The sequence below is a fragment of the Odontesthes bonariensis genome, chromosome 11 (assembly GCF_027942865.1).
Source record: "Odontesthes bonariensis isolate fOdoBon6 chromosome 11, fOdoBon6.hap1, whole genome shotgun sequence".
Taxonomy (NCBI): Eukaryota; Metazoa; Chordata; class Actinopteri; order Atheriniformes; family Atherinopsidae; genus Odontesthes; species Odontesthes bonariensis.
Window position 1 is genome coordinate 30,168,759 of NC_134516.1, and position 67,860 is coordinate 30,236,618.

At 43.1% G+C, this 67,860-nt stretch overlaps 1 long non-coding RNA gene, 10 other non-coding genes and 1 pseudogene across 11 annotated transcripts; 7 read left to right on the forward strand and 5 right to left on the reverse strand.

The window, feature by feature from the left end:
* Positions 1-6,755: 6,755 nt before the first annotated feature.
* Positions 6,756-6,829, reverse strand: trnat-agu (transfer RNA threonine (anticodon AGU)). The gene has a single exon. It is a non-coding gene; the product is annotated as a tRNA-Thr (tRNA).
* A 1,008-nt stretch (positions 6,830-7,837) lies between these two features.
* On the reverse strand, positions 7,838-7,911 carry trnat-agu (transfer RNA threonine (anticodon AGU)). Its single transcript has one exon. It is a non-coding gene; the product is annotated as a tRNA-Thr (tRNA).
* Positions 7,912-42,042: 34,131 nt separating this feature from the next.
* trnat-agu (transfer RNA threonine (anticodon AGU)) lies at positions 42,043-42,116 on the forward strand. The gene has a single exon. It is a non-coding gene; the product is annotated as a tRNA-Thr (tRNA).
* A 608-nt stretch (positions 42,117-42,724) lies between these two features.
* Positions 42,725-42,798, forward strand: trnat-agu (transfer RNA threonine (anticodon AGU)). Its single transcript has one exon. It is a non-coding gene; the product is annotated as a tRNA-Thr (tRNA).
* A 304-nt stretch (positions 42,799-43,102) lies between these two features.
* On the forward strand, positions 43,103-43,176 carry trnat-ugu (transfer RNA threonine (anticodon UGU)). Its single transcript has one exon. It is a non-coding gene; the product is annotated as a tRNA-Thr (tRNA).
* Positions 43,177-48,670: 5,494 nt separating this feature from the next.
* On the reverse strand, positions 48,671-48,789 carry LOC142392577 (5S ribosomal RNA). Its single transcript, XR_012771222.1, has one exon. It is a non-coding gene; the product is annotated as a 5S ribosomal RNA (ribosomal RNA).
* Positions 48,790-49,143: 354 nt separating this feature from the next.
* LOC142393502 (5S ribosomal RNA) lies at positions 49,144-49,262 on the forward strand. The gene has a single exon (XR_012772101.1). It is a non-coding gene; the product is annotated as a 5S ribosomal RNA (ribosomal RNA).
* Positions 49,263-49,560: 298 nt separating this feature from the next.
* On the reverse strand, positions 49,561-49,679 carry LOC142393748 (5S ribosomal RNA; annotated as a pseudogene).
* A 548-nt stretch (positions 49,680-50,227) lies between these two features.
* Positions 50,228-50,312, forward strand: trnas-gcu (transfer RNA serine (anticodon GCU)). The gene has a single exon. It is a non-coding gene; the product is annotated as a tRNA-Ser (tRNA).
* A 1,025-nt stretch (positions 50,313-51,337) lies between these two features.
* Positions 51,338-51,419, forward strand: trnas-gcu (transfer RNA serine (anticodon GCU)). The gene has a single exon. It is a non-coding gene; the product is annotated as a tRNA-Ser (tRNA).
* A 1,014-nt stretch (positions 51,420-52,433) lies between these two features.
* Positions 52,434-52,518, forward strand: trnas-gcu (transfer RNA serine (anticodon GCU)). The gene has a single exon. It is a non-coding gene; the product is annotated as a tRNA-Ser (tRNA).
* A 2,089-nt stretch (positions 52,519-54,607) lies between these two features.
* LOC142391436 (uncharacterized) lies at positions 54,608-55,801 on the reverse strand. The gene is made up of 3 exons (XR_012770563.1): positions 55,582-55,801; positions 55,052-55,257; positions 54,608-54,922 (listed from the first exon to the last, which is right to left on the reverse strand). It is a non-coding gene; the product is annotated as an uncharacterized LOC142391436 (long non-coding RNA).
* Positions 55,802-67,860: the final 12,059 nt, after the last annotated feature.

A 67,860-nucleotide genomic window follows, 5' to 3' on the forward strand; every position in this document is an offset into this window, starting at 1 on the left:
AGCCCTACACGCTGGACTGGTTACAGTTAACACAGGACAAGACGCCTAACCACCATAACCACGTCAAACATGATTGTACATTTTGTAGAATGGGTGTCAGTTGCAATTATGCTCAGGCCAATTCAAACTCAAGATTCATGACGAGACAGTGGTAGAGGAGTTGCGGCGTGTGAATCAAACTCGTTGCAAGGAGTTTCGAGCTGTCGCTAAACAATCAACATGTCAAATTGTACTTTCTCCTTCATAAGTGTCTCTGGTTTTAGGACGTTTTTACCTCACAGCTTTTATGACACAATGTCAGTCGAAAACAGCTGCTCTGATATCTGGCTTCATCGGCGAGAATGCCGCTAGTGCTAACCTAGCAGTGTCGTGGCACCCAAATGGCTCATCCTTCCTTGCGTGTCAGCAACCATATTATGCCAAAATCAACAACAAACCACATGGTACCAGGCCTTAAAGTGCTCACAGACACGGTTTTGATATACAGTATTTCTACTCAATGAATTCGCCAAAATATCTAACGTTGGTGAAAACTGTTAAGTAGCCAAGAGCCACTGATAAGTTAACTACCTGTACTTAGCATGTAGTTACACTCTTAGCCAAAAATGTTTCAGTAAGTCTGCAAAGAACTGAAGCTTGCAAAAAAATATCCGTCCCTAAATAATTTATACCGCGCGTGTAAGAAGAGCATGTCATGATAAATAATACTAGCACATGCATGATCTGGTCATGTGAGATTGGTACGGATAAAGAGTTTGGAGCCAGTACCAACTAGCTAGCTTACCTCTCCAGGTGTCTGGTGAACATTGATGTGGTCCCGGCCCGGCTGTTTCGGTGAGAGACACTTTGCAAAACTGCAAATGTCTTTATGGTCCGTAAATGCAAATTTGATGATGCCGGAATTCGTTGACATTATTGTTATGCTACTAGGTCTGACTGAGACTGAGCTACGACGTAAACCTAAAGTTTTGCGCTGGCTCTACACTTGCGTCTTTTGATTGGATGAGCGCCATTTTCTTAATCACAACAAAATACATGCATGTCATTGATTGGTTGCATTTGAAAGGCGTGAAAGGCGAAATAATTTAATGTTGCATTATCGAATGTTATGTTTTGTATCATGGACATTATTTGTTGCAAATCTCCCGAGACCAAGACAGTGAGACCAAGACAAGACCGAGGGATCCGAGACCAAGACAAGACCAAGACCAAAGACGGTCGAGACTGTGACAAGACCGAGAACACGTAAAAGTGGTCTCGAGACCAAGACCGGTCTCGAGACATCCAACTCTACCTCTAAGCACAAGATTTTATTAAGTCCTGGGACGCCCTATTGTAGCATTCGATGGGAGCCAGAGGCCTGATGCCAAGAATTCTGGTTTGGGTAGGGGTGGGGAGGGGCTTGACGAGGATCCTGTTTTGGAGGAGGGTAAGTATTGTAATCATACTGAGGAATCCCCCGTACTTGGTGTGCGTACTGTTGGGCCCGACCTTGTTTGGCCCCATGGCTGTAGCCCCTGCATTGATAGCATCGATCATTACTTCTTCGGGTGAGTTTGACCCTGTTGTGGTGGTTTCCTCTTCCCCTATTTCTGGAGGTGGGTATGGGTATGGCCCATAAGAAGCAGGTGGATGGTGTGATTGCATAGCAGGAGGAGGGGCCTGCTGAGATATTTGTTTAACATAAGTCTTGTTATGATTTACCTTTTCTCTTATTTCTTTCAATTGTGATTTTGCCACTTGTACCTGCAAGGAAATTAATTCCTTTTTCTCTTGTTCCCGTTCTTCGATTTCATTATCAATGTATTGAGTGACATGGGCAGCCCATAATGCATATGTCAAGTTTGTTAATCCAACCACTTGTTTCAGCGTAGATTGCACAGAGGGAGACAGTGATCCTTCCACAGCTCCTCTAAATAGCATCTCAATGGTTTCACTTACGGCCGGATCTTCACCAGTTCTATCCTGCCATAGCTCTCTTACCCGGAGTAAATAGGCTGCCCCTCTCTCATCTCCATTCGGTGGTAGTCGACACAGTTCAGCTGACCTCATGTGTACAGGGAACTTTTCTCGTATTAGTGGCCATAACAAGTACACAAGCTGATGTAGGGGCATACTGTCTAGGGCCGTATCAGTTTGGCAGCGTTGCTCAATTTCTTTCAACATGCCCAATGACGTGCATGAGGCAAATACTCGTCTGAAATCACCTAGGGCTGGAACTATTCCAGCACATGCTTCTAGAAATGCCTTAATCCATGGTGTGCCCCCTTTATTTATGTCTGGTAACTGGGATTTAATCATTACAGTGTCCTGCAAGGAAAATGGATTATACGTGGTAGTAGTGCGACCATCACCTGTAGATGCCATTACCAATGGCATCTGATGATGACTGCGGTGGATGTCTGTGCGAGAGTGAACATTACCACTATCTGGTTTCTGAGCAGGGACATGTTCAGTACGATTTGTCCACTCACTCGGTCTGTTTTGCTCAAACACAGAAGTCAGGCTATTTACTGAGGGACCACCATTTGCAGCCCCTGATCTATTCATGTAGATAGGTTCAGATGGTGCTTCCCGTGATTGGGTTTCTTTTGACCGTGATTCAAATGTGTCAGTTATGTTGGACGGAGGCATCTTATCTTCTTGTGTAGTAGGATGTGTCTCTGGAGAAGATAACGTCTTGACTGGCATTTGATGTGGTAGTTGTGCAGAGGACTGTCTCTGAATAGAGAATTTAACTTTTGCCAGAAATATTTCTGCTTTTTTCTGCCATCTAGTCAAGGTGTCAAATAATGCCGATCCCAAAGAGCGGGATTTACATGTTTTCCACTCATTGATCATTTTTTGCGACATATTCCAATGTTTTCAAATGTGTTTATACTTTACATATCAGCATTCAATGTGACCATCAGACAGTAAATTTATACTTTGATTTTTACTGATCAGGGGACATCTTAATTCAGACAACCTAATTTAGCTTGTCCAATGTGCAGAAATTTCACATATACTCATATATAAGAGGTTTTTCTGCTCACCTTTTTTCTCGGGCCCCTCAAGTTGTCTGAACAAAGTGACCCCCTCAATCAGCTCCAGCAGTCCTTCCTCGGAGTCAGTCCAATTCACGGGGTCACGGCACCATCTGTTAGACCAGATTCTTTATATTGGAAGCCCAAGAACAAGCTGGAGGAATCTTAAGTTAAACAAAGTATTTATTCGTGGTCACATGTGAAGTTTAGCCGTGCTGAACTCGGAGAGATAGAGCCCTCGCAGGGCCTACATCAGAGAGCGCCCCGATATCTGGACACATTTCATATTTATGTTCACCCTTATCTCACAGAGGTTGTACCTACATTTGACGACGCATCATTGAATATTTACTCATGCTGTGAGCAGGCCATCCACCGTCTTTGTCATGTTCTTTGGATGTGATAAGCGATGTGTGTGTGAGTGTTGTTTCAGGCGTGCATCTACTGTACCAGACCTATCTGTCCTAAGAGACGCTTTATCTGACCCAGTTATTTTATCCCGCTACGTCATCTTAAAGTCTCGGACATACATTTGCGTTGTATGAGCAGAGTGTAACGTACAACCTAGGAACATAGATTATCTAGAGAACTACAGAATATGAATACATAAAGTCTAAGAATAAAGCCAATTTATAACACACTTGACTTCACTTCCGTATTTTCTAAGCGCGCGAACCTAAGTGGTGGGCAACTGAAGCTGGATCCCATTGAAAACACTGTGTTTTGTCTGCCACTTTTTTGCCCAAAATGCCTCAGTTTTGTGCCGTTTTTGGATGTAGCAATCGGTCTAACCGAGAGAAGGGAAAGGGTTACTATCGAGTACCTAAGGTAATCGCCCATAGAGGTGAGAAATGGAAAAAAAACTCACAGAACAACGCCGCAAAAAGTGGATAGCTAACCTACGTTTACAGACTGGAGGGGCTGAATCTGCAAATGCTCGTGTCTGCGGTGACCACTTGGTCAAAGGTATGTGCGAAATCTAACTGTTTAGTTGTAGTGCAGTAAAGTATTATGTTGTTAAATGCCAATCAACAGTAATGTCATACGGGCTACGTTTGGGCTTTGTTTTGAAGGCTGCCCCAGTGCGTTGTTGGCTACTGAGTCAGTGGACTGGGCTCCGACGGTCAAGCTGGGTTACCAAAACACAGAGCTAAGACACCGTCATCAGTGTTTCATGCGATCTCTGAGAGTGGTTGATCTAAACAAAACAAATTTGTCATGTCGTCACAATCTTCACGTTTCAGTAGTATCCACGAAGTGCTTAAGTGCTAACAGGGCACATTAGCTCCCAAGTTCTTGACAACAGAATCGCTCTCTCTCTCTCTGCCTTGTGCATTAGGCTAACAAAGACACAATGTCAGCATTTGGATATTTGGATTTCGGCATTTTATTAAAACATAAACATTTTTGATTGTTATTTGAGTGCCAACATTCACAGCTCGGCATTCAACATGTTAAGTTCTGCTTTACTGCCCAGCCCTGCACTACACACTGCATTTTCCATTGGGACAATGCACCATAAACAACACAGAAAACAAGCTTACCCTGGCCAACACCAAAACACACTGTGGTAATAGTTGTATGCCTCCAAACTTTTGTGGGCCTTCAACTGTTGCTTGGTGTAGTAAGAAGTCTGAAGAACCAGGCAGCTCGTTATGTCCACAGCCTGTATATTCGGCAAATCGTTCCGGTCTTGCGAAGATTCGGACATTTTCATTAAGTATGGGTCACGCCCAATGTATTTCTCAACTAACGCCAAATACCTTTCCATATATGCCGGCTCCAAACCACTACAATATTCATTCATCTCCATGTTGGAGATTGCTGCAGCAATTACAGCAGCAAGCAAGTCTTCATTGCACAGGCATGTGGAAATGGTAGAAAACAATTCTAATGCGTTAGCAAAAAACCTTCTATATCAGGAGTATTGATCAAGATTCTAGAAATAGAGACTCTTTTCTAGTAAGTTTAAAACCTTCCTCACTCAACTGATAATAACTCCGCAAATGAGCACATTTCTTAATAGATTATATGTAGAAAATAATATTTCGCTATATGTATTGTGTGTATGTGGCCCCAAACCCATCCTCTGTGTGGACTCTTTGTTCATAATGGCCTAAAACTCTATGTGGTTCACAAGGCCTTGCTCCCCCATAAGCACCATCACAACACACAACACTGATTTATCAAAAATTATCACATAATTTCTAACCTAATCACACTCAAACATTGCATAAGGCAATTACATTACCAGCAGGCTCGTCCACCGTTCGCAGCGAATAGGAGCGAGAACCCGATGGCTGAACCGGGAAAAATTCTCCTATGGCCCCAGTTCCACTTGGCGACCGACCAACTCATTACCTTTCAAAGTCTAAGGTCCCGCTCCAAACAGCCGAGTCACCCCACTGGCAATGGTCATACTAATGATTGGTTGATTTATACCCACAAAATGATTGATCAGCTTAATGATTACATGAAATACAACAGATGAACAAATACAATTTTTTATGATGTCGTGTTGTCTCTTCTGGACCAATCCTGTCACTGCTTGGTGCTCGGTTCTCCTCTTGGCTGAACGTCTGTTCAGCATTCTGATCCGGAACTAATCTCTGAAGGAGAGGTCACCAGTATGTCAAAGCATATCATATCCCGCAGGAAGTCCGTCAGACTGCACCTCGACTTCCGGTTATCATTTGTATTTATAGCCTCATAGGTTGGACTCACACTCGACCGAGTATGATTGGACATGAGTAGGTCCAACATGCTTCGTCATATTCTCTGGATCAGCCCAAAACAATGTGTACGTGTGAATCTGCCCTTGCTTTCCCAATTGTTTTGTCTCCCTACTCCTGGATCACTTTAACCTGGTTCTCACGCAGATGGATGTTTCTCATCCATCTGGAATTGTGTCGGTTGCCTAGCTGTTTTCTGCTGTGAGTAGGCGGGGATTGTATTCAAAAACCTCTCGAACCTGATTGGAGAATTCAATGTGTGTGTCACGTACTACTTCGACCAATCATATCGAAAGCGGACGTGACGCGTTGGAGCGCGACCAGTCTTTCGGTCTGTGGTGGAAAATAAACAAAACACAACAGCAGCGAGCAAAGCAGGAGCTAGCAGCAGCTAATCGTCCGGCAATGGCTGTGACCACAGATTCTATAATAGAATTCGTTATAATGGCTGTGGTTTGACTGTGTTCGTTGTCGCGCCGGATGCTACGTCATACCTGTTAACACCCCGCCCCACGATTGTGATTGGCCCGGTTATGGGGTAACCGGGGACTTCGGGCTCAACAAGGCGCTCCCAGACCCTCGAGCGAGCTCACGAAGTGTAACGAAGATGCACGAAGCACGAAGGGTCTGCGTGAGAGCCAGGCTAGGATCACTTTAGGTCATCATGGAAAAGTACTGAGACTATTTCATTCATAATGTCTAAGAACAAAGCCAATTTTTACACTAGACAGGCACTTTGACCAACTAAGCCACAGGGCCACATGGTTCATAAAACTGATGAAAGAATAAAGAGCAGGAACTGGATCCACCTCAGGAAACAAGGTTTTCCTTCAAAAAATTTTTTTTATCAAGTCTGACCAAAGAACAGACTCAAAATAACCATGATGCTCATTGAAAGGTCCATCATTTGATCAAGACCAACAATGCAAAGCATTCTGTAGAACCCTGATAACAACTAGTTTTTCATGCTAAGTCATAGCTAGCTCTGATTGACCACAGGCACTGCTGGGATTTGAACCAAGGATCTGCTGTTTACTAGACAGGCACTTTGACCAACTAAGCCACAGCGCCACATGGTTCATAAAACTGATGAAAGAATAAAGAGCAGGAACTGGATCCACTTCAGGAAGTAGTTTTTGTGATTCTGTACCTCAAGAATAGTTAAAGCCATGAGTAGAAGTGCCTCCAATTGGTTCAAAACTTCATCATATTTTGCAGATATTGTTGGGTTTTCAACTCAGACCCTGCTGTTCATGAGGAAGTCACTTTCACCAGTTACAGCCAGATCTCATGAAGCGGTGTACTTATTACACGCCAAGTCATTTACTGTGTTTTTACAAGGCTTTTTTATGCTTTTGCGTATTATTTTCCGCTACATATTTAAAGGAAATGACGTCCTGCCCTCAGCTTTTACTCTAACTCTGACTATTACACAGTTTGTACGTTCATTTTGATGTTATGTAGTGTGACAGGAGGAGAACCTCCACCGTACTGTACCCTAACCATTTGACTTGTTATGTGAACAGAGGAAAATTACACTCTGAAAGTATAAAATAGGCATAAATGAGACTTTAAAAAGTGTGTGCTATTTATACGCACTTTCATTAAAGCTGCCGTTGGCAGGTTTTCAAAATTCCGAGTCTAAAGTCGGAAAATTCGAACTGATACGACTTTCAAGTCCCTCCCCCTCTGTGGACGAGGTTGTGCACGTGAGTTCACACCAGTGTGCGCGCACACAAGCTGGGGGCAGACTCACGCTCAGCATGGAAGACGTGGTTGGTGACTGTTCTGCTCAGATAATAGATAAATAATAAACCTAACGTGATTGGTTAAAAACAGCCGGGAGCGCTCGATTTTTGCAGGCACGATTACAGGCTTCAGAGGGAGCTACAGAATTCGGGATTTTTCCTAAACAGCCTATTTAATATTCTACTTCCAGAATCCCATGACAGTTCAAGCTAATATGACTAAAAAAAAGTTGCCGACGACAGCTTTAAGTGGACCAGTGAAAAGGATTTAGTAGAAAGCTGATAATAATCTGTTTTATATGCTAAGTCATAGCTAGCTTTGAAGGCCCACAGGCACTGCTGGGATTTGAACCCAGGATCTCCTGTTTACTAGACAGGCACTTTGACCAACTAAGCCACAGCACCACATGGTTCATAAAACTGATGAAAGAATAAAGAGCAGGAACTGAAACCCAGTTTGGAAGTCTGGAAGTTTTGGAAGTCCTGAGGGGTGTTCCACGGAGCTGGATTCGCAGAAAGCCTGGCTTTTCTCGATAGTTCTGGCTAATCTAAGAGAGAGTTCCGCTCCAACGTGGCTCTTTTCTTTCAGTTGCTCTTTCCAGCTCTCTGCCTCTTTCAGAACTGACTGATATTCAGTTTCTGCTGCTGCTGCTTTCAGAGTTTCACACAATCCTGCAGGGACTCGGTTGCACTGCTTGAGCTCCTGCTCACACTTTTGACGGAGATGCCGCTCACACGTCAAACAGTTTTCCACCTTCTTTAGTTTTTCCTCAGTCATGGAGCAGCCGCTCTCTGCTGCCACTCTTCTGTCTTTTTCTCCTGTCAGAAAGAAATGTTTCTTCAGCAGCTTTGTCCTCAGAATATCCATCCCATGCTATAAATAGCTGATCTTGTCATTCTTCTGTCGGTAAGAGTTCTGTCATTTCTCTGATCCATGATCTCGGTCGGCAGCAGAGGCGTTAGAGGGAATCCCCTCGGTTTGTGAAACTGGAAACTTCCACTTGACTGGAGGAACTACGGAGGCCTGGAGATGATCCTGCAGGAGCTGGACATCCTCTGAGTGAGGAGTCCCAGCTGCAGCAGAGACCTGGGATTGTTCTTTTTCCAACAGTTGCTGGGTTCCTCATAACTTTCCTTACTGCCAAAAGTAATGGGACACGTGTAGAAACCCTCGGGCAAATCGTCGTCTGCCATGTCACACCACTGAAGTGGAGGAGATGATTTCTTGGTTTGACTCATTTTGCTTGTTGTTTATGAGTACTTAAAATCAAAATGACTATTTAAGATAGTAAGTAAGTGTTGTTTCTAAGTGCTTGTTAAATTGATTATTTAAGATAATAATTAAGTGTTTTTTAGGCGATGTGAAAACCGTTTGCTGTGACTTTCAAATCTGCTTCAGAAACTGGACGTGTTTCTTCAGATAAACTCCTGACCAGCTGTGAAAAAGCAGTGAAAATGTCTGGCCTGTATAAACTTTGTGATGTCAAACAAGATCAGAGATGACATCGATTGTGATGTCACCACAGTGATGACATCACAGCTTTGTGAAGGCTTCTGTTCTGTCTCTTCTGGTCTGTGGTTCCAACCACAGATTCTGGATGGAAGTGAAGTCCGGATTCCAGAATGCTGATTTGTGTTCTCTGTTAATCTCTGGACGACTTCAGCTGATTACTTCCTGTCACTGTCATGTTGGAAGGTCCACTTCTGCCAGTTTTTCAGCAGCCAGTATCATGTTTTCCACCAGCAGTGTTTTCCAAGACAGAATAATGTCAGTTTGTTTAAAATGTTGCCAAAATAAACTATTACAATTACAACAAATGTCATCTCAGGGCACTTCAGCAATAAAGTCCAATTCAAGCCAATTAGAGTTTAATTCAATGTAATTATAATTCAATTCATTAAATTCAGAACTAATCCAATTCATTCATACAGAGCAATTCAAAAACTATTTCCTCACTAAGGAAACCAACAGATGGCACCGAACTGGCACTATTTCTAATTAGATAGAACTTTTTCACAGTTCTAAGATCATATCTTTCTGGTTTTATTTGCATTTTACAAAGAGTCCCGAGTAATTATGAAAGTGGGGTTTTAATTTGAAGAAAAAGCCTCAAAATAAAGTGATTTTTAGGAGTATGCAGGGATTCATTTCCATCTAATGAACAGCTCAGTTATATTAAACAGTGGGCCGTGTGAGCAGCAATCAGGGGAGTGAGGAGTTCACAGATCATAGACAGAGGCAACCGTCCAACTATTCAAAGCTTTTAAAATGAGTAATAAAATCTGACAGGTAACCAGGGAAGGAAGTCCTTTAATCCTGGAAATATTCTCCAGGTGATAGTCGGCTGACTTCCTAACTGACCTGATCTGGCTGCTGAAGTTCAGCTCTGAGTCCATAATAACACCCAGATTCCTGCTTGGTTTGTGGTTTTTAACATCGCAGCCTGAAGCTGAGCTCAGATTTTTAACAGCTGACAATGACCTCTGTTTTCTCTTTGTTTAGCTGCAGGAAGTTCTGGATCATCCGGTTGGTTATTTGTTGGAGGCTCTTTGCTGGGCCAGTTATTCCTCTGTGCCAGCAGCTGAGCACCAGTTCTGCCAAAACTAACAGGAAACATCATCCTGCACCGCTGGATTATCAACAAGTAATACTGACCAAGTCAGGAGATTAAAAAGGATGCAGAGGATAGTCAGCCATCTCCTAAACACGGGACTTGTGTTTGACACCAGTCTTTGAACTGCTGTGAGACCGTTGTTTCCTTCATTCCTTTTTCACCTTTTTTTCCAAAACTACTTGGTCGAAGGGTGTAAAACATTAAAAGTACTGGGTTAAAGTTAGAAAAGCATCATGTTTAGGAAATAAAATACACTTTTGGGGGAAAAACTTGGCCAATAAGACCAGGAGCTCCTGACCTGTCTCATATTAGAGAAGCTGGTGAATGATCAGCTAAAAGAATTTTTAAATGCTTTTAATATCCTAAGCCCTCTCCAATCAGGCTTTAGGCCTAAGCATAGTACAGTCTCTGCTGTTACTAAAGAAATGGATGATATTGTCACTTCTCTTGACAAGAAAAAACATTGTGCTGCCATGTTCGTAGACTTGTCAAAAGCATTTGACACCGTGGACCATTCTCTGCTCCTGCAAATTTTGCCTGGTATTGGTTTTAGTGCAAATGCTTGTAGATGGTTTCAGAGGTACCTATCCCACAGACATCATACTGTAAAAATGAGTAACACACAATCTGACCCCCTTTTAATAACTAAGGGGGTCCCGCAAGGCTCAGTTTTAGGCCCGGTACTCTTCACCATCTACATAAATAGCATAGTCCCTCTTCTCTCCAAATGCTCTGTGCATCTTCATGCAGATGATACAATTCTGTATTGTGTTGCAGATTCTGTTCACCTGGCCCTGGAACAATTACAGCAGTCTTTTAATATCCTGCAAAATGCCTTAATTGGTCTTAAGCTTCTGCTCAATGCAAGTAAGACTAAGTGCATGGTTTTTACTCAATCTAAGGATTGTAACAGAAATTATCTGAATATCTCCACTCTACATGGGTCTGTTATTGAAAGAGTTTCACATTATAAGTACCTAGGGATCTGGCTGGATGACAAATTCACATTTAAGAAGCACATTGACTGTCTTGTGACTAAGCTTAGACAAAAGCTATGTTATCTACACAGAAACAAATCTTGCTTTCCAGTTTTCTGTAGAAAAAAGATAATCGAAGCTACAATTTTGTCCTGCATTGATTATGGGGATGTGATCTATAGGCATGCACCACTCTCTAATCTTAAGGCACTCGATACTGTTTATCATTCAGCTCTTCGGTTCATTACTGGAGATCCCTACATTACTCATCATTGTTTGTTGTATGACAAAGTTGGGTGGGCTCCACTTTCTCAAAGAAGGGACATGCATTTATTTATGTTTATTTATAAGGCCCTTACTGACAAGCTTCCACTCTATATATCCTCTCTTTTAGTTAGGTATGCAAATCCATACCAAACCCGTAACAGCAATTTGCTGGAGGTACCGTATGCCCGCACTGAGCTGGGTAAAGCTGCTTTTAGTATCTGTGGACCTTCAGCATGGAACACTATGCAACAAAGGGTGGGTCTTGATACTTTTATGTCTCAAGACCATTTTAAAGAAATGCTCAGAGGTTTTTTATCACATTCATGTACTTGTTTTAATTCATAGTTTGTTTATTTAATACTTTTTATATGATATATGTTGGGTATATGTTGCTTTATATATGTCTTATATATGTTTATTTTATATTTTTTTTATATTGTTATATTTTATATGTTTGTTTTTTTACTCGACATCATTGTAAATGAGGGTCAGGCCCTTAATGATTTTTCGAGTTTAAATAAATAAATCAAAAAAATACATTTCAGTAAGACCTCGGGAAATTGTACCAAAAAGGGCAAAACATGTCTCCTTTAAAGGACCAATAAGAGCTACATCTCAGACTCTGCAGGCCTCAGTTAACTTGTTAAATGTGTCAGTGGGTCGGTGTGAAAACTCAACATCTAGGATGTTATTTCCAGCTTCTACGTTTAACTGAAATAGCAAATCTGAGAATTACGACAATTTGGGTAGAGCTATATTACGACAGTAACATATTTGGCAGTGACTAAGTGCCTTTAGCACAGACAGGAGGGTGGAGGCGAGAGGAGACAATGAGGCTGATACCAGAGCAACCAGATGAGCCTCCAGCGTCCACCTGTCCTGATAGTCCCTCACAAGCAGCTGTCTGTTGTTAGCACGTTAAGCTTTGATTGGTCTGGGCTGGTCTGTGGCATTATTTATAAACCTTCACCCTTGCTGTTTCCTCTCATAGCTTGTTTTCACCATGACAGCTGCTGGGTTCTTCCTGAGGTATAAGCACAAGCTGCCTTTCACAGTTTTTGATTGATTGGAAACATTAGTTAATATTGCATTCTTACTCTTTGCTGTACATAATTTCAGGGTTTCCCTCTTTGCCTTGTTGACTGCTGCTACATGGGGTTTTCCCACTAAAGGTGTGCTATCATCTGTTGTGGTAAAACATTACATGCTTGCTTGAATTAGCTTCTGCTAAACTTGTTCTCATGCACCCAGGTTCAAAATCAGCAGGCCAGAGCAGCAGCGGCACAAGAGCTGCAGGTAATTTTGGCTCTTACCAGGGAGCAGCCGCTGGCCGCCCGGTGACCGTGCCCTACACTGCTTCCAGTGACGTTTATATGGCGACACCTGTGCAAGCCTCTGGTCTAAGTCAACCTGTTCTTCAGGCAGACCCAAGATTCAGCGGCTATGGCTCATTTGTGCCAACGCAACTGGTTGCCCAAGCTCCCGGTTTTGTCCAAGCTCCTGGCCTTGTCCAAGGTGCTCTTCAGGCAGACCCAAGATTCAGCAGCTCTGGCTCCGTTGTGCCCGTGCAAATGGCTGTGCAAGCTTCTGGTGTCCCACAGGCTGTTCAGACGGGTCCAGCATTGAGCAGCTTGAGCTCTGGCCTGCCTGCAACAGGATACTCTACTGTCACTTATGTGCCTGTTGACGTAGGATCTGACGCTGGCACTCTGCAACCTGGAGCTGCCCAATCGGGACCACAAGGTAAATCTTCTGCTTGGAGTGTAGATGGCCCAAAATATGTTTGGAAGCCTAAAGGTGTCTGTGCGTTTCCATGTTGTCACTAGCAAATCTTGCTTAGTTAAGAATATGTTAAGACTCTGTGGTTTCAGAACTTCTGCTGTGAAAAGGACTAATTGTGAAATGTCTCCACACAGAAACCCAGTGGGCTATTGCTCCCTCAGTCTTTGAGGATGCGTCAGCCCAAGCCCTCAGCCTCACTGACGTTCTCCCTGCAGCCCCTCTGTCACCACCTGGCCCTGTCCTCCAGTCAGGGGAGACCTCCAGTGTCACCAAGGAAGCTGAACTCGGGAATTACCAGCAGCAGACGGAGGAATTCGGCTACCCGGATGACCGCCAAGGGTCTGGACCGGGATCCGCAACCGTACTGGTGCCACGCTTTGGTGTGGGTGGAGCTCCTAACTTTGACTACAGGCTTTTGTATGGCTTGTACCCCTCTGGAACCTACAGCACCTTCAGCCAGCAGCATGAGAAGGGCAAAGACTACTTTCAGGATGTCCACTACTTGAAGGAGCATATTACTGACAGCCATGGTTCTGGGCAGCAGAAAAAGTTCTTCCCAAGTGCCCGCTAGAGCTGAACATGATGTGCAGAGGGTATGCTGAGTGGTACCTGCAAATGTCTTTATCTCAATGCTCTAACTAATCTGGTTCTGTTTCAGCTTGGAAAGCTGAATCCCAACCGCACAAGATTCTTTTTAGTCTTTGAATAAAATCTTGTCAAATGATGACCTTGCCTAGGGTTTTTTTTTTGCTAAAGTTAACAGACTTAACTACTTGTATAGGTGGTTTATTCAAGTTGAAACATTTAACAATTTGTTTCATGTTATGCAAAGTCTATTTTCTTGAATATTTTCAAGATGTAACCTCATGTTGCTGGTGGTCGAATGATACGCTAACTGTAGCTCGTATACAACTCTCGGCTTCTAAATTTTTCCATCAACTGACCAAAATCTGAAGTATTTCCAGGCGGGCCTTTATATATTATTGGGGGTTAAAATCACTTTCTTTGCACCTGTGGTAGAGTTGGATTCTGAACTTTCTGCCATCAAGTGAATCAACTTTCAGCAGTGACGCTTTACCAGACAGTGACTCCTGTGACCTGACCCCGTCATGCAGTGTGCAGACTCAAGGCAGATGGCGGCTGCGCAGATGTTTTTCAACATTCGAATATTAATTTTCACCTTTGTCTTTTTTTTTTTTTTTTTTTTTTTAAAACCTATTCAAATGTAGAATATTCTTTGACAACCCTACTCTGTACCACTCTTCTATTGTGCTTTAATAGGCAACTTGTTGCCTTTCCACTCTGTAATGGCAGGTTCTGCAGTTGTGCCAGAACATGCCTATTGATGTTGCATCCTCTGAATGCAATAATAAAGAATTACAGTAGTCAAATCCTGAAGTAACAAATGCCTGGAGCAGTTTTACTGCATCACTGAGACAGGATGTTCCTGATTTTAACAATATTACGAAGGTGAAAGAAAGCAGTCCTAGAAACCTGTTTTATGTGCATTGAATGATAAATTCTGGGCAAAAATAACTCCAAGGTTCCTCACTGGAACTATCTTACCATCCATTTACTTTACTCAATGTATCCAGTTTAGGGTAGTGGAAGCCTTTAGCCCAGTGATACTATTTTTTTCCACAAGAGCCACATTGGCAGAGCAAAATCAAGGGAAGAGCCACTTTTATGACAACATACTAAGTCCCCTTTTGCAAATATGTATTTCTACATATAAAACATCCCACAAAAAAAGAAACAACCAGCCAACACATTTTCAATTAAGACCGCATTTACCTGAATGCAGGAATCCTTAATACTCAATACTGGAAGCTGGCATGCATATCCTTGACTTTCTTCATGTTGTATTTGTTTGTTGCAATCATAGTGAGACATTCAAGATGAGCATGGTTTTAGTCCTTTTTTAATTAAAAACCGACCCATTGTGCCTGCATCTCGCTAATGGAGCTAGCGTGCACTGCGGTCAAGTGTGACGGTGGTTTAAGCGGGCTGCGTTGCCAGGTTTAACAGAGCCCCCTTTAGGAAACACCATTAAGCCTTAATAAAAATACTTAATACTGTGCAGTATTCGCTGTATGTTATTTGACAAAATTTGTTATTGTTACCATATTGTTATAAGCTACTATGCGAGTGCGAGCCACCAATTAAAGCTTGAGGAGCCGCGCAATGAGTATCTCTGCTTTAGCCTATCTCTGCTGCCAATTGAAAGAGTCAGGGTACACCCTGGACAGCTCTCCAGTCCACTCTGCAAAAGGTCTAATAATTTCCACACTTCCATTCACTGAGACTCTGCTAGAACTGTTTGGAGACCTTTTCTAGAGGGCCGTATCAGAGAGCCTACTGTGGGAGAGTACTTTGAAAGTTTGATTGTGCCAACTATTGCTAGTTTAATAGCAAGTGATCTGAATCGAAGGAGTTAAACAATATTTTGCAAATTGATCATGTAGCTTTGCACTCGAGGAAATTTGAAAAGGCATCTTCCACATGTGGTAGAATCAGGAAAACAAAAGCAGGAGATATTTAAGTCTTGTGTAGGATGAAAACCAACATGGGAAGATGCGATATGGCCATGTTCAGGACCGAGTCTGTATGAAGCAAAGTGTCATAGCCCTCCAGCTGGTGTCCCAGGTGAGATGAACAAAGGCCGCACACACAGGGGGCAAGTCGAGACAGTTGGTTAAGAGGGATGTATGGCTCTGATGAGGCACACAGAAGACACCAAGTGGTGCCAAGCAGAGGGGCAAGGCTACGTAGCATAGGCTAACGAGTCACATGCAATTAAAGCTTGGAAAAGGCCAGCGAGTGCAGATTTAACTGAAACACCTTCATGGTGCAAGGTCAAGCAGGGCCACTGTATTGAGCTTCAAGTTATTTTGGTCTGGGTTTGTGTAATGCAATTCAACCATGAGAAGGAAACATGTAGTGGTGGAATTTAAAGCAGAAGTATTCAGTTTGCCCTTCAAAAGCAGAGTCAGCCTCAGTGGGTGTGGTGAAGACTCAATCCTCTATGAAGTGAAAACAAACCTTGAGATCAAGTATTCCATACACAGACCTCATTTTATTGGTCAAGTTTATTTTGCCAGAGTTCAGCCACATGTTGGAATCTCCATGGAAGTGTCCATGAGAGTCACCTGCAGAAAACAGAAGGGGTCAGTATTGATACAGGAGTCTCAATACTTCAGACACTAGTCCAGCTTTACCTTAGTACAACTTCTGCCCTTTAGACCCAGTCTTGGCATCAGCGTGGTCAAAAGCATCCTGGGAGTATTTGGCGTACTAACTGGAGTCGCGGGCTCGTTGGTAGCCATTGCTGGACTGGACGATGTGGGATGAAGGGTATACAGTGCGCATCTCAGATGTGTCCTTAGGGACCTGGTCGGAGGTCCAGACAGAATGTGGGAAAGAACTGTAGATCTTCAAGTTCATTAGGGCAGCAAGGAAACGGGCAAAGTCTGCGTCCTGCGCAGTAAAGCCAGCATTAGACCCAGAGGAGCCGCTGCCGTAGCCAGAGCCAGAGGAGCCGCTGCCGTAGCCAGACCCAGAGGAGCCGCTGCCGTAGCCAGACCCAGAGGAGCCGCTGCCGTAGCCAGAGCCAGAGGAGCCGCTGCCGTAGCCAGACCCAGAGGAGACGCTGCCGTAGCCAGACCCAGAGGAGCCGCTGCCGTAGCCAGACCCAGAGGAGCCGCTGCCGTAACCGGAGCCAGAGCCAGAGGAGCCGCTGCCGTAGCCAGAGGTGCTACTACCAGAGCCAGAGGACCCACTATTTTGACCTGAGCCCAGAAATTAGTTGAAGCAAAGTATGACAGCATGGTTAGTCATGCTGTCAGTAGCCTCTGTATCACTGCCAATATGTTTAGTAACAAAAAACAAAGCTGAAGGAGTATTTGCAGTTCAAGTGGGTCATTAAACCTGAAGTCTAATATATTGCAAGATTTGGTGCTGCATGATTAATATAGTTGCAGACCCTCTTCCCTCTCATTCCTACCAACATCATGGGTTGAGCATGTCCAGACTAAACAACTCCCCATGTTGGCTGACTTTATATAAACTGCACCTAAATGTTGATATACTTGCTTTTCTGGGGGGGATAACATGTTCCAATGCTGAAGAGCAGGACACAAAGCCAGGAAATCCTGTTTGGATTTCAAAAGAAAAGAAAGAAACTTTAGTATATAGGAGAACAAAAACCTAAACCATTAAACATGAAGACTCACCTGAAGAAAACCTTAAACAACATGTTGAACAAGACAAAACAGAAGCAACACAATTCAGATAAAACTGGTCAAAAACAGCAATCTAGTGACTGCTGTTGAGAGAAGATTTGTGCTGTAACTCATCTGAGGCTGCAGCTGACTTTATATTGGTGCTCTACCTGCTCTAATTACACTCATAAACCTCACCTGGGACCCAGTCAGATCGTGCTGCATTCAATTCAGCTCTGAAAATGAACACTTCTGACATTTAAAAAGGTTTGTTGCAACATGTGAGGAATGAACATGGGATGTTTTAAAGAAGGTGAATTACGCTTGGTCAGATACGGTGTTAAACATCTGGACCAAAGTCCTGCAGATCACTGTGGGCCCCTAATCTCTGGCTGGGGAGTGTGAGGGGAGTGAGAGAGATTTGGTCTGAAGGACTCCAGGTTATAACCTCGGTTCTAATACGTCACAAAGTCGTCACAGTCATGAAATTGGGGTCCAATACATCACTTGTCCACTTCACTAGTGGGAGCTGCTAGTTGGGTTTCAAGGGGAAAAAACTGAGCTCAGCGTGACATAAGACTGGAGTCTTAGTAAGTTAACCTGCTGAGTTCTGGAAATAACTCTAAAATAATGTTGACTCCTTGGCAGGAATAAGGAGCTCTGCAGCTCTCTCATCCAGAGGATCTAGAAGCATGGATGTGTTTGGAACATAGCAGAGGGTGTATTCTTCCTAAAGTCACGCTAACTGCCTTCTGCGCACTCTGAGATGTTTAAAGCTCAGATTAATATCTGAGCTGAGATGTAGAAACGTGAGACAACATGATGCAGAGCTGCTCTTTTATTAAGTGATATGGAGGAGATCTTAGATTTATTTCAGATGAACTTGATTAAACAGGACATAACGGAGGTTAAATGTTTAAAGCACCTTGTGCCATCATTTTGTTCATATCTGGAAGTGTTTCTCAAATTTGTCTTGATGATTTCTGTGGATTTCCATCATTCCTCCTGAAAACTTGTTGCCTTGTGAGAACAACCAAAGACTCCCACAGACTCCCTGTGACACAGCAAACTTCCAACATGGGAAATGTGACATTTGAGCACTTTATAGTCTGTAGGCGACTGTTTTCTGTTCTTTTTACTGTGGAGGCTTTACCAGCCATCAGTGAGGTGGAACTGTACTGAAAATACACTGAAGTTAAAGTTACATTTTTAACTAATTTAAAAGGGAAAATGTGTCTATTTGAATAATGCTCTTTTTTAATATGGGTCTAAGTTTCTGAGAAAGTCTTTTTTTTACTGTAAAATGTTGACTGTCACACCTGAACTTCATATTTATGTATGAAAATGAGAATATTTATATCCCCAGGTTGTTTTAATTCTGAAAACTAACATTTGTTACAGTAGTTCACATCATCTGTCCTCATAATTACTTTCATAAAATCCAACAAAGACCAGACTTTATCATGTTCATATTTAAACTGCAACCTGCAGGTTAACAATGTGAGTGACTTAAAGTGTGGAAACAAGTCCACAGAAGTTTTTCTTTTAATTATCTGTCAGTATATGTCGACTATGTGCAAGTAGTCCCCACAGGCAGTGTCCTCGCTGTAGGGACGACCAGGTAAGACATCTGATTCTCACATATAGATGGAACATTTGATGTTGCATTATGCCCAGTATTAATCAGACATGTTTGTTCATGTTCCAGACAGGATAGTGAATGCTTTTGTGCACAGTCCACTGTGTGGTTGTACAGCTCACGACTTAACTGAATATATTCCAACACCTGGCTCGTCTTCTTGCATCCAAATGTAGAACAAAATTGATGTTTGATCTGTAAAATCTGATGTAATGAACAGAATCCATGAGAGTTGTTTGATTTATTTGTTAATTTAATACATTTATTCTAACCCTCCCTGGGCTCTGGGGAGGATTCATCCCTCCATCAGACCTGTTGCCACTGATTTTCAGTCCACTTCTCGTGTCATTTGGCATAGCTCAGCCTTTTCTCCCCGTTTCCCCTCCTTAAGAACGGCTTCTTGACAGCCACCCTTCCATGGAGACCATTTCTGATTAGGCTTCATTGAACAGCTGAAGGTCCAGATGCATCCCTGGGAATCACCCGTTTTCTGCAAAAATGCCATTTCATGCATGTCAAACTGTTATTTTATAGATGCAACTAAAGAAATGGGAACAGATGACAAATTCTTCCCATCCCTGAATTTTAGCTTGAGCAGCTACTGATGATGCAGCCCTTTTGGCCACCTGGTACCTGCTTCAGGTCAACCTCCTGAACAACCCAACACAAAAGGCCTTTTTCTTCAGCTTGAATTTTTCCCGACATGCTAATATTCACAAGCAGGTCCTATGCTGCTGTCCTGATAGGCAATGATGAGCTTCTGGCCACACCTCTGCTAGTGAGGCTCCTTTCAGTTTCCGTGACCCAACCTCATTGACCTATCCTCAATGGTAATGTATAGATTTAACAAAAATACTCAGCTTTGTGTATAAGATGTCATGAACAGGGTCCTCCACTAGATGTTTGCCCCCAACCACCTGATCCAACTTACTTCCAGGTAGTGAGTAAGTGACAACATTGAGCCAATAAATTTTGTTCCCAAGCCACTTCACTAAAAGTAGCTGCCACAGCTTTTGATTTGTGTAGCACAAGCTTCATTACAAGTATTCAAAGAAGACCTTTGCAGCCACAGAAGATAGTTATGAAGCCATCCTCGGCCATGGACGTGCAGAAACTACTGTCCAGGTTTCACATGGCCCCAGCATCTGATGGGTCTGCCCTTACCCAGAGCAGTAGAGTGAGGATTGCTACAGAGTGGAAAGGTTTCCCCCTCAGCACAATATGCAGCAGTGGAATCTTCTGATAGAGCTCAAGGCCACACCTTTACCCACTGCTGTCAGAGAGCTGCAGTTGGCTTTTCAGCCATTTTTAGTTGGGAATGCATTCCAAGTTGAAGCCGTCGAGACCTTCACAAGCTCACCTTTGAGCAGAAACTGTCCTTAAGTTAATGCCAACACCTTATTTATAGGATTAAGTCATCTCAACCTGTCAGGCCCTCAACTATCCCCTCCAACCCACAACTGGAGGACCCAGAGACAGCTAGGAGCCATTTGATGGTGCAACAAGGTATTCAAGTTAAAGCCATTTATTCAAGCGGCAGCAGCAGCAATGCCTCTAGAATATGCAGATCTGCAAGACAAAGAAAGTCAGTCACCTACCAGCAGCTACAGAGAGCACACATGCAGAGTAAAATGAGCCTCACCAGAAAGATCCTCAGAAGCCGCTCTGAACTTGAACCTTGTGCTGAGATGTTTTGCCGTGGTCTGGCTCAGATTCTGTTGGGCTGTAGCGGAACTGGCTGAACAGCACACGCTTCTTGTTGTAGCGGGACCGAGATTTGTAAGCGTAGACTTGATCCTCGTCGGTCACAGGAGTGAAGACTGGCTCGTCCTCGCCGCTGGTGTCAGATGAAAGGCTCCAGCTCCCATCTTCAAACTGGTAATTGCTGCCAGGAGCTCCAGACTGACCTCCCTGAGCGCCATGCTGCTGTGCTGCAGAACCACTGGTTCCAGCTGCTTTCTGATACGCTGGCTTAGATAGAGCTTGTCCATAAACTGAATACATGGGTGAAGAAACGGAGAATTAAGATCAGCCTTCTATTTACACCCCGAGTCAATTTAAACTGCTTTTAGTTGCTGAGCTTTGATTGGGATCAGCTTACCGCTTTGTGCAGGAATGCAGGTGATGCTTCCAATCAGCACACAAGAAATCCACAAAACCCTGCAGAAACAGGGACATCTCATATGAAGTTCTGAGTACATTTAGAGACCAGTGGGGTCCAACCACCACCTCCCCTTAACATGCCCAGTCCTGTTGAGCTTAACTGCATATTCATAGTGTAATGCTGCGACCAAATGAGGTTCTGCTTGCCTCAGACATTTAAGGCAGCAGAGGTTCAGTGCCACCACTTAGAAGCACTGGGATAGACTAGAAGTTACTCACCTCATCCTGCTGCAATATAATTAAAGCTTGCCTGGGACCTGCTCCTGCCAAACTGCACTAACACAAAGTTCAGAGCCCTGTGACACTAACCTGAAGCTGCAGGAGCTGCTTTCATATGATCCTCAGTGCAGAGGGAACTGATTGCTCAGCGGTAACAGCTGCTGCTGAAAGGTGCAAGGCTGCAGTTAACTGGCAACAATGGACTAACATATGGAGCATCTCAATGGGCCTCATGAAAGAACCGTTCGTACGCACAGAATTGTTCTTAAATCGTCCGTACGAGTGATTTAAGAGAATTTGCGCATTCACCAATCTTTTCGTATTTTACGTTTTCTTTCAGGTACGAACAGAATTCACGAGTGATCCAGAGCTGTCGTAGGAGTTTCGTAAAATAGTCCGCTGTTATTCCAATCAAGTTTGCTTGACTAATGGATTGTATATTTAATTACTTTTAGGCAAACATAAATAAATATATACATTTACCCCATAATGATGCTGAAATTATTCTGTTTGACTTAAATTATGCACTCATCAAAGGTTAATTTGACTCTATATATAACGAGGTCAATGGGAAGTGTAACCAGCGGCTGTCTTGCTACTTTTGGATGCCTTAGTATGTCAGGCTCTTGAAGAGAACGTGTGGAGACAGACGAATGGCTGACATCACGATTTAGATTCCCAAGGACTGTGCTGCTACAAATATGCAGCTTGCTAGAGCCACAACTCCAGAGAGAAACATGCCGATCAAACCCAATTCCACCACACGTCCAGGTCCTCACCACCCTTGGATTTTTGGCCACTGGAACCTTTCAGAGGGAGACTGGAGACAGATCGGGGGTGTCCCAGTCCTCTGTGAGTAGTGCGCTCCCCTTGGTCATCAAAACTCTCATCAGTTTATCACCCATGGTTCATCAAATTCCCATACACTGCTGTCCAACAAGTACAGATTAAGAGGGACTTTCATGCCGTGGCTGGACTGCCAATCATAATCGGAGCACGAGACACATATACGTGTAGCACCGTGTAGAAAATTTAAATGGAGGGTGCTTGGGTTCGGTATAAATCTGGTACCCCAATCAGTGTGTGGCACCAATGACCTAGTTTAAGACAAATATGACCCAGAGAAACATTATAATTTTAGGCAAAATGATTCAGCCTAACTTTATTAAACTAAATAAACTAAGAGTGACAGGAATTCCAAATAGTCACCGCAATAAACTTTATAACCAGAAAACTCTTGACATTTAAGAAAACAAATACCTCTTCACATAAAGCAGGATAAATAAAATATTAATGCCCAATTGTTTCCAACCAGGGCACAACAAGAAAGATCCACTTATATCAATATACAGTCCTGAACAAAATGTAACCCATTCAGTTTGTTACTCACAACCTCCAGGAAAGTGAAACTGTTGCCGGCCTGTTACCAAAAAAAACAGAAGTCGAAATCCCAGATGAAAACATTGAGAGCGTTGAAATTAATTCCAAACATTGAGAGCGTTGAAATGAATTCCAAATCTTGAGAGCGTTGCAATTAAAGGTGGGGTATGAGATGTTTTCTGGAGCATTTTTTATCATATTGTCTGAAAACCTCCTCACGACCCCATTGCACCCACTAAAATAGAATGTTTGGAAAAAAATAATAATACTTTAGTCCATTGTAGAGGGTGTAGCAAGAGGAAATGTCTGACCAATAGAAGTAATGATGAGAGTGACTTCTATTGGATTCTGACACGCCAATCAACCGTCAGCCCCCCTCCCCTTTGCGCGTTCACAGACTCGTGACTCGTTCATGTGTTTTGAAGGCGTGGTTTCGAGGGGTGGGCTGAAGGAGGCAAGGTTGTGTATTTTCTCTCGCGGGTCGACCAGCTCCTCCAACTTCTTCTTAATTTCGTCCACTCCCTGTTTTTGTCCAGTTTCTTTTTCTTTAGTCTGAGTTTCGTCAATTTTCTTTTTTCTCTTCGTCGCCTTTCCGTTCTCTCTGCTCACCTTTCCTCTCCACCAATCACGTGTCCCGCACATGACTGACGGTCTCAGTCACCAATTACATGGCAGAACCAAAATAAAACCAACATTCATAGCTGTCACCAATGCTATGCAGTAGTAAATAAAAGGTTGCTTTTAATATACTTCTTTCTGTCTTGAACTGTGTAAGATTTTCATTAACCCCACCATACAGTCATTACAGTAACCTCATTTTACCACTGGGCTACATGTGCATCAAAGCCCCCGTGCTGTCGTGGAGCGCACTGAGCTGAAGGCCAGGTGGGTGTGTCTCGATACAGCGGGGGGGGGGCAAACTGCTCTATAGCCCAGAGAAGGGATGTCAGATTTACACAATATTGCCATGAACGAGGGTCTCCACCTGAACCAGCACAGGCAGACCAGAAGGTGTGGTGCCAGAAGACCCCCCTCATGGGCCGCCCCATCAAAGTGCCATCATGATGAGGCAACAACTGATTGCACGGCTTTAGTTGCAGTCATCGAGCGCCTGCCCAGGGCGAGACGTTTTTTTTTAAGCCATTTTCATATCAAACCATTTCTTTCTTATTGCGGTGACATGGTATTAACAGCACTCGTAATTGCTTCCCATTTCTTCGCTTTAGCAGGTCCCGTAATTCCACTGCTGACACTGCTAAAAATGACAGATTTTCCTTTTTGGATCTCTGAAAGCAGAACTTCAGTCTCAGAGCCCGTAAAGTTGTTCTGTTTGCGCCTTGATGCCATTCTCATGACTCAACACTTGCTGGCACAGGAGAGAGGAAGCACAGCCTTATATGGTATAATTTTGGGCGTGGAGTATGCAAATCTACTATCCTCGTGCACGTGCAATTATATACGCACAGGTGTGATTCATCATTTACGCAGGTCATTTACACACTTTTTCCGAAGATAAGAGCGTTTGTTGAATCTGATGTGACGTGTTCGTATGAGACCTTACGAGAAAAGTGAGAGAAATTTAGAATAAAAATTCGAAAATTTTCTTGCATGAGGCCCAATGTTATGTCCATAAATAGATAATAATCAGGAACTCTTGTGAGTATTACGTATTTTATTTACATGTATAAATATTAAATTATAAATATAGTGAGATCCAGATCCATGTGGGCACTCAGGACGGATTTAAATAGCGACTCTGGACGGTAAACCCGCACTGAAGGCCCAGTGAGCCAAAGCACGGCCGCCACTGAAACATATATTTGAAACCTGTCAATAGGCCAACTTTGCGTGTTTACCTCTATAACTGATGTTATATGTAAAACAGAACACATGGTCAATTAGCTTTTTAAGAGGGATGTATGACTCTGATGAGGCACACAGAAGACACCAAGTGGTGCCAAGCAGACGAGGGGCAAGGCTACGTAGCATAGGCTAATAAGTCACATGCAATTAAAGCTTGGAAAAGGCCAGCGAGTGCAGATTTAACTGAAACACCTTCATGGTGCAAGGTCAAGCAGAGCCACTGTACTGAGTTTCATCAAGTTATTGTGGTCTGGGTTTGTGTAATAAAATTCAACCATGAGGAGAAGGAAACATGTAGTGGTGGAATTTAAAGCAGAAGTATTCAGTTTGCCCTTCAAAAGCAGAGTCAGCCTCAGTGGGTGTGGTGAAGACTCAAAGCCTCTATGAAGTGAAAACAAACCTCGAATTGAAGTATTCAATACACAGACCTCTTATTATTGGTCAAGTTTATTTTGCCAGAGTTCAGCCACATGTTGGAATCTCCATGGAAGTATCCATGAGTCACCTGCAGAAAACAGAAGGGGTCCGTATTGACACAGGAGTCTCAATACTTCAGACATGAGTCCAGCTTTACCTTAGTACAACTTCTGCCCTTTAGACCCAGTCTTGGCATCAGCGTGGTCAAAAGCATCCTGGGAGTATTTGGCGTACGAACTGGAGTCGCGGGCTCGTTGGTAGCCATTGCTGGACTGGACGACGTGGGATGAAGGGTATACAGTGCGCATCTCAGATGTGTCCTTAGGGACCTGGTCGGAGGTCCAGGCAGACTGTGGGAAAGAACCGTCGATCTTCAAGTTCATTAGGGCAGCGAGGAAACGAGCAAAGTCTGCGTCCTGCGCAGTAAAGCCAGCATTAGACCCAGAGGAGCCGCTGCCGTAGCCAGACCCAGAGGAGCCGCTGCCGTAGCCAGACCCAGAGGAGCCGCTGCCGTAGCCAGAGCCGGAGGAGCCGCTGCCGTAGCCAGACCCAGAGGAGACGTAGCCAGACCCAGAGGAGCCGCTGCCGTAGCCAGACCCAGAGGAGCCGCTGCCGTAGCCAGACCCAGAGGAGACGTAGCCAGAGCCAGAGGAGCCGCTGCCGTAGCCAGACCCAGAGGAGCCGCTGCCGTAGCCAGACCCAGAGGAGACGTAGCCAGACCCAGAGGAGACGTAGCCAGACCCAGAGGAGCCGCTGCCGTAGCCAGACCCAGAGGTGCTACTACCAGAGCCAGAGGACCCACTGTTTTGACCTGAGCCCAGAAATTAGTTGAAGCAAAGTATGACAGCATGGTTAGTCATGCTGTCAGTAGCCTCTGTATCACTGCCAATATGTTTAGTAACAAAAAACAAAGCTAAAGGAGTATTTGTAGTTCAAGTGGGTCATTAAACCTGAAGTCTAATATATTGTAAGATTTGGTGCTGCATGATTAGTATAGTTGCAGACCCTCTTCCCTCTCATTCCTACCAACATCATGGGTTGAGCATGTCCAGACTAAACAACTTCCCATGTTGGCTGCCTTTATATAAACTGCACCTAAATGTTGATATACTTGCTTTTCTGGGGGGGATAACATGTTCCAATGCTGAAGAGCAGGACACAAAGCCAGGAAATCCTGTTTGGATTTCAAAAGAAAAGAAAGAAACTTTAGTATATAGGAGAACAAAAACCTAAACCATTAAACATGAAGACTCACCTGAAGAAAACCTTAAACATCATGTTAAACAAGACAAAACAGAAGCAACACAATTCAGATAAAACTGGTCAAAAACAGCAATCTAGTGACTGCTGTTGAGAGAAGATTTGTGCTGTAACTCATCTGAGGCTGCAGCTGACTTTATATTGGTGCTCTACCTGCTCTAATTACACTCATAAACCTCACCTGGGACCCAGTCAGATCGTGCTGCATTCAATTCAGCTCTGAAAATGAACACTTCTGACATTTAAAAAGGTTTGTTGCAACATGTGAGGAATGAACATGGGATGTTTTAAAGAAGGTGAATTACGCTTGGTCAGATACGGTGTTAAACATCTGGACCAAAGTCCTGCAGATCACTGTGGGCCCCTAATCTCTGGCTGGGGAGTGTGAGGGGAGTGACAGAGATTTGGTCTGAAGGACTCCAGGTTATAACCTCGGTTCTAATACGTCACAAAGTCGTCACAGCCATGAAATTGGGGTCCAACACATCACTTGTCCACTTCACTAGTGGGAGCTGCTAGTTGGGTTTCAAGGGGGAAAACTGAGCTCAGCGTGACATAAGACTGGAGTCTTAGTAAGTTAACCTGCTGAGTTCTGGAAATAACTCTAACATAATGTTGACTCCTTGGCAGGAATAAGGAGCTCTGCAGCTCTCTCATCCAGAGGATCTAGAAGCATGGATGTGTTTGGAACATAGCAGAGGGTGTATTCTTACTAAAGTCACGCTAACTGCCTTCTGCGCACTCTGAGATGTTTAAAGCTCAGATTAATATCTGAGCTGAGATGTAGAAACGTGAGACAACATGATGCAGAGCTGCTCTTTTATTAAGTGATATGGAGGAGATCTTAGATTTATTTCAGATGAACTTGATTAAACAGGACATAACAGAGGTTAAATGTTTAAAGCACCTTGTGCCTTCATTTTGTTCATATCTGGAAGTGTTTCTCAAATTTGTCTTGATGATTTCTGTGGATTTCCATCATTCCTCCTGAAAACTTGTTGCCTTGTGAGAACAACCAAAGACTCCCACAGACTCCCTGTGACACAGCAAACTTCCAACATGGGAAATGTGACATTTGAGCACTTTATAGTCTGTAGGCGACTGTTTTCTGTTCTTTGTACTGTGGAGGCTTTACCAGCCATCAGTGAGGTGGAACTGTACTGAAAATACACTGAAGTTAAAGCTACATTTTTAACTAATTTAAAAGGGAAAATATGTCTATTTGAATAACACTCTTTTTTAAAGGAGAATTCCGGCATTTTTACAAACATATCCCATCTTTTGGAGACCAAGGAAAGTTTGCCAAAGGGAAAACCGCGAGAAATTTTCATGCCCGCTGCGCAAAGTTGTCCGATTGCCCTGATTTCCATGAAAGCGGGCTCTATCGGGCAAGCTTTTAACCTTTCCTGAGGCTCTTAACGTGTATCAAAATACTTTTTACGGAATTGGCCGTGGTGTCAGTAGCAATACAATTCAACCCAGGGGCTAACCATACCGTTAGCTAGCACAGACATTATACATTTTGAGATTTCAAAAACAGCGCTCTTACCTTTCTCAGCTTCCGTGTTCCACAGGCGTGCGCACAAATTAATCGATAATTTGAATAAGCTGCAGTTGTCTAACGGACTTTTTAGGTAGACCTGTAAAGATTCTGTTACAGTAATCAAGCCTACTGAAGATGAATGCATGGACCAGTTTTTCCAGGTCCTGCTGACACATCAGATCCTTTAACCTTGATATATTCTTAAGGTGATAGTAGGCTGACTTTGTTACTGCCTTAAAGTGTTTTTCCAAATTTAGGTCTGAGTCCATCACTACACCCAGATTTCTGGCCTGGTTGGTAGTTTCTAGGTGTATAGATTGAAGTTCTGTGGTGACCTGTAATCGTTTCTCTTTGGCTCCAAAGACAATTACCTCAGTTTTGTTTTTGTTTAACTGGAGAAAATTGTGGCACATCCAGTCATTAATCTCTTCAATGCATTTACCAAGAGCCTGTACAGGGCCTCGGTCTCCTGGTGACATTGTAATATATATCTGCGTGTCATCTGCATAGCTATGGTAGTTTATTCTGTTGTTTTTTATAATCTGTGCCAGTGGGAGCATGTAGATGTTAAACAGAAGAGGTCCCAGGATGGAACCTTGGGGAACTCCACATGTGACTCTTGTGTGCTCAGATGTAAAGTTACCTATTGACACAAAGTACTTCCTGTTCTCTAAGTATGTTTTGAACCAGTTTAGTACAGTTCCGGAAAGACCCGCACAGTTTTCCAGTCGTTTCAGTAATATATTGTGGTCAACTGTATCAAATGCAGCACTGAGATCTAGTAAAACTAAGACTGACATTTTTCCACCGTCTGTATTCAGACATATGTCGTTAAACACTTTGGTCAGAGCAGTCTCAGTGCTGTGGTGCTGTCTAAAACCTGACTGGAAGGTGTCATAGCAGTTATTTTGTTTTAAAAAGTAATTAAGCAGTTGAAAAACCGCTTTTTCAATGATCTTACTTAAAAATGGGAGATTTGAGATAGGCCTGTAGTTGTTCATTTGTGTCTTGTCAAGATTGTCCTTTTTCAGCAGAGGTTTGATTACAGCTGTTTTTAGTGGCTCTGGAAACACACCTGACATTAAAGACAAGTTCACCATCAGTACACAAGACTTAAATATCTCCTGCTTTTGTTTTCCTGATTCTACCACATGTGGAAGATGCCTTTTCAAATTCCCTCGAGTGCAAAGCTACATGATCAATTTGCAAAATATTTTTTAACTCCTTCGATTCAGATCACTTGCAATAGTTTGCACAATGAAACTTTCAAAGTACTCTCCCACAGGCTCTCCAATACGGCCCTCTAGAAAAGGCCTCCAAACAGTTTTAGCAGAGTCTCAGTGAATGGAAGTGTGGAAATTATTAGACCTTTTGCTGAGTGATGGACTGGAGAGCTGTCCAGGGTGTACCCTGACTCTTTCAATTGGCAGCAGGGATAGGCTAAAGCAGAGCTACTTTATTATGCGGCTCCTCAAGCGTTAATTGGTGGCTCGCACTCGCATAGTAGCGTATGACAATATGATAACAATAACAATACATTTTTTCAAATAGCATACAGCGAATACTGCACAGTATTTATTTAGGCTTAATGGTGTTTCCTAAAGGGGGCTCTGTTAAACCTGGCAATGCAGCCCGCTTAAACCACCGTCACACTTGACCGCAGTGCACGCTAGCTCCTTTAGCCAGCGCAAGATGCAGGCACAATGGGTCGGTTTTTAATTTAAAAAAAGGACAAAAACCATGCTAATCTTGAATGTCTCACTATGATTACAACAAACTACTAATACAACATGAAGAAAGTCAAGGACATGCATGCCAGCTTCCAGTATTAAGGTAAATGTGGTCTTAATTGAAAATGTATTGGCTGTGTTGTTCCTTTTTTTGTGGGATGTTTTATATGTAGAAATGCATATTTGCAAAAGGGGACTTAGTATGTTGTCATAAAAGTGGCTCTTCCCTTGATTTTGCTCTGCCAATGTGGCTCTTGTGAAAAAAAATAGTATCACTGGGCTAAAGGCTTCCACTACCCTAAACTGGATACATTGAGTAAAGTAAATGGATGGTAAGATAGTTCTATAGTGAGGAACCTTGGAGTTATTTTTGACCAGAATTTATCATTCAATGCACATATAAAACAGGTTTCTAGGACAGCCTTCTTTCACCAACAAGTTGCCTATTAAAGCACAATAGTAGAGTGGTACAGGATAGGGTTGTCAAAGAATATTCTAAATTTGAATAGGTTTTAAAAACAGATATTCGAAGGTGAAAATGAATATCGAATGTGGAAAAACATCTGCACAGCCACCATGAGTCGGCACACTGCATGACGGGGTCAGGGACAGGTCACAGGAGTCGCACTGTCTGGTAAAGCGTCACTGCTGAAAGTTGATTCACATGAAGATGGCAGAAAGTTCAGAATCCAACTCGACCACAGGTGCAAAGAAAGTGATTTTAACCCCCAAAAATATATAAAGCCCCGCCTGGAAATACTTCAGATTTGTCATTTGATGGAAAAATTTTGGAGCCTTGAGACAAAGTTGTATACAAGCTACAGTTAGCTTATCATTCGACCACCAGCAACATGAGGTTACATCTTGAAAATGTTCACCCAAATGGACTTGGCATAACATGAAACAAATTGTTAAGTTTAAACTTTTATAAACTACCTATACAAGTAGTTAAGTCTGTTTGTCCCGTTATTGATGTAAAGCTGCCGTTGCCTGGCAGTTTGAAAGCCCCCAGATGCGCATGTGTGTCATTGACATGTGCCAATACAGATGTCTGAATACATCGTTTTAGAAGGAATGTTCAATTCTTTTTGACAGCCCTGGTATATGGATACTCAGACAAAAATAGAAATCAGGTTCATTATCCACTGGCAGGATTTGGGGGAAAAAAAAAAAAAAAAACCCAGACAAGGTCATCATATGACAAGACTGCCGAAGACAGCACTGGCTATGGCTCAACTGCAGAAGAATATTTGAGTATCCAGCCAAGTATTTCAAGCACAACGTTGGCATGGCAAGCCTTCAGGTTGCCTACCGTGCACTCAGCAATCTATAGAAGGGGTTGTGTCTGGCTGCCATGTACAGGTGTAGAGAAATGGCTGTAAAGGATGCGGTACCCGATTGCTATAGTCAATTGAGCAACCATTTAACACTTCCATAGCAATTCCTCTCAAGATGCAGAGCTTTGAGAAGCCATGTTTGAAACCAAAAGCAGAACGTCCGAGTCAAATATGACAGGTGATGCCTGCCATTTGCCTTGAACCCAGATGGTGTTCACAGGACATTGTTTCCCTTAGTCAATCATTCTGAAGCAAGATCATTTGACAAGATTTTATTCAAAGACTAAAAAGAATCTTGTGCCGTTGGATTCAGCTTTCCAATCTGAAACAGAACCAGATTAGTTAGAGCATTGAGATAAAGACATTTGCAGGTACCACTCTCAACATACCCTCTGCACATCATGTTCAGCTCTAGCGGGCACTTGGGAAGAACTTTTTCTGCTGCCCAGAACCATGGCTGTCAGTAATATGCTCCTTCAAGTAGTGGACATCCTGAAAGTAGTCTTTGCCCTTCTCATGCTGCTGGCTGAAGGTGCTGTAGGTTCCAGAGGGGTACAAGCCATACAAAAGCCTGTAGTCAAAGTTAGGAGAACCACCCACACCAAAGCGTGGCACCAGTACGGTTGCGGATCCCGGTCCAGACCCTTGGCGGTCATCCGGGTAGCCGAATTCCTCCGTCTGCTGCTGGTAATTCCCGAGTTCAGCTTCCTTGGTGACACTGGAGGTCTCCCCTGACTGGAGGACAGGGCCAGGTGGTGACAGAGGGGCTGCAGGGAGAACGTCAGTGAGGCTGAGGGCTTGGGCTGACGCATCCTCAAAGACTGAGGGAGCAATAGCCCACTGGGTTTCTGTGTGGAGACATTTCACAATTAGTCCTTTTCACAGCAGAAGTTCTGATAGCACAGAGTCTTAACATATTCTTAAGCAAGATTTGCTAGTGACTACATGAAAACGCACAGACACCTTTAGGCTTCCAAACATTTTGGGCCATCTACACTCCAAGCAGAAGATTTACCTTGTGGTCCAGATTGGGCAGCTCCAGGTTGCAGAGCGCCAGATTCAGATCCTACATCAACAGGCACATAAGTGACAGCAGAGTATCCTGTTGCAGGCAGGCCAGAGCTCAAGCTGCTCAATGCTGGACCCGTCTGAACAGCCTGTGGGACACCAGAAGCTTGCACAGCCATTTGCACGGGCACAACGGAGCCAGAGCTTCTGAATCTTGGGTCTCCCTGAAGAGCACCTTGGACAAGGCCAGGAGCTTGGACAAAACCGGGAGCTTGGACAAAACCGGGAGCTTGGACAACCAGTTGTGTTGGCACAAATGAGCCATAGCCGCTGAGTCTTGGGTCTGCCTGAAGAACAGGTTGACTTAGACCAGAGGATAGCACAGGTGTCGCCATATAAACGTCACTGGAAGCAGTGTAGGGCACGGTCACCGGGCGGCCAGCGGCTGCTCCCTGGTAAGAGCCAAAATTACCTGCAGCTCTTGTGCCGCTGCTGCTCTGGCCTGCTGATTTTGAACCTGGGTGCATGAGAACAAGTTTAGCAGAAGCTAATTCAAGCAAGCATGTAGTGTTTTACCACAACAGATGATAGCACTCCTTTAGTGGGAAAACCCCATGTAGCAGCAGTCAACAAGGCAAAGAGGGAAACCCTGAAATTATGTACAACAAAGAGTAAGAATGCAATATTAACTAATGTTTCCAATCAATCAAACAAAAACTGTAAAAGGCAGCTTGTGCTTATACCTCAGGAAGAACCCAGCAGCTGTCATGGTGAAAACAAGCTATGAGAGGAAACAGCAAGGGTGAAGGTTTATAAATAATGCCACAGACCAGCCCAGACCAATCAAAGCTTAACGTGCTAACAACAGACAGCTGCTTGTGAGGGACTATCAGGACAGGTGGACGCTGGAGGCTCATCTGGTTGGTCTGGTATCAGCCTCATTGTCTCCTCTGGCCTCCACCCTCCTGTCTGTGCTAAAGGCACTTAGTCACTGCCGAATATTTTACTGTCGTAAAATAGCTCTACCCAAATTGTCGTAATTCTCAGATTTTCTATTTCAGTTAAACGTAGAAGCTGGAAATAACATCCTAGATGTTGAGTTTTCACACCGACCCACTGACACATTTAACAAGTTAACTGAGGCCTGTAGAGTCTGAGATGTAGCTCTTATTGGTCCTTTAAAGGAGACATCTTTTGCCCTTTTTGGTACAATTTCCCGAGGTCTTACTGAAATGTGTGAGACAGGTCAGGAGCTCCTGGTCTTATTGGCCAAGTTTTCCCCCAAAAGTGTATTTTATTTCCTAAACATGATGCTTTTCTAACTTTAACCCAGTACTTTTAATGTTTTACACCTTTCGACCAAGTAGTTCTGGAAAAAAAGGTGAAAAACGAATTAAGGAAACAACGGTCTCACAGCAGTTCAAAGACTGGTGTCAAACACAAGTCCCGTGTTTAGGAGATGGTTGACTATCCTCTGCATCCTTTTTAATCTCCTGACTTGGTCAGTATTACTTGTTGATAATCCAGCGGTGCAGGATGATGTTTCCTGTTAGTTTTGGCAGAACTGGTGCTCAGCTGCTGGCACAGAGGAATAACTGGCCCAGCAAAGAGCCTCCAACAAATAACCAACTGGATGATCCAGAACTTCCTGCAGCTAAACAAAGAGAAAACAGAGGTCATTGTCAGCTGTTAAAAATCTGAGCTCAGCTTCAGGCTGTGATGTTAAAAAGCACAAACCAAGCAGGAATCTGGGTGTTATTATGGACTCAGAGCTGAACTTCAGCAGCCAGATCAGCTCAGTTAGGAAGTCAGCCGACTATCACCTGGAGAATATTTCCAGGATTAAAGGACTTCCTTCCCTGGTTACCTGTCAGATTTTATTACTCATTTTAAAAGCTTTGAATAGTTGGACGGTTGCCTCTGTCTATGATCTGTGAACTCCTTACTCCCCTGATTGCTGCTCACACGGCCCACTGTTTAATATAACTGACCTGTTCATTAGATGGAAATGAATCCCTGCATACTCCTAAAAATCACTTTATTTTGAGGCTTTTTCTTCAAATTAAAACCCCACTTTCATAATTACTCGGGACTCTTTGTAAAATGCAAATAAAACCAGAAAGATATGATCTTAGAACTATTAAAAAGTTCTATCTAATTAGAAATAGTGCAAGTTCGGTGCCATCTGTTGGTTTCCTTAGCGAGGAAATAGTTTTTGAATTGCTCTGTATGAATGAATTGGATTCATTCTGAATTGAATTAATTGGATTATAATTACAATGAATTTAACTCCAATTGGCTTGAATTAGACTTTATTACTGAAGTGCCTGAGATGACATTTGTTGTAATTGTAATAGTTTATTTTGGCAACATTTTAAACAAACTGACATTATTCTGTCTTGGGAAACACTGCTGGTGGAAAACATGATACTGGCTGCTGAAAAACTGGCAGAAGTGGACCTTCCAACGTGACAGTGACAGGAAGTAATCAGCTGAAGTCGTCCAGAGATTAACAGAGAACACAAATCAACATTCTGGAATCCGGACTTTAGTTCCATCCAGAATCTGTGGTTGGAACCACAGACCAGAAGAGACAGAACAGAAGCCTTCACAAAGCTGTGATGTCATCACTGTGGTGACATCACAATCGATGTCATCTCTGATCTTGTTTGACATCACAAAGTTTCTACAGGCCAGACATTTTCACTGCTTTTTCACAGCTGGTCAGGAGTTTATCTGAAGAAACACGTCCAGTTTTTGAAGCATATTTGAAAGTCACAGCAAACGGTTTTCACATCGCCTAAAAAACACTTAATTACTATCTTAAATAATCATTTTAACAAGCACTTAGAAACAACACTTACTTACTATCTTAAAAAAATGTGATTTTAAGTATTCATAAACAACAAGAAAAATGAGTCAAACCAAGAAATCATCTCCTCCACTTCAGTGGTGTGACATGACAGACGACGATTTGCCCGAGGGTTTCTACACGTGTCCCATTACTTTTGGTAGTAAGGAAAGTTATGAGGAACCCAGCAACTGTTGGAAAAAGAACAATCCCAGGTGTCTGCTGCAGCTGGGACTCCTCACTCAGAGGATGTCCAGCTCCTGCAGGATCATCTCCAGGCCTCCGTAGTTCCTCCAGTTGTTATAATTGGCTTTGTTCTTAGACATTAGGAATGAAATAAGTCTCAGTACTTTTCCATATGACCTTAAGTGATGCAGGAGTAGACAGACAAAACAATCAGGAAAGTCTGGGAAACCAAGGGCAGATTGATACACACACATTATTTGAATTCCTCAGAGACATTATTTGAGTTAGACAATTCATATCCAATCACATTTGATCAACAAGGGATCCACCTCGGGAAACTAGGAGACATATATACGAGGTAAACCGGGGATACGGGGCTCGGGCTGACGGATTCCTGCGAGAGTTCTGTCAGACTGAGACCAGCGCTGAAATGCTCCACTTGTTGCCGTACCAATAAAGACTTCATTTTCACTTGAATTTACTCCGGTCCGTTCTTGAGCCTCCTACTAAAAGAACCTGATCTAACAAATGGTGCCGTGACCCGAGGTTCGAAGGCTAAAGGACCACCGTGCCGTGCGACCGACCCCGTCCGAGGGAGGACGCCTCGAGGTGATTGGAGTGACAGCTTTTTTCAGACAATCAGGCGCCAGAGAAAAGGTGAGCAGAACACCACTTAATGACTAAATGTGAAACATCTGCATATTGGGTAAACTAAATGAAGTTGTCTGAATTAAGTTGTCCTCTGGTCATGGTAAATCCAAGTGTTAATGTACTGTCTGATGTTTGCATTGAATGGTAACACGTGAAGTATAATACACATAGTCTCACATAGGGAAAGCAAATAAGTGTCCTGACAAGTGAATTCGAACAAAGTGACAAGATAAATTCATTTTATAAATGAATGTCCCATGCGGGGAGCTTGTCTTCAAATTTGTTTCCGTGCACTAATAGCTAAGTGTGGCCGAAGTAGTTTATAAAATCCCCAAATTGAGGGGGGTCAACTAAATAAATAAATAAAATTAGTGGAATTCCGACACGGAAGGTTTCTCCTCTGACGAAAGTTAGAACGAGGGATTGAGACCTCCGGGGTGCGAAGCGGTCTATAATCCCGAGACAGTCGGTCTGACAAGAATAAATTTATACTGTAGGACACAGGGTCAGATTTTTTTTATTTTCATGCAACTGTGGGGTGGGGTTCGCCACTCGAAGATATTTGACTGCGCCAGCAGATCTCGAGTGGTTTCTGTTCAATATTGGGGTTGGTATAGATAAAAAGAGGGGAGAACAAGTGGCTCCGCGTGCTATACGGGTCGCTTTGTTCGGGGAAATCAGTATTTTTAGGGTGTGACCCAAAGTTTTGGAATAAACAAATGCTTTGATAAGTGGGGTAACCCCGAGAGGTGGAGCGCACAGAACACAGCGTTCTGCGTAGAAGTTTCTTCACTACTTTCAGCATTTGGGCAATTACGTCTTCCATATACTTTGACTAACACGTGTATAACTTTTGAAAATGTCACAAAAATTGAATGAAAGATGGAAGAAATGGTCCCGAGGTGAGAAGTAAAACGAGTGACAGATAAATTGGACTGGAGAAATGCAGAAAAAAGAGTGTGTGAGTTTGCTCCACTGAGGCTGAGTGTGTGTGTTCAAAATGTTTTCAAAACAAACCAGAGAGTAAGAATCAAGCACATGCATAATACAGAAGGAAAAAGTTGATATATGATATATTGGATCCCAAAGTTTATTGACAAAAGTTAATAATTTTTTTCAGCATCAAAGCACTAATAAGAGACCTTAAAAAAAAAAATGACAGATTTGGAGGCTTGACCTGAGGCCTGAAGTTACTAACTAAAGATCAGCTGTGCAGCAGCATTACAGGAATAATGAATAATGAAAAGCCTCAAACGCTTTTTGAGCCATAATATTCCCAATTTAATTTTATAGTTGTTCTCTTTGTCATAAATGCGCACACCCTAAGATTGTCTTTTCTCAACCATGTTTTTTTCTCCCATTCAGCCCTGAGAGTGAGAACAATCCAAACAGACTCTGAGTGATCATTGGCCTGAGTTTATAATGATATACTGATTATAATGGGGGTTTAGTTTTGTACTCCTATTTTAAAATGCATATGATTAGGAAAGACACCAAAGTCTGTAGATAAACTGAAAACAGCTTTACAATGAAAAAATCACAGAGATGAGATAAGAAACAATAAATCCAGGAAGAACAGTGTTTGAGACATTCATACAAATTGTTGCTGAAATAGGATTTAACATCTCTCTTAAAGAGGTAAAGTCAAATACACAAGCAGAGTGTTTAGGAGATTTGCTCCTTTAATTAAAATGTAATCTGAAAAAATGTTCTACAAAGTGAAACTTTATGATTCCACCTGAAACAGGACTGAGATCAGGCAGTCAGACCATACGACATAAGTTAAAAAAACAGGATTTAGGATTTAATATCACGGCCAGACGGTCAGATGTCAAACAATTTGATATCATCTTAAAGTTATTAAAGCCTTTATTGTTATTAGGAGATATTAACTTGACTTTAAAATTTTAGCTGCTCGGAATTTCCTCTGCCTCAGGTCACCAATTCTGAGTCAATAGTTATCACCTATATTTAGATTCAAACTAAACCATTTGACTATTTAACTCAATCATTAAACTACTTAACTGCAGCAGATCTAAGAAACAATTAATATGCTAACTTAATAAAGCAGCAAAGTGCTTCATAGAAGTTTGGATAGATTAGGGCATTAGGAGAGGAACAGAGGGACAGCTGCAGCAAAGACTGAGCCATAACAAGACAAGTCAGGGTTTGTTTTTATGGCGCATTTAAAAACAGTGAGCACAGGGCAGCTTAGAAAGCCAAAACAAAATCTATTCAGACACAGACTTAACTTTGGCTAAAGCAATTCCATATTATGCATTATTTAACCTACTATTTTATATGATATATAATATATGACCTATATATGAATGTTTTCAGGTTGTCCCACATGAGGCCTGGACGGGGAGAAAATACCCTGTCCATAGCTTTTTTGGGACACTATGAGGACTTGTGTGAATGTGGGAAAAAGCTTCGGTTGCCAAGCAACAGCCATGGTGAGTGGGGACTGAGGAGATCCCAAAGGGGGTGTTCCCAAAGGGGGCACTAACGGCTTGGGGGACAAGGGCTACCTGAGGGGGGAGGAGGAGGACGCCAATAGGTGGCGTGATGGAAATTCAAACTGTGCTGAGTCAGTGCCTGTGGTTGAAAGAAAAAGGATATGAATGGGATGAATGAAATGTTCTGTAATTAGGTGTTTTGGGTCATCGGAAGACGTTCCATTAGAGATGACCAGAAAGTTTTTATCTAGTGCACTAAATCGATCAATCAATCAGATGTTATTTATATGGCACTTCTCATCCAAGAAAATATGGAACAAAGAGCTTTCAGATAAAACAAAGCAGTGAAACCCAAGGCCACATACAGACACATGCACACTCACATATAAAGCCACGCACACACACACACATGCCACACATACTGGAAGGAAAATCAAGAGCAGAGGGCCACAACATGACCCTCAAAGAAAAATAAAGGATGAATTAGGATAAATAAAGAAATAAAATTAACCTAGGCTTTTAATATCTGTATGGAAACATGTTATGGTGATGTCACACCGTTGGTACCACATGAGGTGTTTCTGATTCAATTAGAACCGGAAAAAACTTAATGCTGATCCTGAACTGTCTGTGTACGGCTCAGCATCACGAAACGGCCACTGGTAAGAATTAAACAACATTATTACTAACTAACAAGTAAGAATAAAGCAGATTATGCTGAAAGTTTATTTTTAACGCTCTGACCTGAATTAAGAGAGGACAGACAATATTTAACCTAAACAAGTTAATCAGTTAGTCATTGGAAAAATGTCTGCTTTCTTGATGCTGTGCTGATACCAAAATGAGATCTAACTACAAACATTTCTGTCCTACAGCAAACAACAACACAGGAGGAGAAACTGCAGTGGAGCAGTTCGGCAATTAATTAACAATTAATCATGGTTTACTAAAACTTCTCAAAGTTTCCCAAAAATTCTGTGTGTGTTTCTGTCTTCTTTTGCATTAAGACTTCCCGGACCTGGAAGAGAAAGACATGGAATCAAACTCATAATATGAAGACCACTGTTTGTATACTTAGGCCCCAATGAAGACATGAGGGTTGCTTGGGCAAACCCAGAAATGCGATATATGTTTGTCATCGGTTGTTATCTGTTGTCCTAAAAACAAGGATTATACCAACTGTGCTGATGTTGATGTTGATCGTGATGATGTGTTCCCTAAATGATTTGAAGTTTGTCACAGCAAAATAAGGAGATGGTACTGGATTTCTCATTAGGGCTGCACAGCAGTTTGATGACTATTCTGGTTCCTTAAAGCAAGGGTTATACCAACTGGCCAGTTGTTTTGTTTTGGTTTGTGTTTATTTTATGATTTCTTTGATTTGATTTGATTTTCTTTTCTTTTGGTTTTGTTTTGTTTGGGGTCCATATGAAAAACAAATTAAGAATGCATTGAAATTGAACCTTTCAAAGAGAGATGCCCTGAGTAGAAAAATACAGTGCAAATGACATTTTGCACTACTGCGCTGCGATATTTGCTAATATTATTCCACAGATTCAGAACCACTACAGGACGTACGGCCGGAGGACTCATAAGCTTGAGTTCTGGGAGGCCTTTCCCATCATGCCAAGATGATGGTGGAGAACTACACAACAAAATTGTCACAAAAGAAAATTAGTTAGGGAGAGGGATGCTGAATATCCCTCAAGGAAGCGATGTACTGGTGACCTCTCCTTCCAAGATTAGTTCCGGATCAGAATGCTGAACAGACGTTCAGCCAAGAGGAGAACCAAGCATCGAGCACCGACAGGATTGGACCACAAGAGACCTCACGACTCGTCATGTGGTCATCTAAGAAAGATATAATCATTTAGAAAGTTAATCATAATTACTCAGAGGCTAATATAATCATATAGTTGAGCCTTGATTAAATTCATATGTTTATGTTTCATGTTTAAAGTGTTTAGATTGTTCCTCTTAAAGGCTGATAATGAATCATTTTTAGGATGTCAATTGCCAGTGAGGTGACTCAGCTGTTTGGAGCGGGACCTAGGTTGGTCGGTCGCCAAGTGGAAATGGGGCCATAGGTGAATTTTTCCCGGTTCAGCCATCGGGTTTTCGCTCCTATTCGCTGCAAACGGTGGACGAGCCTGCTGGTGATGTTAATTGCCTTATGCAATGGTTGAGTGTCAGTAGTATAGAAATGATGTGAAAATTTTTGATTAATCAGTGTTGTGTTGTTATGGTACTTATGGGGGAGCAAGGCCTTGCTAGCCACATAAGGTTTTAGGCAATAATGAACAAAGAGTCCACACGGAGGATGGGTCACATACACACAATACATATAGCAATTAGTATTTTCTACATATAATCTATTAAGAAATGTGCTCATTGCGGAGTTATTATCAGTTGAGTGAGGAAGGTTTTAAACTTACTAGAAAAGAGTCTCTATTTCTAGAATCTTGATTAATACTCCTGATATAGACGGGTTTTTGCTAACGCATCACAATTATTTTCTAAATGTGCTTATTTGCAGAGTAATAATCAGTGACTTATGAAGGTCTTAACCCTCTCGGAAAGAGTTTCTGTTCCGAGTAAAATGATGGAATAGTCCTGATTTGAAAGTGTAGCTTAAGCATTACAATTATGTTTACTATTTCCATGCCTGTGCAATGAAGATTTGCTTGCTGCTTTTAATTGCAAAGAAGACCAGCTTACACATGAGCTTACATAATGATACATGAAGTCACATCAAAAGGGGGATGACAGATGTCTCCTAACTGGTTGTGCTACATCTCAAAAGGTAAGTGGCTCTTGCAGTTTGGGGGGTGACTGCTAAAGTCTTGCTACTGCTAATACAGATGTGACACAATACAGAATATTACATTCCTACCGCAGTTATTTGACTGAATTAGTTGAAATGATAAAATCACTTCAAAAGGGGGATTGTTATAATTGGCTTTGTTCTTAGACATTATGAATGAAATAAGTCTCAGTACTTTTCCATATGACCTTAAGTGATGCAGGAGTAGACAGACAAAACAATCAGGAAAGTCTGGGAAACCAAGGGCAGATTGATACACACACATTATTTGAATTCCTCAGAGACATTATTTGAGTTAGACAATTCATATCCAATCACATTTGATCAACAAGGGATCCACCTCGGGAAACTAGGAGACATATATACGAGGTGTAACCGGGGATACGGGGCTCGGGCTGACGGATTCCTGCGAGAGTTCTGTCAGACTGAGACCAGCGCTGAAATGCTCCACTTGTTGCCGTACCAATAAAGACTTCATTTTCACTTGAATTTACTCCGGTCCGTTCTTGAGCCTCCTACTAAAAGAACCCGATCTAACAGAGTCAAGTGGAAGTTTCCAGTTTCACAAACCGAGGGGATTCCCTCTAACGCCTCTGCTGCCGACCGAGATTATGGATCAGAGAAATGACAGAACTCTTACCGACAGAAGAATGACAAGATCAGCTATTTATAGCATGGGATGGATATTCTGAGGACAAAGCTGCTGAAGAAACATTTCTTTCTGACAGGAGAAAAAGACAGAAGAGTGGCAGCAGAGAGCGGCTGCTCCATGACTGAGGAAAAACTAAAGAAGGTGCAAAACTGTTTGACGTGTGAGCGTCATCTCCGTCAAAAGTGTGAGCAGGAGCTCAAGCAGTGCAACCGAGTCACTGCAGGATTGTGTGAAACTCTGAAAGCAGCAGCAGCAGAAAGTGAATATCAGTCAGTTCTGAAAGAGGCAGAGAGCTGGAAAGAGCAACTGAAAGAAAAGAGCCACGTTGGTGGAGCGGAACTCTCTCTTTGATTAGCCAGAACTATCGAGAAAAGCCAGGCTTTCTGCGAATCCAGCTTCGTGGAACACCCCTCAGGACTTCCAAAACTTCCAGACTTCCGAACTGGGTTCCAGTTCCTGCTCTTTATTCTTTCATCAGTTTTGTGAACCATGTGGCGCTGTGGCTTAGTTGGTCAAAGTGCCTGTCTAGTAAACAGGAGATCCTGGGTTCAAATCCCAGCAGTGCCTGTGGGCATTCAGAGCTAGCTATGACTTAGCATATTAAACAGCTTATTATCAGCTTTCTACTAAATCTTTTTCACTGGTCCACTTAATGAAAGTGCACACAGCTTTTAAAGTCTCATTTATGCCTATTTTATACTTTCAGAGTGTAATTTTCCTCCGTTCACATAACAAGTCAAATGGTTAGGGTACAGTACGGTGGAGGTTCTCCTCCTGTCACACTACATAACATCAAAATGAACGTACAAACCGTGAAATAGTCAGAGTTAGAGTAAAAGCTGAGGGCAGGACGTCATTTCCTTGAAATATGTAGCGGAAAATAATATGCAAAAGCATAAAAAAGCCTTGTAAAAACACAGTAAATGACTTGGTGTGTAATAAGTACACCGCTTCATGAGATCTGGCTGTAACTGGTGAAAGTGACTTCCTCATGAACACCAGGGTCTGAGTTGAAAACCCAACAATATCTGCAAAATATGATGAAGTTTTGAACCAACTGGAGGCACTTCTACTCATGGCTTTAACTATTCTTGAGGTACAGAATCACAAAAACCACTTCCTGAGGTGGATCCAGTTCCTGCTCTTTATTCTTTCATCAGTTTTTTGAACCATGTGGTGCTGTGGCTTAGTTGGTCAAAGTACCTGTGTAGTAAACAGGAGATCCTGGGTTCAAATCCCAGCAGTGCCTTAAGGTGTTATTATGTACATCAACATGGTGCCATAACTGTTTACAGCAGTGCTTCAGGAGTGCTGGACTTCCAAAACAGTCTGTACTTGGAGGCACTTCATCTCATGGCTTTAAATATTCTTGAGTTACAGAAGATTAAACTTGGACTATATCCAATGATTTCACATATGAAGATTATTTGAATAACATCAAGCCCTGATTTATGCAGAGATCACATGAATTTCGGAAATAAATCACAAAAAACATTTCCTGAGGTGGATCCAGTTCCTGCTCTTTATTCTTTCATCAGTTTTATGAACCATGTGGTGCTGTGGCTTAGTTGGTCAAAGTGCCTGTCTTGTAAACAGGAGATCCTGGGTTCAAATCCCAGCAGTGCCTTAAGGTGTTATTATGTACATCAACATGGTGCCATAACTGTTTACAGCAGTGCTTCGTGTTGGACTTCCAAAACAGTCTGTACTTGGAGCCACCAATCAAGGTAAGCACAACATAGATATACATGGAGAATCAGAAAGAATGTCAATTAAATGTGTTTAAGTTAAATTGAAGTTACTTTTCTTTCTTTATGTTTTTTTTATTTTATTTTTTATTATAGGATCCAGGAAGCAAGAGCTGGATGAAGCTCTTGTGGACTTCATTGTGAAGGACCCCCAGCCTTTCACTGTGGTTGATGATCCTGGATTCAGGGCATTTGTGGCAAAACTGGATCTTACACACACCATTCCAAGTAGGAATACGGTTAAGGCCATGGTGGAGAAGAGGTATGTGGAGGAAAAGGAGAAGGCGAAGGCTGAGTTGCTGACTACCGACAGTGTCAGCCTCACAGCAGATATGTGGACATCCATTAATATGGATGCATATCTGTCTGTAACCTGCCATTTTGTTGCAGCTGTCCACAACTCTGCTGGGAGTCCATCCTTTCCCCAGTAGCCACACAGCTGAAAACATTGCAGCTGTAGTGCAGGAGCTGATGGAGGAGTGGGGAATTGGTGGAAAAGTGAGATGTTTGGTGATGGATGCAGCACAAAACATGATAGCCACTGCCAGGATCTTAAATGTTAGGCATGCTGTCTCCATAGCCCATGCCCTCAACCTGATTGTGAAAAAATCAATTGATGCAACTCCTGGTTTGGATGACATCAGGTCAAGGGTCCGGAGGATTGTAACATATTTTAAAAGCAGCACCACTGCCAAGGAACGCCTTCAGCCGGTGCAAATGGGCCGCCCTGTGATGAAATTGATGCAGGAAGTGGAAACCCGGTGGAACAGCACTTTTGTAATGCTTCAGCGGATTTATGAACAGAGAGAAGCAGTGGCAGCAGCTCTGGCCACTCTTTCTACGGATTTGGCTCCTTTAACAGCCAATGAGTATGAGGCGACAGCTCAGTGCATTAAAATGTTGTCACCATTTCAGGCAGCGACTGTGGAGCTCTCACAAGAGCGAAGAGTATCAGGCTCCAAAGTAGCTCCACTAATACGCATGTTAAAGCACACACTAAATCAGTTGAACCTGACACTATCCATAGATTATGACATTAAAAACCGAACAAGTTCAACAATACTGTATATCCATGTAGGCCTATTTATTAAATATTAATGTACCTGTAACCTGTAATGAAGCATTCATAATACACAAACAACGGTATGCACTAGCCTATCAACTGACTAAGAACGTACACTCATGCAACTTTCATGAGACAACTAAAGGAAAAACAAGAATATGGACAGAAATAACAAACCATATTCATAACAGGATTTTGAACTTAAATGGGAAAATATAAGTTTGATCCATCTTAAATAGGTAGCCCATATGGACAGTATTGGTCGGTTAGAGAAGTTGTTTATTTGATGTTATATCTAATATTGCAGAATATCAAAGCCTGTGGAAGAGAGAAGTGTTTGAGGCCCTGGACCTGGTGCGCTCAGAGGTGGAGCGGCGTTTTGATCAGGAGGGACTCCGCGGAGCTGCAGGGCGAGAGCAGGCAGTTCAGGGGAAACAAGTGGATGTGGGTTCCCCAGAACTGACCCCCTTTCCACGAGAGCGGCTAAGCCTTGAGCTGGACATACTGAGGGATGTGTGTAGGGGTCCATCCTGCAAACCTTGCAGCACCAACCCCGCTCCATGCTGTCAGAGGTGTAGAAGCTCATTAGGCTTTCTCTGGCCCCGCCCATATCTGTGGCGGCATCCGAGCGCTCTTTCTCGGCCTGAAAACCTGGCTGCGCAACACCATGACGCAGTAGAGACTAACACATTTGGCCATTATGAACGCTCACAGCGACCTTATGGATGAAAGCCATGTCTCAACCCTGCTTAGAATTTTCATTAGTAGGTCAACTGAGAGAAGGTCCACTTTTGGAAAAGTATGAAAGCCCTGAGTCATGAGCGCAGACTTTTCTTTTTTCATTTGTGGTGTATTTTATGCTGTTATGTTCCTTAAATGGCTTGACTTAGTTATCAAATTTTTATTTACTGAACAATAAAGATGCCGTGTTCATACATTCTATTTCTCTTATAACTGCATGTTATTATAAAATAACTTCAAATCAAATCCTCAATCATTGATAAGTGTGCGTGCTTCCCCCGCCCCTCCCAACAAAAACCCTGCCACCCCAAACAGAACAGTTCCAACATCTCTGGTGCCAACTGTTTGCTCTCTCCCAACGTCTCAGCTGATGTAAACATCCCTCACACACATAGTAAACTCACTCAGTTACTCGTATAAGAAACACACAGAAAAACATGTTGCCCTGAACTCGGTGCGCTGCACTTGCCCGCTTGCTTGAGTGAGGAGGTGCTACGGTGGCCCTGAAGTGCAAATCACAATGGCAAAAGAGAAAGCGACAACGGCAAATCAAAAATTCATTAAACTTTATATGGAGGAACAAAAACCACTATATTAAAAAAATCTGCACTGATACGATAATGGTGGCCTTAACTTTTTAGACTTTTACACTTTAAATAATACTTTCAAAATAAATTGGCTTAAACAATTTATCAAGAACACATCTTCAATTTGGAACTTCATACCGAATTTAATTTTCTCTAAATTAGGAGGCCTAAATTTCTTTTTACTTTGTAATTATAATGTTGAAAAAATCCCCTCAAAGCTATCCTACTTTCATAAACAGATGCTTCTTTCTTGGTCATTGATCTACAAACATAAATTTTCCCCACATAGATACTACATGTGGAACAATATTGGTATGAAGTTCCAAATTTAAAATGGGTTCTTGATAAATTGTTTAAGCCAATTTATTTTGAAAATATTAATACCACCTCAAACCAACTGGGTTATGTGTCGCACACGGAGCAAGACACCTGAGCTCAGCCACTGCTGGGAAATAATATGGGCACGCAGCGCAAAAAGAGCGAGATGAGGAGGTAACTGGGCTATTTAGTCCATCCCACCTGCAGTAAATGGTTACACCGGTGTGCAATTCTGTTTGCCGCCCCCCCCCCCCCGGCCCTATATTAAATTGGGGATTTTTTAAAAGGCTTAGACAGGCTGGATATAGATAGTTAGATATTGTAGCTGGCTAGTTAGATATAGGCCTAAAAATTTAGTAACTAAATGTGTTTGATACTTTAAATAAGTCTTTGATACGTTTTGCTTTATTTTATAACAGCATTTAACCTACAGAAATAAAATGCAGATGATGGCGCGTTCACCTACCTCCACATGTTTTACAGTCATTAAGTCCGCCATGGGCAACACTGAAGTCACTGTTGCATACAGTGCACCTCGCACGGTGTCATCATTCTTCACCTTCACCAGACATGGATATACTTTAGTATATTCTGCTGTAAAATGAGTCTTATATTTTCGTTTTTTACTCAAGGATTCACCCTCTGCCATTTGGCAGGATGCACAGTTTTGAGTGGTAACTTAGGTAACTGTCAGAGAGTAAATCGAAGCCCTCCCACACCGAACGTTATTGGCTTATTTTGCTGACTAAACCAATCAGCGGGCCTTCTGACCAGCAGTCGCCCTGAGCGCTGGTTGAACAGAGCATCGCTTTGGACAGATACGCACAGGTTTCACACCTCTCCCCACACCCCTCTCTCTCTCGTGCCTGCGCAGTCGAAACGCGCATGGTGCACGAGTTATTGTATTGCCTGCACGCTCTCACTCGCATTGAAAAAAAAAAAAAAACAGTCCCTCGCATAGTCTAAAATCCGGGATATTTTATCCGACTCGCGGGCATCCGTGATTAACTATCAATATCAGGGAGACTCCCGGAACTTCCGGGAGACTTGGGATGTCTGCTCATAGGATGCGAAAGCATCTATGCTACTAAACCAGTCTTCACCATTTCCCCAAAGAAAGACAGCACCAGTGCATTATGAACCTAATTTATCCTCCTCTCTGCATCAAACACATTCATGCTGCCTTAACTGAAAACTGTAATTTCCACGTTGCAAATTTGAAAGTCAGGCCAAAATGCCATCGTTGTCAATTTGGGGAAAACGGAAAACTCATGCTACAACATTTCAAATGTGAGACTTTCAAAGTAATTAGACTTTGAAACTGTTAAAACGTTTTAAGATAATCACAGGACTATGGTGGGAAACCGCCCAAACTCGCCTTAACCATGGCCTGAACAGGCTAACGTTATGCCTGTTTGGTTCGTTAGCTAGCTAACTAACGCTAACGTTAGCTCATGAACGCTAACAGTCGGAGCAGTAATTAAAACATATTAAGAAACATACTTGCTTGATAACTTACCTTATTTATTCTTTTTCAAACGAATTTTTAAAAAACTGAAAAAGTGGACTCAGCAGGCTCCCCTCAGTGCCCCGGCCTGTGTGCTGGACTGCTGCGTTGCTGACATAGACATAATATACGTTGCTGAGCGGGAGAGACTGAATGTTGCTACTGCGCATGCACACTTCTTCTTCTTTGAATGCGCAGTGGGAGTGAGACTGTGTTCCTACATATTGTTGAGTGAGCTTCACTCTAAATAAAGTCATCTTCACTCTAAACACTAAGTTTTTTGCCTTTTTCACCATGCAACTAACTGTTACTTCATAAATATCAGTCATAAGTGCATATTGTAATTAACCTAGTAAAGTTAACAAATGTCAGGGCAGCTATTGGATTTTACAGTGAAGATGTATTGTACATAGATAATCCATGAGCCAAGTCAAGCGGTGAAGTTGTAAAGCAATGAGATGAAAAAAGTGATCAGAGCTTCATCCTCTGTGGCTGGTTGACTGTTAGAGCTTCCAGCAGCCTCTAACTCCCACAGGTTAAACCACAGCTGTCCCTCACAGGGTAGACGTCTCAGATGATGTTCTGAATGGGGTGGTTTATATAATCAATATGTAAAAGTGTTTGTGTAATGGACTATATTCCCTGAACATAGCTGGGGAAATGTTGCATCAGATTCACTTTCTTAAAGACACCTAACCTCTGAGGGAGGTCATCACAACAGTATACACACCATCAGGTACTATTTATAACACTCTCGTGCTCTCTCCTTCACAGTGACGGTGCAGCTGTCAACATAACACGACTCATGATTACCTTCCGTCTGACAAATCCATGTTAATCACATCATTTTTATCAACAGCGACAATTCTTTGCAATTGTTACAAAATTACAGTTCCATTTACTTCAATACAGACACAGACACGAGGAAGTTAACCAGCTTGGGCTGCTGCTGATTGGTTGGCAGACACCTCTGTTTGGTTTTGGCTCTCAGTCTCCATGTTGCTGATCCTGGATCTGCTGAGATGTCCCAGGCCATTGTTGGCTTTGATCCTCATACATTTAACTTTGTCCTGAGAAAGGACAAGTTCCAAAAAGTCAAACAGGGACTACTTTTGCATTTGACGTAGCCAAACTGCATGCGCCTGGAGAAGCCAAAAGGCTTACAGCACCTGGTATTCCCAGGCGGTCTCCCATCCAAGTACTAACCAGGCCCGACTCTGCTTGGCTTCTGAGATCGGACGAGATCAGGCGTGTTCAGGGTGGTGTGGCCGTAAGCCAGCAATGGAATCACAAACCAGCTTTTTATAGATTCTGAAACAGAATCTGTTATTGTATTCCGACTTCTAAAATAGAACGATACTGTTTAGAGGAGACGCAGTTTATGAGCATGTCGTGGGATTGAGCTTCCCTGGTTTCTCTATATGACAACGGACACAAAACTACACACAGGGAACAGAGGAGCTTGACAGACAGTTATCTGAGAGTCCCATTTTCAGCTGCAGAGAACAATCACATCAGGGAAGTCAATGTGCAGGCTCAACAGCAGCCTCTCAAGCTAACTCTCTGGTAAAAATAGGGGAAACGTATGGTTCCAGCACCTATATAACATATATTTGTCACAGGGACTGTGGCTTACGGCCACACCGCCCTGAACACGCCCGATCTCATCCGATCTCGGAAGCCAAGCAGGGTCGGGCCTGGTTAGTACTTGGATGGGAGACCGCTTGGGAATACCAGGTGCTGTAAGCTTTTTTCTCTTCTCTCTGCGGCCTGCATGTAACATCTGACCATCACCGTGTGCCACACAGACACCAGGAAGTTAACCAGCTTGGGCTGCTGCTGATTGGTTGGCAGACACCTCTGTTTCTGTTTGGCTCTCAGTCTCCATGTTGCTGATCCTGGATCTGCTGAGATGTCCCAGGCCATTGTTGGCTTTGATCCTCATACATTTAACTTTGTCCTGAGAAAGGACAAGTTCCAAAAAGTCAAACAGGGACTACTTTTGCATTTGACGTAGCCAAACTGCATGCGCCCGGAGAAGCCAAAAGGCTTACAGCACCTGGTATTCCCAGGCGGTCTCCCATCCAAGTACTAACCAGGCCCAACTCTGCTTGGCTTCTGAGATCTGACGAGATCAGGCTTGTTCAGGGCTGAGTGTTTTTCAGAGTGGTTGAATGTATCAAGTAGAGTCTTGCGTTCGATCAGTGAGACATGGAAAATCCGTAGTGTTTCATGGCTTTGCAGATTCTTTTTTCTTTCCCTTTTTAAACAAATTTGAATTTGCACATTAGTTGGTTGGTCTTTATAAGATGATCATTAAGGCCTCTCACCAGAAGAGCACCTAAAAGATTTCTGAGGAGTGCGGACATCAATCCCGCCACATTTTGCCTGGAAAGCAAGCCATTTATAATTTGACATAGTTTGTCTTCCATATTTGGGTATATACTGAAGAGATTGTAATAACCACAACCTTAAATTTGACTTATCCTAAGTGCAATTGCTTTTGTTTCGCCCAATTTTAAATCAAACAACCTCAAACATCCCTACATGAAACCACATTTAGATAATAATGATTCTATTTTTGTGAAAGGAGGATAAATTCATATCCTCTGCACGCAAGGCCATTGTATCTAATGAGGCCCCAATTTGAGATTGAAATAATACCAGCTGTAGTTTAAGACGGAAATTTTTATGGTCAAACTTACAAGAGAGAGGACGAGGTGGCCGAGTGGTTAAGGCGATGGACTGCTAATCCATTGTGCTTTGCACGCATGGGTTCGAATCCCACTCTCCTCGGCTTTGCATATCCAGTTGTGTGCTGGTTTGTTAATATTTCTCATTCCACTTCTTACAAGCAGGCTTTTCAAACAATGCTTTTGTCGCAATATTTTTATTTGGTTGCACTAGGTTCATTTGGGCGATTGAATCTATCATGAAGAATTTTGCGTCTGACTTCAGGCTAATGTGAAAGAGCTGTCTTTCTTTCACTTTGCACCCACCTTTGCTACATGCAGCTGTTAATCATTTCCTCCACAGAGGACAAGAGGACAGAGTACAGTGGAAAAACGAAAGACGACTGGAGAATGCAGGTGTAAATCCCGCTACCTCTCACGCTAAGCGAGCGCTCTACCATTTGAGCTAATTCCCCTTCGGTTGATGTATTCTTAGCGCTTCCAAATTAACGAACCATTTCTGACCAAACGATCCATTCCTTGATACATCAAAAGGAATAGATTTCACAACAGAAGCTTGTTGGTTTTTCTCAGTGTTTTTCAGAGTGGTTGAATGTATCAAGGAGTCTTGCGTTCGATCAGTGAGACATGGAAAATCCGTAGTGTTTCATGGTTTTGTAGTTTCTCTTTTCTTTCCCTTTTTAAACAAATTTGAATTTGCACATTAGTTGGTTGGTCTTTATAAGATGACCATTAAGGCCTCTCACCAGAAGAGCACCTAAAAAATTTCTGAGGAGTGTGGACATAAATCCCGCCACATTTTGCCTGGAAAGCAAGCCCTTTATAATTTGACCTAATTTGCCTTCCACATTTGGGTATATACTGAAGAGATTGTAATAACCCCAACCCTAAATTTGACTTATCCTAAGTGCAATTGCTTTTGTTTCGCCCAATTATAAATCAAACAACCTCAAACATCCCTACATGAAACCATATTTAGATAATAATGATTCTATTTTTGTGAAAGGAGGATAAATTCATATCCTCTGCACACAAGGCCATTGTATCTAATGAGTCTCCCATTTTGAGATCGAAATTATACCAGCTGTAGTTTAAGACGGAAATTTTTATGGTCAAACTTACAAGAGAGAGGACAAGGTGGCCGAGCGGTTAAGGCGATGGACTGCTAATCCATTGTGCTTTGCACGCATGGGTTCCAATCCCATTCTCGTCGGCTTTGCATGTCAACTTGTGTGCTGGTTTGTTAATATTTCTGATTCCGCTTATTAAAAGCAGGCTTTTCAAACAATGCTTTTGCCGCACTATTTTTATTTGGTTGCACTAGGTTCATTTGGGCGTTTGAATCTATCATGAAGAATTTTGAGTGTGACTTCAGGCTAATGTGAAAGAGCTGTCTTTCTTTCAGTTTACACCCACCTTTGCCACATCCAGCTGTTAATCATTTCCTCCACAGAGGAAAAGAACAAAGGAAAGACGACTGGAGAATGCGGGCCTCGATCCCGCTACCTCTCACATGCGAAGGGAGCGCTCTCCCATTTGAGCTAATTCCCCTTCGGTTGATGTATTCTTAGCGCTTCCAAATTAACGACCATTTCTGACCAAACGATCCATTCCTTGATACATCAAAAGGAATAGATCTCACAACTGAAGCTTGTTGGTTTTTATCAGTGTTTTTCAGAGTGGTTGAATGTATCAAGCAGAGTCTTGCGTTCGATCAGAGAGACGTGGAAAATCCGTAGTGTTTCATGGTTTGGCAGATTCTTATTTCTTTCCCTTTTTAAACAAATTTGAATTTGCACATTAGTTGGTTTGTCTTTATAAGATGACCATTAAGGCCTCTCACCAGAAGAGCACCTAAAAAATTTCTGAGGAGTGTGGACATCAATCCCGCCACATTTTGCCTGGAAAGCAAGCCATTTATAATTTGACATAGTTTGTCTTCCATATTTGGGTATATACTGAAGAGATTGTAATAACCCCAACCTTAAATTTGACTTATCCTAAGTGCAATTGCTTTTGTTTCGCCCAATTTTAAATCAAACAACCTCAAACATCCCTACATGGTACCACATTTAGATAATAATGATTCTATTTTTGTGAAAGGAGGATAAATTCATACCCTCTGCACGCAAGACCATTGTATCTAATGAGGCCCCAATTTGAGATTGAAATTATACCAGCTGTAGTTTAAGACGGAAATTTTTATGGTCAAACTAACAAGAGAGAGGACGAGGTGGCCGAGTGGTTAAGGCGATGGACTGCTAATCCATTGTGCTTTGCACGCATGGGTTCGAATCCCACTCTCCTTGGCTTTGCATGTCAACTTGTGTGCTGGTGTGTCGTTTGTTAATATTTCTTATTCCACTTCTTACCAGCAGGGTTTTCAAACAATGCTTTTGTCGCAATATTTTTATTTGCTTACACCAGGTTCATTTGGGCGATTGAATCTATCATGAAGAATTTTGAGTGTGACTTCAGGCTAATGTGAAAGAGCTGTCTTTCTTTCAGTTTGCACCCACCTTTGCCAAATCCAGCTGTTAATCATTTCCTCCACAGAGGAAAAGAACAAAGGAAAGACGAGTGGAGAATGTGGGCATCGATCCCGCTACCTCTCACTTGCGCTTACTGTGTTCCGTCAATTTCGCCAAAGTAAGCCCAAAGTAAGCCCAAAGTAAGCCCACATTAGCCAATCACATCTCAGTTGAGCTTACTTTTGACCAATCACGTTTCCCCCTTTGGGCTTACTTTGGGCTTACATTTGACCAATCAGCTTTCCTCCCTCCCATTTCTTACTTTTGACCAATCACTGTTCGTCCTTCCTCTCCGGCGTACTTTGCCGCATTCTGTAGTCCGGCAGTTCTCAACTTTCCATCTATCTCTAAGGTAAGTCGTGTTTTATTCTGTTATTGACCGTAAACTTGTAAGCTTTTCTAGGGTAAATAAAAAGCAAAGGGTGTCGCTAAACGTAGTATAAAATGCAAAATATAGAAAGTTAAAAATATCGCCTGATATGCGAGTGTGTGAATGATGAGCGAAGCCGCGCTGTTTTATGATAGCTGGAAAACGGATGGATGGATGGATGGATGGATGATGGATGAATGGATAGATGGATGAATGGATGGATAGATGGAGTAGTGCCAGGAGACAGTTCTGTTTTTAAAAATGTAGCTCGGTAGGTCAACAAACTAATAGAAGTCTAACGTAGCTGTCATGCTACCATACAACGCGAATAAGTGTTAGCATTACAGTTACAGAGTACAGTTAATAAACATCACAGCAATTATCCTAGGCCTGCCGCTGCATGTATTAAAACCCATGTGGACAGATATACTGTATGTATGTATTGAAAGTTAGCCTAATGACATTTTACATTGTTCTGATGGGTTGGCGTGACGTCAATGCGGCGTTAATCCACGGATCTGATTAGCTGATTTTAGTTCTGATAGAAAGGAAAATAAATAACCTTAATAAATTCAGCCTGGGAAAGAAGCTCTGGCTGCACCCCCTGCTGTTTGTCACACCTCTGTGTTACAGCAGGTGCGAGGGTGTTGAATAGGGGCGTGGCATGTATGGGAAGACTTAGGCCCAATCCCAATTCTATTTTCTACCCCTTCGCCTACCCCTCGCCCCTACCCCTCGCCCCTTCAAACGGAGGGGTAGGCGAAGGGCTAAGAATGTCACCCCTTCGAATTGGGACAGCACTTCACACTCACGAACGTAATAAGTTCGCGCCGTCAGTTGTTACGTAACCAAAAGCGACAGCTTTAGCCAGAAGTAAACAAACATGACCGGTGCTGTGGTGTTCGCGCTGTCCTGGGCTATTCGGATATTTTTAGAAATATCTGCGTCGAATCGACGGAGTGCCATCAGGCGAAGGCGTCTTCGACATCTGGGAGCATTGCTGGATCTTGTTACGGTATGTAGAATTATAAATTAATACAAATAACGCGTGTGAGTGAGCAGCTGGTAGCTTCCAGAGCCGGCGTGTGAATATGATAATGTGTGTTTGTGTTTGAAAGTGCTTCTAACTGTACATTTGTGATATCGTGTAATATAGAAACAATTTGCTTGTCTCGTTGGATTTGCTGATTTATTGACTGGAGTAGTATCATAACCTGGCTAACCTAGCTGAAAGCATAAGCTAACGTTTAGCCTTTGTTACTCGCCTCGTTCCGTTTGGAATAAACATGCAGCTCATGCGTTTTTGAAGCGGTTTTCTTTGTACCAGGTTCAGATTTGATGACTTAAATAAATGCACTGCATTGTGTGTGCTATCAATGTGTTGGTTTGGGAGGATGAAAGCCTGATCTTTCCATGTTTTTATTTCCAGCAGACGGGTCATCCTACAAATTATTGCCCATTGGACCACAACATGTACCCCAATTTTTTTGTTATCCCTTGTATAATAAATCTCTTCATACCAATATCCGTTCCCGTCGTTCATATGATGTTGATGTGATAATCATGCTCACAAACCTTTTGTCCTTAATTTATTTTATTAGGCTCACATTACAGACTGGTAAGGCAGCTTATTTTCAGAAATAACAGCTTAAAGTGTCTGCTGTAAAGTGTGTGGTGCAAATATGGACAATAAACAGTATGAATATAAACAGTATGAATATGAAAGGGCAACAGTGCAATCATCGAGAACGAGATGACCGGAGCAGGAACAGCGGAGGTGCATGGCGCATCGGAGGTGCTGGGCTCAGTGATGTTCTGGGGGAACAAGACACGATATGACATTATAGCATGCACTTTCATCCATTGTAAAAAATTAAAAAAAGGTGTTTCAGAACGCGGTAGTGGTGGCTGTGTGTACAATAGGTGCATGGCGCATCAACTCACCGTAAAGTTTGTCTATCATGCGCTCAAACCGAGCTAAAAAGCGCTCCGTTTTCTGCTCGTGGCGCTTCTGCTCCTTCAGGCTCTCCTGTATCAGGTAATCCATTATGGGATTGGACTTCCTACTTCTTTTTGGGGATGGGGATGACTTTAGAAACAGATCTTCGTTTGGGGCGCTAAACCTGATCAGGCTCTTTGTGCTTGAGTCCCTGTGAATCAGTCACGTATATGAATACTTGTGATAATAGGTAGCGAAATGACGCTCATGTCACTCAAAAGGAACTCCTCTATGGTTAACCAACTACATTGCTTGTAAATACTCGTGTTACAATTTAAAAAATGAAAACTCTTTCGCAGCACCTTCACATGCATTGAACGATTACTCCATGTAAAATAGCGACTTTTCCCATGTGCGTTTATAACAGAAAATAACTACACATTGCCAACATATTAAACTCACACAATACACCAGTTATCACAACTTAAAACGATTAAAACAGTTAAATTATGGCAAAAAAAATAGAAGAACTTACATTTGTGTGGTGCTCTCGCTTCTGCCATTTTTAAAAAGACTCGCGATCTCCCGGTAGTCGCGTTGTACTCTGGGAAATATATCATACCCCTTCAAACGGAGTCTGCCTGGCCGAACCCCTCCGTTTCAAGGGCTACAACGGAGGGGTAGGGCTAAGGGGAAGGGCTTTGGAAGAGTATTGGGACAACACTACCTCTACACGTGAACGCGCAAAACGGAGGGGAAGGGGTAAGGGGTAGGGCCAAGGGGTGAATTGGGATTGGGCCTAACACTTTCCCTCAGCTCTGTGTGCAGCTGCTCTGTGTTTGTTTGTTTAATGAGTGAGGGGGGCAGCCTCTGTTACAGATGAATTTACACATTTTTTCAAAATGTTCATTCACAGAATGTATGCGTATCCAGCTTTTCGCCGCCAGTCAGCCAGTTCAACCAGACTGCTCATGGTGCCGTCGGAGGAGGCAAAGAGCTTTGGCAGTGTCAGGTCTGGAAGAGCTAAACCAAAAGAGGAGGTGCTGGCAGAGGCCAGCAGCTTTGTCACTGGCCATGGTGGAGACCAAACTGATGACTTTTTAGTACTGGCTCACTGCCAGCTTCAGTTTGGTATGTACCAAGGCCAGAGATTTAGATGGCTCCTGGAGAACAGTCTTGGCTATGCAATATATTTATTGCATAGTATTTCAAATGAAAGAGCACAAGAAACCCCTCTTTCCCAAAATAAGCAGCTGTTCCTGCAGTACACTTCCCAAGTCAGAGAGATGACAGAGGAGCTGGAGAAGTATAGGAAGAAGCAGGGCATGCAGGAAAGAGCACGGGAAACTGGAGACTCGGGCTGTTTGATGGTGGAGTTTGGAGGTTTTAAGGGCCGCTCCATGAAGGAGGTTTATGAGGACCAGAGCAGGGAGGCCCAGGCCCTCATTAAGTACCTGCTGAGAGCAGATGCCCGGCCCAACACCAACATGGCCGTGTTCAAGGCATATGTCTGAAGAGACAGACACCTGCCTCCACTTCCTCTGCACCACCGGCAGCCTCCACTTCCCCTGCACCACCTGCAGCCTCCACCTCCCCTGCACCTCCACCTGCAGCCTCCACTTCCCCTGCACCTCCACCTGCAGCCTCCACCTCCTCTGCACCTCCACCTGCAGCCTCCACCTCCTCTGCACCTCCACCTGCAGCCTCCACCTCCTCTGGAATCCAAACTGGCCCATGGAAAACTGCCACTGTGAAAGCGCTGCTGGCACGGAGCAAACATTTGTCTCCCTCACAGCTGGCAAAAAAGCTGACATCACCAGCCAAACCCTGTGAGTAGCAGTTTGAATTTTCCCTCCATCAGTTCTACATGTGTAGCTTTACCATTTTACAGACTTGTAAAACGCAGACCCTCCACTTTTTGCAGCTCCAGCACCACAGTGCCCCTTACCACCACCTTCAAAACCCCTGACGGAACACTTGGCCCAACGGCAGCTTTTCCCCTCTGGTAAGTACGCACCATCCTGTGTACATTTGTCTCTGTGCGTTGTTAGCAGCAGGCCTGATGGTTTAAACATTTGTTCTCCAGGCTCTTCTGAGGTTGATGATGAGGAACTGGTATCTGCTGCAGAGCAATGTGAAGCACAGCTAAATACAGGTGTGGCATATGACACATATTGTGAGAAGGTTTAGTGACAACACTAAAAAGTATTATTTTGTGGAAAACTTCTGTGTTTTAATATATTTTTCTTCACAATACAGAATTCTATCAACCGGGATGCATTCTTTGAGTGCACTTCTTCCAAACCTTAAGGATGTACAAAGGTGTCTGGTTATTATTTTGTGATTTTGCTTCCCCCAGCTCACTTCCACTTAACTCTGCGCACCCATGTGCTCTAATACAATCACCTGAATTTTAATGGCATTTTTTGCAGTTACACTGCATGCTCCTCTCATTCACGCTTCAGCTCCTCTGAGCCCACAGACGGTGGCCATTCGTTGTTCTAACCATTAGAATCGATTAGTAATCGTAGTCTCTTTACTGTGTCTGTGTGCATGTTTCATATCTGTGGGCATCATTAATACTACTGAATTCATTTTGCATCATTTGTCTTGCTCTATTCCATTTAATTGTTACTTTTTTTAACATCATTTCTTGTATTCACAGCTTCATATTTCTTGCATCAGAAAGTGTACACTGGGTTCTTTGCTTCTTAAAACTAATCCTTCAGTTTCTGTCTGTAGTATTTCTGCACTGCGCCTGTTTGTGAGCTGCATTTATGGCATCTTACTATCAAACGCAACGGTTAATCTAACCTTGTTCAAGGCCAACCCACGAACCGGTAAGCCGGAGCTGGTGGCTCCGCTGAAGCTTTGGTGGCATCCTCCTCAGCCCCCCCTCATCCACAGCCAGCCTCCCGCCTCACCCGACCAGTTCTTCTGTCGGCCAGTCTTCCTGTGGATGCCCCAGAAGATGTGGCTGTTTCCTCTCGTCTGTGTCCGTCCAGCCTGTGGCAAGCGCAGACTAACAGCAGCAGGGCTGTACCAAACGGTGCGCAAGGTGTTGGACATTGACGGGTGGTATGACCTTGCCACTGAGTACCTGGAGTGCAAAGGCTGCTCTAAAAAGTATCCTGCTTGGTCCGAGGACATCTTAGGCCAGCTGGATATGGGCCACCGCAGCCAGTTTCCAGCTTTGCTTACATACAGGTCATTCATAATGAATGTTAACCATTATGAGGTGCTTGCATTTGAGTTGTTCTTGACATTACACTCTTTCCTTCCCTTAGATACTCATGTGACATCCGGGTGCTGAGGATGATGAGGGAGAGGACGATGGGCAACAGTGTGACTCAGCTGTACAAAAAGCTGCTGGAACAACACAGCGAAACATGGATGCAGCGTGTCCTGCAGTACCTCACAGCTTGTGAACCATTCACAAGGTCCTCTGTAGTGCGCCCCCCTGCATTCGCCGAGCCTCCCCTCTTACCTGCGCTTCCCAAGCCCAAGTGGCTGTTAGCCGTGTATGCCAGGGATGTTCTTGGGCGACTTCATGAGGTCAAAGCCAAAATCACCAGCATCTTTGGCTCTGTCCTCAAGATGGACTCCACGAAAAAGGTATCACAGCTCTGTTTATAAGCAGAATTTTGAGTGTATACATAATGAATACAGATTTGAACTCTTTTTTTTTTCTAATCTTTATCTTTTCTGCATAGGTCACCAAGAAACTTGCTGGTGCTGCTGCAGGTACAGCTGCCTGGTGCACGAATGTGGGCAACGAGCACGGTCAGGTTCTTGTCTCGGTCCTGACAGCCGGCGAGGGACAAGCACTGGACGCGATGGCAGCTGGCCTGATGAAGCGGTACAGTGTGGCAGGAGAGGCGCCACCCAGAATTATGTACGTGGACAGAGACTGCTGCAGTCAGCATGGCCCTTGTCGGGTGAAGGCCATGTTTTCAGAGTGGGATGGGCTTCAGGTGCGCCTTGATATCTGGCATTTCATGCGGCGGTTTGCTGCAGGCGTCACAACTGAGGCCCATCTCATGTACAGCATCTTCATGGCACGCCTGTCCACGTGCATTTTTGAGTGGGATCCGGAAGATGTTGCTGCTCTGCGCCGTGCCAAGGAGGGTGAGCTGGCAGCAAAGAGGATCGGCCACATCTCGGAGGAGGCGCTGACCACTCGTATTACCCGGAGGGAGTTGGCGCTGCACTGCAGGAGGAGGACCAGAGGGGTGGAGGAGACCACCAGACTGATTGGCACACTGATCAGTCTGTTTGACAGTGTAAGTGGGAAGGACACTCTGGGCGTTCCTCTGCTGGACCATGAACGGATCCAGCAGATATGGCAGGAGCAGAGGAAACATGTGGGCTGCATCCAAGACCCAGAGGACTTCCCACTTTACATCAGGACAGGCACCCTGAAGAAAGGCGGTGTGGAGCTGTGCTGCTACAGGTGTGCCCGTGGCTCCACCTCCCTGGAGTCCTTCCACCTCCACCTGAACAGATTTATTCCAGGTATTGCATACATATGGGTTACTACCTATATTGTCTCAATGTCTGGTTGTAAAGCCAATTATTTTTTAACATAATTCTATGACATGTTACAGATCCTTCACAGCATATGTATGTCATATGTAGTGAATATCTTGTACGAATGTGACAAACGCTTCTTTGTTTATTTCCCTTCAGGAACCAGTGCCAGTGATGCGCATTTCCAGGCGTATCTCCTGGAAGGGCTGATGCGCTGGAATGATGACCGGATGGAGGACGCCGTCAAAGGAGCACCTGCTTTCCGCTCTTACGGCAGCGCTCTGAGAGAGGCAGTGGACCAGCTCAGCCAAAGGGTGCTCGGGAGATGCTGGGATGAGCGCTATCGCACGCCTGGAGCATACACAGGCAAGAAATAATGCCCCATTCAACATGAAAAAGAACAGCGTGATTAATGTGACCTTTAATAACACTATTTATTAATCAGTTAAACCTTTAATGTATTAAAGGCAGCGGGAAGAGAAAGTGTAGCTGCTGTCCAGGAGAAGACAAACTGTTAGATAGATATAAGGTGAAATATTAATTACTTTCTGTTTTATGTGTTGTTTTTGTAGGTGAGTTGCTGGGAATGGAGTACTTGTACAGCCAGACCGGCAACACACTGACTCCTGTGCTCCAGAGCCCAGAGGAGGAGGACAGGCTGGTGGAGGCAGTCAGTGATGAGGACGTACGGGATGAGGGGTTTGAAGAGGAGACCTTCAACGACATCACCGTTCCTGAGCTCCATGAGGATGACCTCTCCCGTGATCTGGAGAACAGGCCCTCATCGCTGATGACGAGTCCTCAGGCCTCACCACCTCAGGCCCCTCCATCACCTGCTGACCTGCCGTCCACGTCACATGACGGGGGACAACATCCTGTCGCTGGCCCTTCAGCGCTTCCTGACACTTCTCAGGTAAGACACATTACTGGCTATTTCAATCTAATGACATTTTATTTCATATATATTACTATTAATCAATTCATTTATTAGGGAGCAGTCTTCGGACCAGATGGGATCGCTGGGTGGGACAAGGTCCAGGATCTGGCGGGTTACCTGGTGGGTCTCCGTGAGGCTTCTTACCTCACTGAGCTGCAGGTGACCCAGGTCATCCAGCTGTGGACAGCTCTCCCTGAAGGAGACAAAGAGCGGGTCAACTACCAGCCTCGTCATCAGCCCAGACTGACAAGTGGCCGTTTTAAGGCTCCTAAGCGGTCTGGAGTCACGCCGGGTGTGGAGAGTGTCAAGCGCTGCTTGATTGGACATCCTGGGGGGCCAGCACAGTGGCCCAGCACCAGCCGCTTGGTGGAGGCAATGTGCACACGGCTGTGCACTTTGCACAAGACCACCACCAAGAAGGCTGGAGTTTCCACCCCCAGATGGACCAAGATACTCAGCGACTACCACCACATCCGGGACCTAGTGCTCAACAGTCCGCGGGTTCTGGCTGAGACCATGATCCAGCTCTTTGAGCTAAATCAGAGGACACTCATTCAATGGTAGGTCAGGCACATTATTCACCTCAAATTGACTGAAGAGCTCTCTAATGAATACATATCTAACAAAACTGGTCTTCTCTCAGGTTTCAACGACGACAAAAGAGCCAGGAGAAGAGTGTCCTTTCTCAGGGAATGACTGCAACCAACCCGATTCCTCTGGCACCCGACCAGCTTCCATCACCCAAGGAGAAGCTGGGGCTCCTTCCCTCCACATCTGGCCCCAGGCATGAGTTTGTCCTCCCTCCAAATCTGGAAGGACAGGCTCCTGTTCTGCGGCCAGGCCGACGGCCCGCTGCTGCCACCAGGGTGCAATCAATTTTACCCACCCCCACGGCACCAGACACTGCACAGCCCGTGCAGTTCATAATGCTGACAGCTTCTGGTGCCTCAACATCTAGTGCAGGCCCAGCTCCTCCCATTCTGCCCCCTGCTGCTCCTGTGTCCCGGTTCACAGAGAGGAACAGGCGCCAGCGGGCTCTCGAGGAGGAGAGTGGAGTCCAGAAAAGGAAATACGTCAGAGGAGTCGGCTACAACACCTGCAGCCAGTGTGGGCACCCCAAGACTAAAGAGTTCGGGCACAGTCGTCACGGCAATAAGACATTTTGCTCACGTGCCTCGAACGGCAAAACTCTGGAAGAGTGGCTGGCAGAACAGAGACCAGCAAAATAAATCTGTTTCTCTTGTAAATATTGTATATTGTGTGCTATAGTATGTATATATTTTTTCTGTACAGTATTTTTTACTTAGTGTACAGTTTTTTTTACTTGTGTGTATAGTTTCACTTCAAAGTGTGCCTTTTAACCGTGAGTCTGAAGGAGATTTCATTATCTTGTATAATGCCAATAAAGACTCTTGATTCTTAAATATTTGTTTATTTTACATTTTGTTCATCTACATTAGATCTGATTGTACCAAAATTTAAGACTCATCATCTGTACATCATCAAGAAAGCTCCATTTACTCCATATACCAGCTCCCACAGTCTTTGAAGACACTTTATTGTTATCATTATTATACAGAAACAGAAATAAACATGACAAGTCATTAGGGGGGCATGTGATATTAAATCCACAGCAATGCTCTTCATAATAAACACAGAATTATAAGTATGAATCAATACAATGACGTGACACTGCTATGGTATCAGGCACACTCATTATCATTATGGCGATTGTTATTGTTATTATAATAACAATAAACAGATAAGCATTATTGGTCATTGGGAGCATATAACCCTAAAGCTAAAGCCATGTTCTTAGTAATACACAAAATAAGTATTAATTAATACAATGATCATAAATCGCGATCGGATTTCTGATCGCGAGGGCGCATCACAGCTCTGTCCGGCACATATCTGGTTCGAAACTAACTCGCGGCAGGTGAGTCCATTGACATAGTATTCAAAATCTTCCATAATGCACAGAGATATCGTCTGACTATAGCTGCATGGAAAAATGTCTCTGATATTTAATTAATCTGTATTTTCTGCGTCTTTTCACTTGCGTTGACGGGCTCAAAGATCGGCTCCCTTCCTTTGCGCAGCGAGCGCTCTACCATTTGAGCTAATTCCCCTTCGGTTGATGTATTCTTAGCGCTTCCAAATTAACAAACCATTTCTGACCAAACGATCCATTCCTTGATACATCAAAAGGAATAGATCTCACAACTGAAGCTTGTTGGTTTTTCTCAGAGTGGTTGAATGTATCAAGTAGAGTCTTGCGTTCGATCAGTGAGACATGGAAAATCCGTAGTGTTTCAAGGTTTTGTAGATTCTGTTTTCTTTCCCTTTTTAAACAAATTTAAATTTTTCACATTAGTTGGTTTGCCTTTATAAGATGACCATTAAGGCCTCACCAGAAGAGCACCTAAAAGACACCTGACAAGTGTGTAACACAGCAGCCATAGCACATGACTGGACAGTCCCCACTTGATCAGTAAAACCCAACTGTGCTTGGAAACATATTTGACATCTGAGCGGGACTGATCTAAACTAAATCAAAACAAACAGTATGCACAATAGTAAACTTTGCACATATTTGACTAAAAAAGAAAAAAACAGTATTGAAATACAACTGATTCTTACCTCCATGATGGCAGGTGAATGTCTCTCAGCAGTCTGCTCTGCTGTTTGGGAGACTTCGGTATCAGAGGACTTGTCAGCACATAACTGAAATAATAACATACTATTAATGCAAAGCTCTTCAACAGGAACACATTCACCAATTAAACAAATATTTTTGCATAGATACAGCTTGGCTATGAATGATGTGACACGTATGTAGCCTGCTGTAGCACTGCAGTGACTGTAAAGATCTGACAATAAGCCATTATTTGCAATCATTGCACTTTCTTGACGTCACACTGACTATCATTCATAACAAACCTGTTTCCTCCATGGCCAATCGCTGTCACCATAGTCATATGTTATTTCTTCTTCGGGTAGAATGTCCCAAAAGGCAAATAAACAGAGGTATGGTTTGCCCTCTGATAAGATCTTCTTCATTTTGTAATTGGGCTGTCTGTGGTCATCATTGACAAGTCGTCCAAGGCTGTCATCTTCTTGAGATATATCAATACTTGAGAAAGATACTAAATGAATGATTATACTCAGAAATATTTAATAACTAATTACATTACCTCATGTTATTTGCTATAACTCCATTTTACAAATTACTAATAGCTGCAGATCGCTAACTGGAAAAAAAATATCACATTTGTTTTTGTTATGAAAAAACTCAATTGTGCAGAAATCTCACAATCAACCAAAACCTTAGCACCACTTCTTTTCTTTCCAGTGGAAATCAAACAGCACATGATCTGTGACAGGTCCTCCTCCTTACTGATTCTTCAGAGGTTATTAGTTGTCCTCTGTACTCCACCACAAAGTCACCTTTGCTGAAAGGAGCTTTTGCAAACACCCCTCGACCTGGTTAGACAGATTACATGTTATTTTAGCATACCTTAAAAATGGTGAAGCTATTTATTCTAAACAAATCAATGACCACATGAACATGAAAGAACGAGAGCTATCATTAATAAAGGGCTACTACATAGATAACATTTTTATTTAACATGCATTTCTCTAAAGATATGGGAAAAAAAAATGCTATTAAATGGGCTCTACAAGCTTAATTGTTCATTCATGCATCGTCTTTCTGCTGCTCTCTGTATCATACCTTTTATCACTGTCTGCTATGTCCAGCAATCTGCTTTTCATCATATTTCTTTCGTGTTTAGATTCTTAACAATACAAACACTGTCAATTTCTTGTCTTGGAGCTGACAACTCAGCAAACATCAGCTAGTATTCAGTCTGATAAGGTCATGCAAGGCTGCCGGTCAGAAACACTGACTACAGATTGGAGGGGTGAAAATGCACCACATTTAAAGTGTGCTGGATTCATACCGCAACACAAAACAAAGAGAATGTTTTACATTTTATACCAGCGAGGTCATCTACCTGCCTATTGCAGGTGGCTGGTTTTCATTTTGGAACCTGAATGTATAATATAAACACACAAATAGAGTCCCTTTAAAGGAATGGATGTATTTTACGTCCAGTTCTGCTGTCTTGTCCTGTGCCTTGACAGCATGTTCTATTGCATCTTATAATGGCGGTTTCCTCCTTCTCCTCGCAGCCATTGGAAATCCTGTGATTAAACACAAAACAATTATAATAAAGGTGCAAGCAGCAATGATGGGCCCCACACAAGCTGCCATCAGGGTCGCACTGGGCACCGTCAGACATGCACTGTGAGAATCCCATTCATATAAATACATCATCAGCAGGTTTTTTAAATGTCGAAGGGACGCAGCTTCGCCCACACATGAGACCCATCACATAAATACGAGCTTCTTTGCGTGGACATGTGTGGCAAGTTTCAAGACCGTACGATGATGTTAAGGCTGTCAATGCAGCAAAGCAAAAACATAACCTTCGCCACCTGGCCACGCCCACACCCGGATGAGGTGGCGTCGTTGTTTTCAACATGCAGCATCACCAATGCCTGAAGCTCTTCTGAGCCAAACTGATGAGGCTGCAGCAAACTCGCTGGGCCTGACACCTCCACATGTAACAATGCAGAAACATGTGCTTACAGACGTATATACATGCTGTTACATAACATGTACAAATGTTGTGTTTAATGGCAAGTAGCTCTCTCAACACTAAAGATTTCACTCTTTTACCAAATGTTTAACTTTTTAAAAACAACTACCCATACATTTTCAGCTTCTCAATAGCTGCGTGATTCTCTGAAGAGCAAGTCAGTCTCAGTGTGTCACCTCACCCTTTCACTCGCTGTCACTATGCGTGCAGCTCACGCTCCGTGGCTCCGCGGCTGTCCTCCTCTGTCCCCCTGTCCTCCTCTGTCCGCCTGTCCTCCTCTGTCCGCCAGTCCTCCTCTGTCCCCCTGTCCTCCTCTGTCCGGCTGTCATCCTCTGTCCGCCTGTCCTCCTCTGTCCGCCTGTCCGCCTGACCTTCGGCTCACGGAGGCGGCGCGGACCCCCTCCGTCGGTAGCCCATCGACGACTCGCGACGGAGCCGCCGAGGAGCGTGAGCCACGGGGCCGAGCCTGGTGCTCCGCGGAGTCTCCGTGAGCCGGAGGGCAGGAGAACAGAGGACAGCCACGGAGCCACGGAGCTCGCGGCTGTCCTCTGTCCTCCGGCCCACGGAGCCGCCGCGAGCACCAGGCTCGTCTAGTAGCCTATTAGTTAGCACTAGTTGCTCAACTATGCAACTAATTTCTCTCTATGACTAAATGAATAGCTGCATGATGGTCAGAAGAGAAAACTAAAGTCACTCTTATGAACTCACCGTTGTCACCTTTCACTCGCTGTCACTATGCAGCTCACATGCACTGCGCCCAAGGGCGTAACTTTGGGTCTACCATTGGGGGGGTTAAACTCGCGCATATTTATTTATTTATTTATTTATGTATTTATTTATTTATTTAATCATTTTCTTGCTTGCTAATTTGCCATCCCTTTGTTAGAAATACATTGTGATACTTTTACTGATTTCAGAATCAGAATCAGAATAACTTTATTAATCCCTTGCGGGAAATTCTTTTGTTGCAGTGCTCTTATTTACAGGAAAATAAAGATTAATAAGAATAAGATAGGGAAAAAAATAAAATAAAAATAAAATAAGAATAAAAATATCGATATGTACAAAAATAGAATAAACAATAAACAGTATTTACAATGCTACTCAGTAGCTAATTATTATTGTTATGACCGGGTTATTGCACATGGGGAAGTGATGTCAGAGACTGGAATTATACAGTTTGATGGCCACAGGCAGGAATGACTTCCTGTGGCGCTCTGTGGTGCAGCGTGGTGCAATCAGTCTCTGGCTCTACTTAACGTAAATGCAGCTGTTCCATGGGCGTCAGTTTGATTTCAGAAGTGCTGGGGACAATTACCATAAACCTGAGTAAGGTTTGAAAAGTGCTGGGTACAAGCTAGGTCCATTACTTCCGAATTGAGGTTTCATGATAAATAATAGGCATTGCATTCGATGATGCGTATTGACGCGATATTGTCCCCATATTAAAAGTTAAAAGCCATCTGCGCGGTCTTGTTTAGGCCGTCTGAAACATCACTGCGGTCACGCCATCTGCGCTTCAGAGAGGCACGGTCGCGCGATCTACACTTGAAAATCGAGTGCGCGTCTACATCGCGTCGTACGGTAAAGCGTTTGAGCCCAATGCACGATGTATATGGCCAGATTAAAATATTCATAAAAACAAAAATTCAAATTGTTTTCTGCAAACTCCATCTGATTCTTGTTCTACATGTCCCCAGCTACCTTTGTTGGGATTTTCAAGTTATTTCACTGCATCATTGTTTAATAATCTGATGCTGAAATCATACCCAATGCATGATGTATGTGGCTAGATTAAAATATTCATAAAAAAATTAATTTAAATTGTTTTCTGCAAACTCCATCTGATTCTTGTTCTACATGTCCCCAGCTACCTCTGTGGTGATCTTCAAGTTATTTCACTGCATCATTGTTTAATAATCTGATGCTGAAATCATCGGTGACATCCCCCCATCTCTATATATCACTCTTCTTCTTTCCTTCTGCATAATGTGGTTTCATTTCACCATTTTTGCCTTTTACTTGCTTGATGTCCTTGTACGTGTGTGTGTGACCATATTCCTTATTGGACATCCAACCCTACCTGCACCAGCCCAAATCTACCGGTCATCTCTTCCTTGTCTGCACCTCTCATCAGTGCACTACAGCCAAACAGGAAGGAGACAGAACCAAACTTAAATTATCACCACAACACCTCTTAGTGCTAATTATTTTTTATTTATTTTTCCTGCGTTAGTAACATATCCGACAACTTCCCACTGACTAAATTGGAGAAAAGAACTTACTAGAACAAAACAGAATGACTACAACCTGCAGCAGATGAAATTCATTGCCCCCTGATCAATATAGTGAAATCATGTGATCAACTGAAAGTAAAACGTAACTCGGAGACGAAAGCAGCACAAATGCCAGTTTCAACAGCACAAACGTAGCACTAAAAAAGTAGACCACTCTGGTTTGTTTTGGAGCAAGATGGGGGGATGGTGACCTTTGGATGACCTAAAAAATAATCTTTAATATCTCAGAAACCAAAGCAGCACAAACGAAAATTTTAACGGCACAAACCAGCACAAACCGAGCACTAACCGATCAATCTGTTTCCTTGAATTTTTTCACGTGGGTGGGGTGTCAGCTTCACTCAGCTTAGGTGCCATTTATACTAATCTGTTTCTATATCGTT